Source organism: Lycium ferocissimum, chromosome 12, assembly GCF_029784015.1.
Source record: "Lycium ferocissimum isolate CSIRO_LF1 chromosome 12, AGI_CSIRO_Lferr_CH_V1, whole genome shotgun sequence".
Lineage (NCBI taxonomy): Eukaryota > Viridiplantae > Streptophyta > Magnoliopsida > Solanales > Solanaceae > Lycium > Lycium ferocissimum.
This window is the reverse complement of record NC_081353.1, coordinates 49063502-49135590: the sequence shown is the minus strand read 5'-3', so window position 1 is coordinate 49135590 and position 72089 is coordinate 49063502. Positions and strand designations below refer to the sequence as shown.

General features: G+C 34.4%; 2 protein-coding genes and 1 pseudogene across 2 annotated transcripts; all 3 read right to left on the bottom strand.

Moving 5' to 3' along the window:
* Window positions 1-23217: 23217 nt before the first annotated feature.
* On the bottom strand, window positions 23218-29957 carry LOC132040755 (ENHANCER OF AG-4 protein 2-like). The gene is made up of 9 exons (XM_059431430.1): window positions 29838-29957; window positions 29523-29641; window positions 29410-29431; window positions 25707-25763; window positions 25554-25635; window positions 24345-24440; window positions 24130-24254; window positions 24012-24030; window positions 23218-23775 (listed from the first exon to the last, which is right to left on the bottom strand). Exons 2-9 carry the CDS (start codon window positions 29620-29622, stop codon window positions 23476-23478), a joined length of 801 nt encoding a protein of 266 aa, XP_059287413.1. The 5' UTR covers window positions 29623-29641; window positions 29838-29957; the 3' UTR covers window positions 23218-23475.
* Window positions 29958-39439: 9482 nt separating this feature from the next.
* Window positions 39440-43024, bottom strand: LOC132041031 (probable aquaporin PIP-type pTOM75; annotated as a pseudogene).
* A 6063-nt stretch (window positions 43025-49087) lies between these two features.
* On the bottom strand, window positions 49088-51032 carry LOC132039412 (uncharacterized mitochondrial protein AtMg00810-like). The gene is made up of 3 exons (XM_059429897.1): window positions 50998-51032; window positions 50796-50896; window positions 49088-49401 (listed from the first exon to the last, which is right to left on the bottom strand). Exons 1-3 carry the CDS (start codon window positions 51030-51032, stop codon window positions 49088-49090), a joined length of 450 nt encoding a protein of 149 aa, XP_059285880.1.
* Window positions 51033-72089: the final 21057 nt, after the last annotated feature.

Here is a 72089-nt window from a genome sequence, read left to right as displayed (position 1 = left end):
ACGCTTACGTGTCAATTTTTTTAAAAAATAAAAATAAAAAACTGAATTTTCATTAAAAAAATGAGTTTTAAAACCCGTCTGTTTTTTTTTTAATTTGAAAATTTGATTTTTTTAAACCCATTTAAAAAAAAAAAAAAACTAAAAACATGGATTAAAAAAGCTGAATTTTCTTTTTAAAAAAGTTTTTTTTAAACCCGTTTTTGAAAAAAAAAAAAAGCTGAAAAATGATTTTTTTTTTTTTTAAATATGGAAAAATGGATTTGTTAAAAATATGGAAACTTGATTATTTTTTAAAATGTCTTAAAAAATCTTGATTTTTCATGATTTCATTTTCTTAGGACACTTTTATTTTTCAAATAAAATCCGGAAAAGTGCTTCTTGCCAAAATGTGAAAAAAACTGAATTTTTATAAAATTTTTGAAAAAATTAATTATTTTTCTTAACATGTGGAAAACCCTTTTTTTAAAACTAAATGTGGAAGACTAGATTTATTTTCAAATTTTAAGAAAATGCGGATTTTTAAGAAAAAAAAATTAAGTTTTCATTTTTTTTTTATGTTTTTTCACTCTCTCCAAGAGAGTGTAACACACTCTCTTGCCACATCAGCGTTTAGGGGGTAATTAGTCCGTTTTAAATAAGTTTAGGGGTAATAGGGCCCAGGGAAAGGTAAGGTGTGTCGTAGCAAATTCGGGTATAGTTCAGGGGGGTAATGGTGCCTTATCCCTATATTTAAATGTATATTAATGAAGTTTAAGTTTCTTTAGTTTTGTAGAAGTTTACTTTATTGACTTCTAACAAGAATTTTTGCCTTCTCCGACATACTTGTTCGGAACTTTGTTAAGAACTTTGCCTGTAATGGCATAATCTACTCTTTTGTAAATTGAACTTTTGCCTCCTCCGGCATAAGTACTTTTTGTTTTGCTTATGATAATGAACTTTGCCTCTAACGGCATACTTTACTCTTTAATAAATTGAAATTTTGCCTCGTCCGGCATACTTGTTCAAAAGTTGTTCAGAGTTTGACTTAATTCAAGATTAAATGGATGAGCATTGCCTGATTTAAATTGAATTTACTATAATTACAACTTTAAGTTAATGAGCATTGTCTACTAATTTAAGGAACATATAATCTAACTAAAATCAGAACAAAGCAATAAATCTGATTTATCATGCGCAATGTTCAATCTCAAATGTATATCAGCTGTTTCCTAATAATCAGGTCATAGAACGTGATTATTTTTCTTTCCAAATATTAACAAATCTAAACTCAATAAAATCGTTAAATTGAGTTGAATTACGATATATACCTTTACTGATGTTGTGACAGCAAAATCAATGGAGAAATCTGGCTTGAAACAACGATTTGAACAATTTAAAAAATTGGGAACGAAGGTTGGGTTAACGATATAAAAGAAGGATTTGAACAAAGGTAGGTTTCTCTTAGGCTTTTATATGTAACGGTTAGGGGTAGTAAAGTCTTTTTATTATGTTGCTTTTGCTCAGAAGGGCAATAGTTAAAGGATCACCATTTTGAGGTGCAAAATATAAAGACCAGCCCAAAAGAGGGACATTCACGCCAATTGCCCACTATATATCCAGAAATATTCTATTTACTTAATGAAAGTGTATATCATGAAGTTGTTAAATTCCAGATTTAACTATGTATCCGAGTTATATATTGTTTGATGGGTATGAGTCTCACTCAACAAATATCTTAGAGATCACTAAGCATAAGTTTCTTGCCTTTAATTTACAAATAGCTAGAATTGTGCGAATAAATAATTAAAATTAGGAAGGAAGGAAAGACAATTCTACCATATATTCCCGTTCGAAAGAGAAATTGATCTTGATAGAAATTATCATTTACAGGGTTTATTTTCGAAATTAACCCTAGTCTTATGTACAAATCTCAAGTCCCAATATATAAATTTATATTAGGCCACGCTGCACTTTTCAGTTTTCATCAACCATGCATCGCAATTCTATTTTATAAATTAAAGTTCCTTAAAAAGTGGTTGTAATAAGAATTCATATCTAATCATGTAAGCAAAAACGTAACAGTATAAAGTCATGTACTATCATTCCATATATTGGATACTCCATTTTCTTACTACTTGACCTAAGTTAACAAATGAACTTAAAATAAGTCCTTTTTTTTCTCTCTCCTTATTTTGGAGAGGGAGGATGAAATTTAATTTAAGAATCACATATTGACAGTAATTGTAAGTGACTTTTTTCTTATTAGACCATAGAGAGGTGAGTCATGGATCTCTAGTGACACAATCATCTGCTAAAGATGGGAGAATTAATATATAACGGCAATCATAAGTTCCAAAATCCATTGAAAATAAGTCCATTCATATGTGGGCCATTGTGTCTCGGCCTTGCGAGACATGGTTGGGGAAGAGGTTTCCTTGGCCTTTCCTTCTCTCTCTCTTTTTTTTTTTTTTTGGCAAGTTACACATTTGATAGTCGGAAAAAAATAATTATATATGCTAGCCAAATATATGAAAAACACATACACTTTTTATATTAAAAATGTATATATTTTGTATATTATACATTACTATATAAAAAATATATATTTGTTGGCAATTAGTTTGATGAGCGATTATTTATGTCAAATTCTCTTCTTTTTGGAGGGTTGGAGGATGTGGGGGGGGGGGGGGGGGGGGACAGAATTTGTACATAGCGTCATGGTCGCCAGAGCGGAGCTACATGTTATAAAGAGATTCAATTGAATCTTTTTAATCCGAAAATTATACTGTGAGAATAGAATAAAAACAAAAGGAATGCGTACTGCACGAACGCACACAAATGTATGGACTTGAATCTTCTTGATAAAAAGAAAACCTCTATTAAAGTGACAAACGTATTTCAAAATTTCCAAGTAGTGATGGTCTTGTATTTTGTTTTTTGTTAGAATTCATCAGAGTGATAGATGAAGAGACAAAAGATCATGACACAATTGTACCCTACCCACCGGATACCTTAGCTAAGACAGTGTCATGCCTCGCACTTAAATCCACCCATGCTCTTTGGCAGGTTGGCCCAGAATTCATCGGTCACATCTATTGCCAACACGTGCACTTTTCTTCAACCCCCAGGTAGAGCTAGAGCTTCGGTTATGAATTTGGCCGAATCAGTAATCTACACAAAAACGACATCTTTAGCGTAATCCCATAAACTGGGGATTGGGATGGGTAGAGTGTACGCGGACCTTACCCCTACCTCCAAGGTAGGGAGTTGTGTTTCCGATAGTCCCTCTGCTTGAGAAAAAACAGTTCAAAGCATTTCGAAAAAGAAAATAACGGGAATGAAGAAGCCATGGTAAAATATGATAGACAACGTGACAAAGCAATCTGAACAATAGCTAGCTAAAATAAAACAGTACGATAATCAAAGTGCAAGAAGTAGCACATAATAAGAGAAAAGGATGGAAATGGTCCCTTAATTATGAGAGTAGGTTCAAAATAGTCCCTTAACTATGGACTTAACGGTTTTGGTCCTTTAAATTTGCTACAAGTTAACAAAAATGGTCCCTTAATTATGAGGGTTAATTAAAAATAATCCCTTAAGTAGGCACTTAACAGTTTTGGTCCTTTAAGTTCGCCAAGAGTTAACACTTTTAGTCTCCGATAAAATATTCATCAAACTCTTTTTGTTAGATATGACGAGAACTGTGGAAAAAAAAAATTAGCGAGAACTCACATTGGAGGTACACATTATTAAAGAAACGACCAAATACCTCGGGACAAAACCGACGAACGTCAGTCGGTTATACGGAAAAATCGAGGAAAAACCTACAAACTTGATAATGTCAGAAAATAGTGTCTCGGAACATAAAGAACGCCGGACTCTGTCGATTAAAATCGAGGGAGGCTATCGGCTAATTAAAATACACTAGATTTGTTTTTACTGAAAACTCGGTATAAAAATAAATACTTCCGTTGTAGTGATTCTTTTTTTAAAAAAGAAAAATAGTTTCCGCGCATTTTTCCTTGAAAATAACCGACGAACGTCCGTTGATTTTCTTAAAAAATAATAAAAATTAAAAAAATTAAAAAATAGTGTCCCTCAATTTTATCCATCGGTTTCCGTCCATTATTTTTTTTGCTTTTATTTAGTAGTTACAACTTTTGTAGTTTCTGCTATTTCTAATTTATTTCTAAAGTCTAGTGTATATTACTTAGCCGATGGAGTTCCTTGATTTTAATCGATAGAGTCCGTCGGTCTTTGTGGTCCGAGACACTATTTTCTGACATTATCAAGTCTGTTAGTTTTTTCCTTGGTATTTCCCTATAACGGACTAACGTCCGTCGATTTTGTCTTGAGGTATTTGGTCTTTTTTTTTTTTAGTAATGTGTCCCTCTAAATGTGAGTTCTCGCTAATTTCTTTTCATAGTTCTCGTCAAGTCTAACAAATAGAACTCGATGAATATTTTGTCGCAGAACAAAAGTGTTAACTTTTAGCGAACTTAAAGGATCAAAACTGTTAAGTGCATACTTAAGGGACTATTTTTAACCAACCCTCATAGTTAAGTGCCATTTTTGTTAACTTTGTGGCAAACTTAAATTAAAGGACCAAAACTGTTAGTATGCATAGTTAAGGGACTATTTTGAACCTACTCTCATATTTAAGGGACCATTTATGTCCTTTTCTCCGCATAATAACATAAATCGAAAGACAAGAAATTAGGTAATGCCACGACTACTAGTATGGAAGGACAAACAAACCGATAATCTTGATGAACTAAAATTCCGAATCCATAAATTTCGAATCCATAAATTTTAAATTCTAACTAGCGTGGCCCCTTTGTTAGGGGTGTACATAGACCGGGTTGGTTCAGATTTTTAAACACCAAACTAAACCAATTGCATCGGGTTTTTAAATTTATACACCAAACCAAACTAATAAAATTTAGATTTTTCAACCTCGGATTTTTTCGGGTTTTTCTTTTCGGAATAGTCTTGATACAAAATATATAACTTTTACTTCAAATATTTCTTTAGTCCTAGTAAGATATAACTATATAATTAAGGTGTTTCTTAAGAAAATAACACAAAATGTGAGAAAAGTGATGACATTGTATTAAAATATTCAACAAAAGCTAATAAAATCGGTTAAAATAAATATTGCTAATTAACAAGCTATAAAGAAAATGACCATAATCTAAAAATACTAAGTCATGCTTAAATAAGTACGGCTAATAAGTATTAATTACACGACAAAGAAAAAAACTTAAGTTATTTATTTTCACTCTCTAAATCAATTATGTAAAACTAAACAATAGATATCCAACATTATTATCATTCCTAGTGGTATAAAATATTTTAAAAATTGAATACATATAATGACGGGTTGGCTTGACTTTTTTTTAGTTAAAACCAAACCAAACCAAATCAATTATGATCGAGTTTTTTTTTTAATACCAAACCAAATTAAACCAAATCACTATCAAATTTTTTTTTTATTTGACTCGATTTATTGATTTGATGTGGTTCGTCGGTTAACTTTGTACACCTCCTACTCTTCGCTTTACAAAGACTTCTTTCAAACTAAGGGATTTGTACTGATGTTTCCATTTTCTGTTTTGGTAGATCAATCAATCTTATTATCTCAGACACACGTGTAAAACTAAATTGGATCTTACTTAGAATTATTGCTGTAAGCGATCATGTTTCTTGATTCACCACCAGCATCAATCAATCACTATTTCTAATATGGCAGCCTTCTAATATTCATGCATCATATTAAAATCTGAAACATCATGGGCAACTATAACTTGTTACTATAAATGCTTGTAGGTAGCAGCATCTCGTGCACATATGGCCCTCTAAAATTTTAAAAATCTCGAGCGCAGTTATGAAAGGAGAACGTATATATGAATAAATTAACATGCATTAACGAGGAGTTTTAACAAAATGATCAGAATTTTGTTTTTCAATATGTTGTTACTCCTAGCTACAGTATTTGAGCAGGTTTTAAAATGGGGATCAAACTTATTACCTTACAGATAAAAAAAACTAATGAGAAGTGTAACAACGATTCGGGAAGATATTTTTCACTTGCCCAAGAACAACATCATTTAATGAGATGATTTATAGATACACAAATATTTATGATTTGTTTTAGATCACAAGTTTTAAAAGTCTTCTTTTTCTTTCTTAAATTTCATTTCCAATCAAACACTATCACATAAATTAGGGTGGAGGGAATACTACGGTTCTTGAAATTGAAGGATTTCTCTCCCTGAAAAGAAAACGCTCCTCAAAATAAGTACTTACCTTTGGCGCTTTTGGTTGGTTGGTGGATACAGATGTTAATTCCGGGATATCCTATGAGATTATTTTATCCTACGATTGGTTATAGATATTAATTAGTCCTGGAATTATTTTATTCCGTTGAATAAAATAATCTCATAGAATATCCTTATTTATCTCATCTTGTATACCAAATGACCGCTTATAGTTGCTCAGCCACTATCTCTATTCCAAGATGATTACACCTTTGCTATCGGTTAGCTTTGTTGTACGGAGAAATTGATTGTTGTTAGACCTACCAATATCACTCTTTTATTGTTACAACAACAGGGGTGGGAAGAACCTCAAAGATTCTGACATAACTAATGTTATTTTTATGATTCAATAAATTGCACTTATTAAATGTTGGGTTTAAATAATTCAGTAAAAATACACTAACGTACAGTATAAAGCATATTTACACAACTAAACATGTCTGATCTAATTGTTTACTCCAAAAGATAAGGAAGCCCCAGATTAAAATAACTTGTTTAGGCAGTTCATCAAAGTTCAACTATATTAGTAACGGTTGCACCATCTGGACTAGATATACGGTTAGATACCCAGAACATGATTTAACATTGAGAAATTGGTCAATTAAAATGGCAATAAATTAACACAACTAAAATTAAAGGGGCAGCTCTGTGCACAAAGCATTCCGCATTCACGATGGGTCCAAAAAAAGACTGTATTTCGAGGGATGTGATTTAGACCGTTTACCCTAATGCATTAATGTCTGCTTTCAAGGCTCAAACACGTAACTTGTAAATTATACGAAGACAACTTACCGTTGCTCCAAAACTCCCATTCGAATTTACTCAAGTAAAATAGAATCTAAAAATTTACTCTTAAGATAGAGTTTAAAATAGAAGACATGAAGGTGAGGTAGAGGAGAACGTGGTCTTCTGCCAGCCCAAATTGTACTACAAATACTCAAATGGGACACACGCACATATCAACAGCATCTGCAGACCCATTTCTGTCTTTTCACCTCTTCTTAACCAGTATAAACCCCCACTATATAATCCACCTTCCCCGTTCCCGTTTTCTCTCCTCCAACAACCAAAAAATATTAACTAAGAATACGTTTCTAGATTAAAAATTCATTTTTTTTTTCCACGTCCAAAATTCTAATTTTCTTTTTTCCCTGAATATTTATTTGTTTAAAACGAGTAAATAGTAATTTTCATAGTTCAAATTATCATCTTCCACCTCATTTTAGAATCATCTAATTCCGAGATATATAGCCTGAGATACTTCAATTTCTTGAAGCCTGCTCATCATATCACTTCAACATCCTGATTAGTTTTTTGCTAACTCGAAGAATCACATCAATTTATATCACTACTTCATTCAATTTCGTGTTCTTATTTCCCAAAAATTATGGGTTTCCCAGTATTTTGCACAAACTTAATTCTTCCCAAACTGCTAGTCCACATGCTTACAATTTTATTATACATTAGAAAATTCATTTGTACACTTTTCACCATTCTTGGTCTAGGACAATTTCTTGAACCCGAAATTCCATTTCCAACCCGACCCGAATCATGTTCGGAGCTCCATTCCATGTCAGCAGTACTAATACGTGAGCTCTTACCAGTTGTCAAGTTTTCCGACATTGTGGACCCACCGGACAGCTGTGCGGTTTGTTTGTACGAGTTTGATGGTGATGACGCCATCCGACGGCTCACAAATTGTCGTCATGTGTTTCATAGGAGTTGTTTGGACCGTTGGATGGATCATGGTCGGATGACGTGTCCGCTTTGTAGGATGATATTTGTAACGGAGGAAATTATAGCTGCTCCTTTGCGTTGTCATTTCCAAATTCCTACAGAGAGCACGCCTTAAATCTTAGGTGAATCCTTCTCAATGAGACGTGATGATTTTATATTAAGAGTCATGATACCGGTTAAAGCTATAAGCTCACAATGATACCTACTCAAATTAAGTCCTACTATTGTGCTACAAACTCCTAATTAAATTGAGTGTACTAAAGCACTTATTCTTTTGTGAAAAAAAAATACATATGTTAGTGTTCTTTTCTTTTGATTTTACTTAGATTCATTGTTTGGTATCGCGTTAGAATCAGATTAATTTGGATTTGTCTTATGTAAACGTGATTTAGGGGGAAAGCGCTTTCCCTACCAAAGATTTTTTATATCACGGTTGAAGGGCGGCTTTCGATTAAGGAGGAATAATATTCATTCATTCGCACTACATTGGTGTTGTTCTTCATCATTTGAGAATAGGAAATAACAAAAATGGGGAAAATGAAGTTAAACACTTGTATGCTTGTTCTATTTCTTTTTTTTTTATGATAAGGATATTTGAATTTGCAGATATATTTGATTATTAAAGTATTGACTTTAAATTCGAATATTAGATTTAAGATTGTTTGCTTTCTTAATTTTAATGCATCAAAGATGTTTTTATTTAACTAAATAAAATAGTAATTAAATGCCATATCAATAAAAATATTAAGAAAACATTAAGTTATATGTTGTTGCATAATATATGTCGAGGCTTGTTTCGAGTGTTCTATCGCTTGATCGAGTTTTTCATCTTTGATAGCTTTCAATTTATGTCGTGAAATCTTGAAGAAGTTTCATGGTGAATTTCTTATTTTTCTCATGACTAATTTTTAGTCAGAAAAAAGAGATCGATGGTGACATTGTCAGTGCCTGATAGTGTAGTGATGGAGACTAAATATAGTAGCTGATAGAGGTGACGGTGAGAGTAGTGATAAAGTCATTTTCAGATCAAATAATTAATTGTAAAATACAAGAAAACAACGAAAATCTAAAGAAGTAAAATTCAAATGTTCTAAATGAAAACGTAAAACAATTCCTTACTTTTACAAATCATTGACTTGTGGCTATATAGCAGAACACATTATTTGCACCGTTTGTCCTTTTTTGAGGTCACTCTTTAAAGATAAAACTTCTCAAATGACTACCTTATTATAGCTTCCTACCATTTGTAGCTATCCTTTTTAATATTATCATTCGTAGCTAAAAATCAGCTGATTTGTGTATGTTTTCGCATGTATTTGTTCGCAAATACATGAGCATCTGATAAAAAAAGGAAAATTTCTTTTAATTTAAAATAGAATAACGGTGGTGGTATTAAATGAGAAATTAAGATATTTTTTACCTTTTTTCCGCAAAATGTTTAATATTCTCTCTCCTTACACGTTTCTCTTCTTCTATACATTCTTCCACATTCAAACGTAAAAATTCAAATTTCAAATTAAATTTTCAACACCTCTGAAAATACATTGACAAAACAAACACGATCAATCATCGTTATTTTGTGCAAAAACACCGTTTTGATTTCACAAATTTAAATCTATTCAAGTTGTATTTATGTGATTTCAAAACAACACGATCAATCAACAAATGTATTTGAAGTTTTCAATATTGATTTCGTTTTTTATTTACCCATGTATTTGATAAAGATAACTAATGTATTTGACGTTTCCAATCAAACTCCATGTATTTTATATTAAATATCATGTATTTGTGTGAGTAACAATTTGCATCACCATGTATTTAGTGGTAATGTATTTGAAGTTTTTGATATTGATTTAGTTTTTTATTTACCCATGTATTTGATAGCATAACTAATGTATTTGAAGTTTCCAATCAAACCCCATGTATTTTACATTAAATCTCATATATTTGTGTGAGTAACAATTTGCATCACTCATATATTTGATGAGATTCATTTGAACAAAATACATAAATATATAGAAAACTTACCATGTATTTGCGTCACTCGTGTATTTGAAACTAGATGAACTGATGGAATTAATTTGAACAAAATACACAAATATATAGAAAAACTTACAAAAATACACCACCAACCACAACAATTGGTAGTTATATCATAGAACATACGCAAATACATATATTTTTCGTCCTCTCAAAACCCTAAAAAACTTTCTCTCTCCCCTTCTCTCGTGTGTGCCACCATAACCACCACCATGGCCTGAAGCAAAAACAATCACTTCCACCAAGTTGATTTTGTGGAAGAATAATAACACAAATAGCGAAAAATTCATGAAACAAAGGAGATGGGATAGAACGTGAATACTTTAAGGCTTCTTTTTCCTTTTTTTTGAAAAAAAAAAGAAGAAAGAATATGATGAATCTTCTTGATTGGTGAGAATGAAAGTGAAATTTTTGCAAAAAGGTGAAGAGAGGAAGAAGACGATCATAAAAGGTAAGAAGTTATGAAAAAGGAGAGAGAATGGTAATCTATATTAAGTGATTAATATTGTTACCATTAAAAGGGATATGGGATTGGGGTGCTAATTTTTAGGTGTATTTGTGAAATGGTAATTCAAAAATTCTGTGTAGCTATAATAGTTAAATTAGAAAAGTATTTAGTTATTATTAGTAATTAAAATAAAAGATAGTTATTACCACTAATTATGTCTTAGAAGTAACTATAACGCATAAAAATTCCCTCTTTAAATTGCGTCTTCGATAACTTAGCTGATTGATTTTGTTTTTAGAAGTAATAAAAAAAAATTCATTCCATAAACAAATTTAACCCATTTGACTAATGAAGACAGAATATAAATAGTGACCTCAAAAAAAGTAATTTGTGCAAATGCTACAAGAGCATTTTGTTATTTTGGAGGGAAGAATAAGTGGTTAGTATTTGCAGTTGCTGTACAAGTTTGGTGTTATAATTATTCCTCTATACGTGCTGCTATTTGGCTCACAACACTCCAAACTTTTCAATTTTCCCTTTTATGCGCAAACTTCTTGATACAATATATAGAAGCACAAAGGAAGTTCTTCATTTCACAGTCAATTAGAATCAAGTTAATTAACATTGTTACTTTTCTAAATTACAAAACTGCATAGATAAATTTTCACTAATTAAGTAGTTAATTATCTATTAATTAAAATAAGGAACCTTTGGTACGTAAATGAGCAGTTTGGAGGAGATGAGGGCAATTATTATGAGTTTACACCAGCTTCTTATTAGTGTCGTTTTGTTTTCAATCATGGATCTTTAATTTGATCTTTGGAATAGCCTCTTATATCTAAGTTCCCTAGGACCACTCAAATGACAAACCTATGTATCCCCAGTTTATATATGAGTTTGTACCAGCTACTTATATTGTCCTTTTCTTTTCAATCATGCAACTTTGGTCTATGCAGTTGGAGTCGCATAGGAGTAGAAGTCTTAGGTAGGGTATACAAAGCAAACCGAGAAATCGCACCAAATCGATAATCCAAATCAAAATGAGAAAAAAATTCGATTAATGGTTTGGTTTGACTTGGTTTGGTTTTAAAAAGAAAAACCTGAACACTATAGTTTGGTTTGATTTTAACTAAAAAAAGCCAACTGAATCAAACCAACCCGACATTACATTTATAAAATTTCAAACATATTTTATACATAAAAATATTTATTTATAATGTAATTTATAAATGTTTCTTTAACTTTTTCATAGTTTTTCGTCTTTTAACATATTATTTCAAGCATAGAATTAGAATTTTGAATGATCCAATAAGTTTTATAGCCCAATGATATTAGTAACTCAAATAAAACTCAACAAAAATCAAATCAATATTAATGCTAACAAAAGTAATTCATATTTAACACTGGAATGACAATTTATCTATTCTTTAGTTTTGTATTAGTTTAGAAAGTGAAAATACATTACTTAATTTTATTTTTTTCTTTAATATCTAGTCATGTAATTAATACTTATTAGCCGTACTTATTTTAGCATGACTTAGGATTTTTAGATTATGATCATTTTCTACATGCTTTATAAATTAGCCGTATTTATTGTAGCATGACTTAATACTTTTAGATTATGACCATTTTATTTTATGCAATTTCATTAACTTTTTTCGTTGACTATTTTAGCCAATGCCATCTCTCATCTCACATTTTGTGTTATTTTCTTAATAAATATCTTAATTAGATAGTCGTATCTTACTAGGACTAAAAAATATTTGAAGTACAAGTTATATGTTTTGTATGAAGACTTTACCGGAAAAAATCCGAAAAACCTGAGCAATCCGAAAAAATCGAGAAAACCCAAAGTTGAAAAACCCCGACTTTTGTTGGTTTGGTTTGATTTATAGATTTAAAAACCCGATAAAATTGGTTAGGTTTGGTCTTTAAAAAATCCAAACCAACCCGGTTCATGTACATCCCTAGTCTTAGGATAGCTCTTATATTAGGCTTCCTATGTTTCACAATGTAAACATTTTCTTATATATATTGACAATTCAAACATTTTCTTATATTAACTCGTGATAGCACATAAGTTGTATTTTACTAAATTATCAATTAATGGTTGTTAAGAAATTTATCAAAAGTTATCTAATAATAAGTAACTTGATTGCATAAATAATTTTAAATAATCATTGCATAAAACTTAAACTCGAGATGAAAAAACCAATGTATCCCTAGATTTAGATGGGGCCAAGGAGTTGACATGGGCGGATCTAGAGGCCTATATATGGGTTTACAGCATTCAATAGCGTTTTCCCAGATCAAGCATATAAAGAAATCTATCAAATATTTTTAAATATTTAAATGTAAACTCAATTATTATTCTAGAACACTTTAATAAAATTTTATAAAAAAACATAAACTTTAAATTTTAAATTTGCCTACGGAAGTTTAATTTGTTTAGTTTAACCAGGCTGAATGGAACGACGAAGCAATCAATACCATCATGTGATATTTCATCAGCAGCCGCACTAGGCAAATACCCCATGTGTCAAAGTGTGAAGCAGCAGTAACTACTGGGACCAGATTGTACTAACATTGATCTTTGTGTTGTTTGTCTCTTCAAATTCAATTAATGGACAACTCTCAAGGGGACCCTCTTACGATTTTATAGTACAAGCTCCTAATTATTGGGGTGGATATTAGCCATATTTGGTCTCAGTACTGAAAAATGATGTTCTCTCTTCTCCGGTTCTCTCTTCTCCGGTTTATGATACTTATTGTTTTTTATTAATCTGCTTTACAAAGTTCAAATTGAACTTTTAATTGTCCTAAAAATATTATGTCCTATTACACTATATTCTAAAGATACTTTTAGAGGTCCTTTGGTAGCTGGTTTGGAGGTGAATTATGCAGGTATTAGATCATCCATAAGTAATACCACAATTGGTAGCTAGTTAAAGGTAAGTTATTCAGGTATAAAAGTAATACTAAGTTTGGTTTGCAGTTTAGAAAGCCGCAAGTTATGAGGGAATCTATGTATTCTTTTATGCGGGATAGAAGGTGAAATAACTAATCCCTACACAAAATAATACATAGATTCCCTCCAACTAATTCATGTATTACTAATACATGCATAACTCTAACCACATGACAAACGACCCCTAATTGTATTTCAAAAGTAGTGTTTTCTTTCTTATACTCGTAAGTATCAATGAAATTTCATCATATAAAATGAAACGAAAATAACACTCATGGCAGTTTTCTAGAAGAAAAACGTTTTACATTAGTCACCATACATTTCTAGCTTGATTTCCTCCCTCCCTCCCTCCCTCCAACATATAAAAGCACATGAATTGTTTGTGTGATTATAAAGGAAATATTGGGTCTCTAAAGGGCTGTTGGCATTAAGTTCTTGATGGAAACTATACTAAGTATTAGGTTTATTGCACAAGGTGATTGAATGGTTTCTCTATAATAGCTAGCTCTTTTTACTCCCATATATGAATGAACTGAATTATCACTATGACCAAAATTATACCTGGACCCTTGTTCTTGTTGGATATTTTGCATATTTCATGTCGGATAATATATTTAAATTAGTTGACTCGTACATGCAATTAAGTAACAAGACAAATAACACAATAACATGTAATCAACTAATCAAGAGAAAATGAAATCTCTTGTCCTCTTACTTATATTTATATTTTAGATATATATATGGTCATGGTCCTAGCTTTCCTAGTAGCTGGATTATGTACGGAAATATCTATAACGTGCAAGGCAGATACTACGTGTTATAGTAAAAAAAAAAAAAAAAAAAAAAAAAAACGAAAAAGAAGAAGTTAAAGTGTATATATGATTCTTGTGATTCCTCACTAATAATATCTTTATCTGTTCCAATATGTGTTATTTTATTATTTTTGTTTAAGATTATCTGATTGATCTTTGAAATTAAATCACACACACAATGTAAATATACAACAAAAACTGCAACTTTTCTTCTTTTTTTCTGTCATTTTTCTTATTGCTTATTTGGTCCCAACTCATCTTACTCTTCTATGTTTTCCTTCTTTTTCCTTTCTTTTGTTTCTCTCTCTCTCTCTCTCTCTGTTTTTTTTTTTTTTTTTTTCAGGTTTTGTCAAAACATTGATCATGATAATTGAGATTCAAAGTTCCGTTATCTTTGACAGTCAAGAAAAAAAAAATACAAATCTGACGAATTAACAGATAAGCAGCTTCCCATAATTCATAATCATATTATAACATGCCTTTTGAAAATAATAAAAGGAGAAATCATTGCTAACAAAAATAATGAAATTTAATATGATGTTGCTACACTGTATCCAGATTCCAGAGGATAGGAGAAGCGTAACTTCTTTGCAGCTAATTAGCTGCACCTATTCCTGTCTTCTTCTTCCTTAATTTAACTTTAAATCCTTCTCTCTTTTTTTTTTTCTTTTTTCTTTTTTCTTTTCTTAAGGTGGTTTTTTTTCCTTCCTTATATTCAGCAAGCTGGATCAGTTCGATACAGGCAAAAACACTGTATTTATATTAAAAAATTCACTTATGTACAAATATTAAATACAGAATCCAATTACAGATCCTAATACCGCTATTCTAGAATTTAGAACCCATAAATTCAAATTTTATCTAAGCCTCTATGTCTTACCCCAAAATGAGATACCCCCTCCGTTTCAATTTATGTGAACCTTTTCGGAGTACGAGGGTTAAACTTTATAACTTTGATCTTAAATTTTGACATAGATTTTTCAAGTTTGTAAAAATAAAAATTTATGTATTTAAAAACTACATAAAAAGTACTATAAGTCATGATAATTTTTAATTCAAATTATTTAGAAAAAATGTAAGAAAAACGTGGTCAAAGAACCATCTCGAACACTCCCCAAATAGCAATAGGTTTACATAAATTGAAACAGAGAGAGTATCATACAGGAATCTGAATTAGTCAAGTTCCGACATCTTTTGGTTACTATTACAACACAAGAACAGAATGATAAATCTTGAAAAGCTCGAGTTCTTCATTGATGTCTTGTTGGCTCTCCAGAGACTAGCTCATCAATGCATTTTTTTTTTTTTTTTTTGTTTTATTATATTCATCGAGCTGAATGTTGCTCCCTTATCATATTTTCAATAGCATAACGTCAACAAAACCGTCTATAGTAATGCTCGAGGCTTTACGTTTTGTTCTTTTTTTCTATAGATTCGTAGATGAGAATATTAGTTCTGTATTAGAGACAAAAAGGGATTCACATGATACACAATAATTATTTAATTAAGACGATAAGTCTTTGTTTACTGTCCCTCTTTAAAAGAAAACAAGATTCACCGGGCTTCATGGTAACTAACGTCTGCCAGTATAATGATCGTTATCTATGAAAAGTTTTATTGAACAAAAAGAAACGACTCAACACAATGGATTTAATCTTCTTTAATTATCCTCTTAAGTACTGTTTATGTTTTATCAAGTCGTTTATTGTTTAGCTATTGATTACTATATATTCTCCCCTCCATCTATTACTTAACTAGTGAAATTGTGTGCGGTCATAATATACAATAATAAACTGAAAAAATGACCACTTTAAAACTTATGATCCTGCATGAGATAAAATACCTAATAGATACTATTACGGTATCAATCTCACTTAAAAAATCTATGCCTCATCACTTGTATTCGCCAGATAAAATCTAAGCTTTAGCGCCCCACCTTTCATAGGAAAATAAAATCATATGGCCTATACTAATATTGACAATTAGAATAAGAAATTTTCTCTAGATTTTCAAGCTTCAATACCATGACTATAAAATGGCACTATCATTATTTTATTATTAAAATTTGAAAGATCAAGTGATTCACCTATCAAAAAATTGTAATAAAACATGTCTTCTCTATCTAACGTAGCTAACAAATATACAAAAAAATATTGCAATGAATCCTAAAAATAAAATAAAATCTTATCTAAACTGGTGCAATTTAAAAATTGATACGGGAACATAACACACTAATGGTCATGCACCTTTAAACTCTGAAATTCTAATCGGTAATCAGCTCCTATATAACTTGATCACCAATTGACTTAGCTTCTAATAACAACATAATTTGGCATTAAAAAAATTGAGTACTTCTAACAAATACAAGTACAACCACAGAACAATTGATTTAATTAGATTGTGAAAGTCATTTCTAAAGCACTATCGCGAACAATACAATAATGTAATGTCCAAAATTACACACCATTTTTAGCTTGTTCTTGATACAAATCAATACCACTACTCTTTCGATTCTTCAAATGAGACTTGTCTGTATTTAAATTAGAGACAAAAATGATCTATAGTTTTTTCAAATTACAATCACCACGAGAACAATTAATATAGAATCGGCATCCATAAGCTCGATCAGCTCCCTTCAAGTTCTAAATTATTGCAGTTACAATCCAAGGAAAGTAACATTAAACTATATATAGGTAAAATTCTATCATATAAAATGAAAAGAGTAAGTAATTCATATAGTAATTATTTTAATTTTCTGTTACATCTTCATTAACTTCGTTTATCTTGTCACATGTTAAACTTTTTTAAATTAGATTCAGTTTAATAATCAATTCAAATAAGGGTGAAATGTAGTGTATCAAATCGTGTTAACACGATAGCTAAATTTAGTTATCTCAATCCAACAAATTTAGAAGTCGATGAAAATTTTCAAGTACGTGAGAAATAATACCAAATACCAATTACATCTTTTCCGAAAAAGAAAAGGTATGACCAGCAACTCGGTAAGCAGCAGAGCGTTCCATAAAGAAATAACTCTCACCATAAATCACTAGAGTAGGATAAAAAATTCAGTAGCAGTGCCAGTATGATGTCAAAGAAAATCACATGATCCGTTACCTATTATATGGAGCATAGAGAAAAAACGGGACACAATTGTGGTAGTACAAACATAGAAAACAATAAATAATTTAAATTTAACTCACGATGTCCCCTTTAGATTGGATGCCATAATATGAATCTCCTGTATTCATATAGCAATCTTGACGAACCAACAAAAAATGTAGTATAAAATATACAATGGAATGATATTTGTAAACTCTTGCAAGCAAATAGATAAATTTTACTGACATTCGAAGTTTACCTTGCAATGAGTAGTAATGGCCATGACTGCACTTGAACGTATTGGAAGCTCATTATATTCTAGTATTTGAATAAGAGAATCTGGTGAGTGATGGAGTTTATAGGGATTATTTTATATATCCTCCAATTAAATGGGATATGGAAGGTTGTGTCAATCCATTAATGTGTAATATGAAAAGGTTAGCCAAAAATTTGACAAACTCATTGTTGGGCTAAAACGGTCCAAAGATATTCTTAACATGATGTGATATTATCCGCTTTGGGCCACGCCCACACGGTTTTCCCCAAAAGGCCTCACATCATTAAGAGTATCCAACTCCTTATAAGTAGCTCATTTTTCTTTTCAACTAATCGCGATTGTCGCACACTCAACAATCTCCTCGAACTAAGTTCTACGTGGCTCATTATCATACCACGGTCGAGATTCAACATGTCTCGTGTGTCACCCACACTCGTCGTATTTACGCTCACCGGCCCAGCGTCGCGAACGCGTCTTCAAAGCCTGCGTAAAGTCGCAAACCCCACAGGACGGCAGCGCACTAAGTCGGCTCCACGCCACACTCCGCCATCTTCATACTTGTCCCGCCAAACCATCGGGTTCGATACCGCCTTGTTGGGCTTAAACGGTCCAAAGATACTCTTAACATGACGCGATATTGTCCGCGCTGCCCGCACTGCTTTTCCCCTAAAATATCGCCCTCACATCATTAAGAAAGATTCAACTCCTTATAAGCCCTTTTTTTTTTTTCTACCAATGTGGTACTTTGTTCGCACACCCAACACTCATAACCACATTTTAGCCCCACTTATATTAATTTTGAAGAAATGTCTAGAACATAAAGTTACGATGAGAATTAGATAGGAAAGATAAAAAGAAGACTGTGAGTTGTGAGTACTTGTTTAAAAACAAATGTGACTGTTTTCATTTTCCTTTACAACTTTTCGTTGCCTTCATAATTTTTCATTGCCTTTCTTTATTGCAATGAGTAGTAATGAACTAATGGTTGTCATTCATTTCTTAACATGAGTATTAATTAGGAAAGATAAAAAGGAGACTTCAATACTGTGAGTTGTGACTACTCTCGTTTACAAACAAATGAGACTGTTCATTTTCCTTTTCAACTTCATTGCCTTCATAATTTTTCATTGTCTTTCTTTATTATTACAATAATAGAATAAAGAATGAAAAATATGCCCAAAAAAAAGGAGAAAAAAGATAAATAGATTTTTAGGTAGCTAGAAAGGTGTCACATCACTATGTATATGCCTAGCTTTATATTATATATGGTATAGATTATCTGCCAAGTAAATACATCGTTACCCCTTAAACTTGGACCTTATTTTCAAATAGACACCTTAACTTTGCGGAGGTCCTGTTATTCTCTTGAATCAATTCGAAGTGGAATTAATACAACCTTCCTAGCTCAATACCAGTCTTAATGAAGAGTGTCTACATCACCCACCACTCTTATTCTGACACATCATTTTTCTATTTTTAACTATTTTTATATTTCTTCATTTTTCTTTTTCCTTTCTCTTTACTCTTTTCTCTCTCCTTTTCTTTTACTTTTCTCTTTGCTGCGTCTCCAGAAGTCCAGGACTTCTGTTCCCCACTTCCCCTTATCACTTCTCCCCACCATTCTCTCTTCTTCTTTTCTTCCTTTTTTTTTTTTGTTACTATAAACAAATTAATTGTTGAGTTTGATTAATGAAGGAGAAAAAAAGGTAATGAAATAAGTTAGGATTTATTTGCCGGATAATTTATTCGCCGGTGTCACCATTTTTTTCGATGAGGTGAATATGTTTTTATTTTAAAGCATTGATCTAAAATACTTTCTCAGATCTTCCCTTTGTAAACTCAAACCTAATATCTTAACAAAAGAGACTGAAAATATTCTATCTTTACCAAAGAGTTGACTTTCTACAACCTTTTTTTGCTGGATCTTTTTCCGTCGCCGGCGAAGAACAGCACAGAGAATGGCAGAAAATTTTCCGGCCAAAATGTCATTCTTGTAAAATAATAGATAAGAGAAGGACAAGATATAATATGTAAAAAAAAAAAAAAAAAAGTAAAACCTAAATGAAAAGAAAAAATAAGAAATGGATTGAGGTTCAATGAAGAAGAAGGGAAAAAACAAAAAAAATAAGAAGAGAAAACAGGAAAATGAAAAGAAAACATAAGAGAATATATTTAATAAAAGAAAATACTATAAAAATAATATTTTAACAACGCTCTATGCCACATAAGTGTAAAAAGGGTTGTTAATTCCATTTTGAATTGGTTCAATGGGTAATAGAACCCTCGTAAAGTTAAAGTGTCTTTTTGAAAATAAAGTCCAAGTTCAGGGGGGTAACGAGTTATTCTCTCATTATATGGCACTTAATAAAGTAATACATATAATTTGGTACAAACACAAAGCATGAATAAAGTATTTTTTGTTATATCAACTCATGCACAGTAACCAAAACATATGAACTACGAATTATCTCTTCCGTAGATGGAAATCAAAAGGATAGGGCCAAATCGTTTCATTGAGAAAAATATGGAGAGGCAACTATAACCATTCCATTGCATTTGTCATTTCCAACGAGGTGAATGTCTAAAACCTTCTTTAATTCTTCTCAGTCCCAATTAATTTTAGATTGAAGTCCTAAGGCTAGCGAAAATGATATAATGCATATGTCGTGCTGTTCTTTTAAGAATATATAGGAGTTAGGCCATAGCCTTTTGATTTAGAAAAGACCTTGCCGGTTAAATTGGGCTTCCACCCTGTTGTTCCTCTATATGTGCTACTCTATTTTATTTGAAAAATTTTCTTCTACTCACACAGCTTCAAAAAAATTTCCAAGTAAAATGCATATTCAAATACAACTTCAGGTTCTAAAAACTACTCTTCAGCACAAGTTCAAAAACTCTTTTTCTCAAGTTTCACAAAATTTATGACCAAACACTAGTGAAGAGTAATTTAGATACATGATTAAGAGAGAATGTATGCACTATAAGATGTCCATTTCATATATACTAAATTAGAGTGGAAAGAGTGACAAATATTTGCCTACTTTTTAAAGTACACTTAGGGGTGGTTTGGTAGCTGGTCAGAGTTATGCAGATATTAGTAATACATGGATTAGTTATGAGAGAATTTATGTATTATTTTATGCACGGATTAGTTATGCAGGGTTTAGTTATTTATGTATTAGCTATTCCACCTTTTGGCCTGCATAATACATAAAGTCGCTCGTAACTTATAGTACATGTATTAGTTATGCGGGTTTCTAAATTGTAAGCCAAACACCGTATTAATTTTATACATGAATAACTTACCTCTTAACCGGCTACCAAAGGTGATATTATTGATGCAGGATTTAATATCTGCATAACTCACCTCCAAACTAGCAGCCAAACGACCCCTTAGACTATAGTCAATTCAAATCGGTTCGTAGATATATTTGCACTAATTAAGTAGCTAGTTACAGTCCATTATATTCATGATGAGGAATCTTTCAGACTTTGATGAGCAATTTCGCACCCCCTTTTCGTGCATTTTTGTTCTCAATCATTGGACTTGGAGTTTGAGTTGTTACAGTCAGTATAGGTCTTAAGTCTTAAGGGATCAGTTTCGTAAACGGGATAAGGTGGGATACCCCGGAATTAAGTTTGAGATGAAATTAAATTTATACTGTATTTGGTTGATGGTATAAATTTATCATAATCCCAACCTAATCCTGGATCTCTCATCTTATCCCATCAAACTTGGGATGATCCCATTTCTAAGGTGAAATAAATTAGTCCAAAATTATAATTTCAAAACTATAATACCAGAATAATTTAGTATGCGAACCAAACGACCCCCTAAAAGTGATAAGCTTCCTAGGATAACTCAAATGAACAACGAAAAAAGGCAACATGAATCCGTTGGTTTAGGCCTTAGAGAGGAAGTTCGAGAACGATATATGTGAACGTTACTCTTTATCCTGCAAAGATCTCGTTTATTATTTTTAGATTTGTAAATGAGTGTCTTATAAAAAGAATATAAAATTTTAAAAAAAATTATAAACAGCTAAAAAAAATCAATTAATCCGCGGGCATGCTCTAAATTCAATCAAGCACTCAGTCGATCAGTATCATCATGTGATCTTCACTAGAGCAGCAATAGCAAAATATTTACCCACGTCTGGTGTTTACACCAAATCAACGCAATTTATCATGGTTAAGTGATTTAATGAAGTAAATATATACATTAATTAATCATGATTAAGTGATAGTTGTATATATTCAAACACATGTCATACATTTATTGATCTGGTATAAACATCCGGCATGGATAAATTTTTACCAACAAACACCCAGTGTCAAGTGTGAACAGTACTTGGCTATCATTTGACCTGCCCAAATTTAGCACCATATACGTTAATGCTAGGTTGTTCAAATTTCGCTAGCGACTACATAGTGGTGAATGGCGTTCTGCCTTTATTTGAAGAAACAGGTCATTTTGTTACATTGTTAAAAATAAACTAGTTGCATGCACGAAGCGTTCAAATGTATATTGCACTTTTTTTTTTTTTTCTTCTTTGAGAATAATAAGAAATTAAAGTGATGTCAAAACGCTTTATATTCACCAAATCAAAACACAATACAACTTAGACAAGGCGTTTCTATAATCTTACCTTGCACATCCTTACAGTGTGGTTGCAGAGAAAAGTTGCATCCACTGTATCAACAGAAATTAAAGAGGTAACAGACAACCTTACATTGAAATTCTAGAATTTGGCCTTTAGATTTTCGAAGGGAAGAGGCTATGAATAAGTGGTAGGTGTTAGGTGTTAGGATTTCACACTGGAAAAATTGGTACCTTGCCGGCTAAACCGGATATTGTCTTCCACGGCTTCTGATGCAAAATAGTTGATAGTTATCACTTGACTATAATGAAATGATTATGTACTTCAACTTGTTACTCGTATTAAAATTAAATTGCTTGATTTGACGTAAACACTGGATGCAAATATTTAGTTTCCTCTATTTGAACTACTTGATACACTTCCATATTTCCCCCATTTTTGCACACAAAATTAGGCTTGATTTAAATGAACGACTTAGCAACACAAGCATATAGCAAGATCTGTATGATCATTTCATACTCAGCTAGAACGCAATAAAAATTATGTAGTAAGAACAGTAAGGTGATCATTCATACTCAATTAGAAACAAATAGTTATAAGGTGATCATTCATACTCAATTAGAAACAAATAGTTAGAAGTAATGTTGTAAAAATTAGAAAGCATCCCCTTAAACATTGTACGAAGTTTGGACTCTAATATTTCACTTCATACCGTCCAAAGGTTTAAAAGGAAGTACACAGTACCACAGAAATTTAAGGAGCCTCAGCAACAAGCAGTCAACAAGCAAGTGCTCCTAACCAAAATATGCATTATGATTTCATGAATCAAGTTTTGCAAATAACAGCAACTCCAAATAAATCCGAATGAATTAGTGAGCTTGAAACCCATCACGACACAACTTCAAATTTAAAACCCAATTAAACACGGTGAGCTCGACACATATCACGACTCAAATTCAAACACCAATTAAAAGTGGCTGAAGGATGGAGAGCAATGTTATCTTCATCGTTTAAGAGGAAACATATTTTCCCTGAGACCAAAATCTACAGAATATCAGCACACAAGTTCAATTATAGTTACCATTTCACCAATGAATCTATACAAATACACACGCCGTTAATACTACCGGAGACAAACTCATGTTCAGCTCTCTTTTAATTTCGGAAAGACGCACCAAATCCTTTGAAAGATCACTTCTGATAGCCAGGAGGTGGATAACCAGAGGCAGGATAGGCAGGAGCTGGATAACCTTGTTGAGGTGGATACCCAGCGGGTGGATAACCTTGTTGGGGTGGATAACCTTGTTGAGGTGGATAGCCAGCGGGTGGATAACCTTGTTGAGGAGGTGGCTGACCATATGCTGGAGGAGGATATCCAACAGTTGACGGGTAAGGCTGATCTAGTCGTGACATTTGCTGCATAGGTGGCACTGCCATTGGTTGAGGACCAAACTTGCCATCTCTCTTGTCCATTTCAACCTTGTGTTGTGTCTGCAATGCTCATCAAACACAATAACCTCAGATGTAAATTATTAACTAGGAAACGGATGGCTACTTACTGTGGCAAGCTTACTAGCTCGTTTCTTATTGATGAGTAACCTCATCTTTTGATTTTAGTTTATCATGAATAATTTTTTTTCCATATCAATCATTGTACAAATATTGTTCTAATCTTATTTGAGAAGCATTCCATGTCTTGAGACGGTTAAATTAAGTTTCTTGCTTACCTGCATACAGGCACAAACCCTGCAATCAAGAAGATGCAGCATATTTAGGAAAGAACTTTGAGATATGTTGATACAAAAAGATAATGTCCAGGAATAGAGTGAATATAGAGAAGCTTACGTGCAGTAAACCATGTCAGCCAAACATGATAGCAACTGAGAAGCTTCCTGGATCTCCTGGCTTCCAACAATACAAGCAACAATTGAAAATATGCAAGCAAGTTGTTGGAGGCAGAACATGAAACCCTACAAAGCAGGAAGAAATGTGTGAGATGAATTGTCTTACAGATTTACATAAAATTAAGTGAAAAATGGGAACTCGGAGAGAGAGTTTACAATAATGCAGTTATCACATTGCGTTGTTTGTATGTTGAACTCATCTTGCAACAAGAAGCGGGTTGAAGCCACTGAATTTCCAAAGCAGAGAAAAACCTGGTAGTTTTAAAGATCAACAAGCCACCACTGCATGAGAATATTAAAGCACACAGGGCAATTATTATCTTAGATATACTTAAAGCTAGGGGACCTGGGAAATGCAACACAAGAACTGCAACCCAAAGGTAAACTTACTGATATCCTAAGGGAGGTTGATGCTCAAAATCCAGCTCACCAAAAATTATAGGTAGATACCACAGTTAAGATAGGATAAACGTTTGATGTCCTTAAACTTGTTGACAGCCATGAGAAAATGCTCTTATTCTCTAACTCAAGAACACAATATTAACCTATAACTGCATTAAACTTTTTTGAATTCTAGCACCTCCCTCAAACTCAAATGGAAAAAACCAACTTGAGCTTTGCTTTTTGAGACAGAATGTTGCTTCCCAAGTTTGGTCAGGGAACTACTAGAAAGTTGCATGCTGCAACTAGAATGATCGTCCAAAAAAGAGAAGATGTCGGTTGACTGAAGAAGAGAGGAGCAGCGCTACACCCGCAGAAGAAAGGAACGTTCCCAATCGCCAAGAAAAAAAGAGCATCAGTCGTCAAGAGATATGCTCGAGAAGAGAGGAACAACTCCAGACAACGAAGAAGAGGGGAGCAGTGCTTGGCACCCAAAGCAGAGCAGAGGGCGCGGTTCACTGGAAAGAGGAGAATGCTAGTCATCGGAAAGAGTGGCGCTGGTTGCCGGAAAGAGGAGGGGCACCGGTGGGCAGAGAAAGAGGAGCAGCACAAGCTGGAAAAGGGAAGTAGTACAGAGTACAGACCATCACAAGGGGAGCCAACGGGAGAGAGGAGAGCATCGGCAACTACAGCACAAAGCATTTAGCATATGACTGCCTGCTGGTATGTGGAAGTTATGTAAGTCTCTACCAAGATGTAGCAACTCTGATACCATGAGAAGAAATTAAAGAAAAAAGAAGAGACGCATGGCGCTCCTTATACAAAGTCTAATCTGGTAAAGTAAAGAAAATACAAATTCTCGTACTTAAGAATATTCTTCAATTCAAATACAAAGAATCTACGCAATTTTAAACTATCAATACATTAATTTTATTTATATTCTAACAGTAAACACAAAAGTAAAGTACCCAATTTTATGCTCACCTCAGTTGCTAAACAAAGCTCAGGACAACGACTTTCTCCACACCGACCACTGCAGGGCATATAACCCGCACAGCATGTATACCTGTGAAACAGAAAATATCATTATAACAAAGCTAGCACCATCAGAGATTAATGAAAGATACAATGTCTTACCTTGTCATATCACCATAAAGAGCTCGTTTTCGAAGCAAATATGACACACATGGTGCACTGCAAATTTGAAAAATTAGCAAGGCAAATATATAACTTACTAAAAAGGAGTTCTCTCTTAAAGTAACAAGAAGAAAACACTAGTTGCATAATACCAGAAAAGTATAGCAAGAATCCAATTGAAGAATGCTATTAATAAATATCTGGACATCTAAACACAATAACACATGTATTGCAGGATATCCGGTGAAATTGATCATGAACCTGATGAGATGATTTCTTGTAATAGAATCTCTAGAGTACGTGAATGCTAGCTTATCAGCTAAATAAGAGACACTAGAAAAAATTGGAAAGCACTGGCAACTGGCATTAGACCCAAATACCGTCCTAAAATCAGTGGAAAACATCCTTTGCTATCTCTTTCTCTCCAGTATATTTAAATATTAGAAGTGCTCTGAAGCAATCACTCGTATTCCCTTATAAACCAAGATATTTTCCAGTAAACAAGTCCCCTCTTTCGACTACAACAGCAACTCCTACCCCCTCTCCCATCCCAAAATCAAATTTTGACTTGTGGCTCCAAATTGCACCATGTTTTACAGCATCTCACTTTATCTTTCTGCTTGATTTAAGAGGACAAGCATGTGTGACTGACATGCAGCCAGGTTGTAAGCAGAGAGAGAATTCAGCTACCAGCAGGGGCGGATCTAGAAAGGAGGGTGGGGATGCCACGCCACCCGCACACCTCGAGCGAAACCTTGCATGTATATATGTAAGTATATATGGGAATGGTAGAAATACGTAAAATGGCACCCTGACTGACAAATAATTGTTTGAGGCCGCTGGTTAAGGCCTGAAAGTTTTGCCTACGGCGCCTGGGATCGAGCCCAACTTCTATTTATAATAACTCGTCAAGGACAATTATAAATGGATAATATATTTTTGTTGATATTAGTAATACTATTGAAGTTTTATGTTTTGTTTAAAATTGTCATAATTATTAAATTATTTCGTTTAATCAATGTCTATATAAATCAAAAAGATGAATAACACGAACTGCGGCGGTAGAAAAAATAAATCAAGTTGCAACCCAAAATAGTGTGACAATCGGTTTGTCTATATAAACGGTTAGAAGTTGTTTCGTTTCCCAACTCATTTAAGTCAACCGATGCCATGGGTCATTCCCTTGTTTACTAAGCTGGGCTATGGTACGCATCGAGAAAGACGACGCATCTGCCTTTCCACTTTCCACGAGTTGAAAAATGTAACGATAGCCAAGAGAACTAGAGAGCTAAAGCTAAATACTTGTAGCTAAGAGGAATAGCCGAACCGAAGCTCAAAGTAAATCAAGTCAAAGGCCAAAATAGTGTGATAATCGGTTTGTCTATATAAACTGGAAGGCTGAATAACCTAAATCGAAGCCCAAACAAGTCGAAGCTCAAAATAATGTGGCACCCGGAATCTCAAATTCCTACATCCGCCTCTGGCTACCAGCCAAGTCAAGAAAATAAACATCCTTCCATTTTTTCTCCTACTGCAATTGGTGTAAATACTTGAATCACTTGTTGCTTCACTTTGCTGATAAGGCAAAACTTGTTTCTTGGGCCTACTACATAAATGCACATAAGACAACATTCCAAAAATGGATAATCCAGATATAGGAAACCACATGCAGACAAACGTTATGCTCTTCCATATCTTCCGACATCCTAAGTTCATGATTTTGCATTCGCATCACACTGCACCAGCTCTTAATCAGACATCCAATCCAATAATCCAATTTAGCTTAAAATTAAACACACTGGGCACTGGAACATTTGGGGTGCCTATTTCCTCCCTCTTCACTTGGCTCCCATGCAATGGTGTTTGTTTGGGTTCTTTTAATCCCTTGTTTTGCTTATAAGTTATAAGTTTTCTTATTTTATAACAGTGGTGCCTGACCAGCTTACGTCCACGACTATTCCATCTATGTATAATTTGTACGGGAATCTATGTATTGTTTTATACCAAAAACAAGCAGGGTAACTATCCCTGTATTACCTACACTTGGATACAGACCAAAAACACCCTTGTTGTACTAGTTCTTCTCAAGCCCATCAAGAATGTAATGGGCATGATTGTAAACAAAATCTCATTCAATTCAAAAGCAACCACATGTTGTAGATTCTGTACCCTACATATCCAATTTTTCAAACAATGAACCAACATACAAAAATTAAAAAATTAAAAAAAAAAAAAAAAAAAATGCATATGCACTAACTAATCCAATTATTGTATTAGAATCTTAGTTAATATAATCCTCGCATAACTATACGAACCAAACCACCCCGTATGATATTTCTCTAACTCAAACTAACGGGATCTAACAAAACAGGCACCAGACTAAATCCAGCTTTTTTTAATTGATAACCATAGTGTAGCCAGCTTATGCGCACCTCGACTAATTCCACAGGATACCTACCACCTCCCACCAACAAGAAGTGCTAGGTAACTCTGTCAACCAAAGCTAGGATAAATGGGAAGAAATCACCTAGTGCTTTTGTCTCAGCTAGGATTTGAACTTGAGACCTCATGACTGTCAACCCACTTCATTGACCACTAGGCCACACCTTTCGGTGCAGACTAATCCAGCTTATAGCTAATGGACATAAACATCTAACCAGAAGACTTAGCTACAACTTTTTAAGCATTCAATCTAACTCAATTCTAAGGAGATCATATCAACCAAGTCAAACCACCCTAAATTCTCTCAGCAAAACACCTCATCCAAATAAACAATCATAGCATAAAGTTATCTTGCTTAATGATACACTACCAAAAAAAAATCAATTCCAAGAAGAAATCACACAAATTGCAGCAAATACAACAACACCAACAGCAACCGGTGTAATCCCACACATGGTATCTGGGGAGGGTATAAGATCTACGCAGCCTTACCCCTACCTTGTGAAGGTAGAGAGGTTGTTCCCGATAACCGAAAAGCATATCAAAACAGGTATGAAACATGAATACAACAACAACATACAAAGCGAAATCCCCACAAAGTGGGATCTGGGGAGGGTAGAGAGGCAGTTTCCGATAGACCCTCGGCATAAGGACAAGCAATTCAAAGCCGTATGAAACGGGAACACAGTAGAGAAAGACAGTAGCAACAACAAATAACACGATAACCGAAGCAAAGTAAACAACAGGTAATTATAAAATTGAAGCATAAGATAATAGGAGGGTAATAATAATGATAATAATACAGAGAAGGGAAACTAGACGGCTCTTGACTACCTCAATGTATGTGATACTTTTCGCTTTTCAAGAGTCAATTTGATTAAACTTTGGAGCTAAATTGAATTAGATTAACTCAATATTTTTAAAAATAGAAAAATAGTATAAGTTGCAACTTTTTCTCATATCAATTTGGCGAAAAAATATATCTTAAAATGTTGGTCAAAGTTCATTCAATTTGGGATCTCGGGAAGCAAAAAAGTACCACATAAATTGGGACAGAGAAGTAACAATTTTATATAATAAGCGTAGATCAATAAATCAAATCAAAAACAGTAAATTTCATACGAAGAAAAAAAAAAAAAAAAAAGAAGCACATACTTTACAACCACAATGCAAAGCAGCAAATATTTTCATAAAATAAGCATATATCACCAGATCAAATCAACAACATTAAATTTCTCAATAAAAACAAGCAAATACTTACCACCACAAAGCAAAGCAGCAATCTGCAAACAAAACAAAACACATATAAGGCAAAAACACGTAACTAATCATCAGAAAAATAACATGTATAGACAAAAAGTGTGAGATATTTACAAGGAGTATCAGCTTGAATTGTACGCATAAGATCAGTATGCCAAACGTTGCGATAATTCTGTCGAACTTGCATCTTATTCAAATACTCTTGTGACGCCATATCTGATGTTCTCTCTTTCCTTCAATTGAGAGCAAAATTAGTAAACCCTAAATAATAATCTCTACTCTTTTTTTTTTTTTTTAAGTCAATGAAATTGGAAATTGAAGTCAATCTGAGTCGATAAAAAAGAAACTGATAGGTGGTCCATAACTATATGACAAAGCAATAAAGAAAGAAAGAAAGAAAACGCTTGGGAAAGTTTTGTCTTTACTTACAGTTGGCGAAGAGTGCTCAAAGTGGTTTCGAAAATTGAGTACCGTGGAGACGACGTTGGGAAACCGAGTGGCTTAAAAGCAGGCGCGTCAAATATGGCCCAAGATAATGACCCGCCCAGCCATTTTAAAATTTTATGGGTTGCGCTTAAGATAATTTCATATTGAACTAATTTTAGCCCAATCTAATATAATTCATTTTAAATTGATTTTCAACTTTCCTCAATACTAACCTAATTTTAAGATTTACTTATATTTGAGTTTATTGCTTGAGATTTACTTTATTTTTCATGAAAAATATTTTTCTCGAAAACATTTTCCACCTCAAAAATATTTTTCACGAAATATCCGCGAAAATATTTTCACGAAAAATAGTTTTTGCAAAAAATGTATTTCTAGAAAATATTTTCCATAAAAAAATGTTTTTCTAGAGAGTAGACCCTTCAAAAAATGAGTCCGGAACCAAAATGGCCCAAAAAAAAACAGTTTCAACCAAAATACCCCAACAAAAAATAATGTTACGAAAATACCTTTAGCGCAGTAATTTACTGCGCTAAAGTAGTTAACGGAGACGGTTTAATTCTGCTATAACAAGATAAATTACTCGCTATCGTGTTGTTTTTTTTTTTTCCCGGCTCTTTTGGTTAACCCTTCTTTCGTTACATTTTTTAACGTACTTTGACCATAGATTAATCATGCTTCGGGACCCCGAAACTTCAATATTTTATATAGAACCCTACTTATTTTTATGCGATTAATTAGGTAGGATCAACACATCAAGGATACACAAAAGTTCGGATGACCGTTTTAGAGGTTGAAAAGTGCTCGAACGCCATTTTCGTTCAAGGCTCGGTGACATTAGCTTGAAGTTCTTTACGAATACTTAAACTTGTTCATTAATAATTAATCAAAAGTTAGTCAAAATGGCGAAATTCATACAAAAAAAAAAAACTTAATTAAATTGCATCATTCATAACTTTGAGTAGATGAAAATACTTAACATACTAATTCATTAATAAGAGCATAGTGATATATTAAACTTAAAACTAAAATCACAACATTCTTGAGTAGATGAAAATACTTAACATACTAATTAATGCCTAAGAGCATAATGATATAGTAAACTTAAAACTAAAATCACAACATTCTTAATCATCATTAGAGTACAAGTCCTCAATATCGTCCTCAGAAAAATATTGGCGGTTTCTTAAGACATCTTTTTTCGTTAGCGATAGTTCTCTACCGGTTGATGATGTTTGTTCTTCGGCCAACTTTAGCATGTAAAATCTACATCGTCTTGCCAGCATTCTGTTATTTTCTTTTCTAATCCTTTGCACGGCAAGCTCGCAATTTTTGGACCTACTTGAGGCATGGTTAAGGAGTACCTTGTTGGTATTGGAGCGTTGAGATTTTCCAAGTCACGAACAAGACGTTCTGTTCGGCAAGCCGATGTGACCATTCTCGGCGTAAACCGCAATAATATTCCCGCGGATCTGAATATTTCACATTGCAGAAATCATCATTTCGCTCTATAAGAAGGTGGGGATTTAGCTCATCTAATTTGAAATCACTGGTATCGCTCGAAAAACTGCTATGATTTGAACTCTCATCATCACTGCTATTTGGTTCTTTTGGAAGGAGTAAAGACCAAGCTGAGTTTCTATTACTCGACATTGAATATGGTGTAGTCTAATAACAAAGAAAGGGCTACTTATATAGTTGCAAACCCGCAAGTACCCTGGGGGGAGGGTCTTTATGACTCTACCTACTTACCTTATTGTAAGAAAAATATTAATCTTCATCGGACATTTCACAATCCGAATCCCACTTGGATCTAAATCTTGTGCTACCATATATACCACATTCTACCCTATGGTAACGTATTTGCATCCGATTGTTCTCTTCGTGAAAACGATTAAGAGCCAAATTAAACTCTTGTGGAGTTAGCGAGGCATTGACATAGCACGTTTTTTTGGGCGTTTAAGCCTACTGTCGCTAACTTGTGCTCCAGATCTGCAGCACTTCCTAACACGCCAATCCCACTCACTCTCGTCATTTTATTATTGTATTCTCGATTGAATCTATCGTTAGGGTTATTTGAGTAATGAAAATCATCATCATCTAGTTTCCAGGTCCTACCCATTGCTTCAAATATGTTTGCTGGAGTGAACAATATAACACGACTAATATCTCTAAATTGGTCAAAAAATGACATAGTAGCTCAATTTTGTGTGGTTGGTAACAACTATTCGTCAAATTACGTTATATAAAGTTTGCTTCGAATCATGACATTTTTTCTCGTTTTGAGCGATGAGGTGACAATGGTGCGAGTATACCGCAAGAAAATAATGCGTTATGACGTATTCATTTTAAGTCAACAATTTGACGGGCGTGGTAAATATTCATTTTTTACATTATTATTATTATTATTATTATTATTATTATTATTATTATTATTATTATTATTATTATTATTATTATTATTATTATTATTATTATTATGTGTAATGGCACTTGAATGCTACTAATGATGTTGATTATATTATTTAGGGGTTATACACATTTTTGATATGGATCATATCGGACGGTCTCCTCAATCGGGATGGATGAATCAGGTTGGAACATCCTCAGCCTATCCAACAACTCAAAGCGATGGTCCTTCCTCAAGTTTCGGTGTAGTTGATTACTATCGTTACGTCTACTTTTTTTAACATCAATAATGTTATTTGATGTGTAGTAATTAAAACACCCTAATTTCTTGTGTAGGGAGAATATGGTGGTTGCACCAAATTATAGACAAAGGCGTGCTATGGATGGTCCAGATTATCTGAATTATATAGTGACATCACTCAGCGATAGTGAGGAAATACCTAATGCGGAGCAAAGTGACGATGAGCAAAGTGACGATGAGATTGAGGTTGGAACTAATCCTCAACATCGATCAGAATCATGGCAAGACATAATGAACGATCCGACACGAGGAGGAACTGAATTCACAGAAACCATTTGAACAACAACAGTCGACTCCGGTTCAGCCGCAAAGCCAATTTCAACAGCAAGAGTCGACCCCAATTCAGTGGCATTCCGATGAGATCCCCTATCTTGATCATCTTCAAGATCACCCAAATGCCTTTGTCTTTACTAGGGATGATGATCATATTCGGCGAAGTTTGTGGAAAGAGCCGGTGGATCTGTAAAACAAAAGGCTCATATTGAAAAAAGGATGATTTTCGGCTCAAAAAAATCATTGCAAAAACATTGAAGATTTATTGCATCCAAGGGATGAGGGAGTTTAAAGTTGACGATTCCACACGACAACTTTGGCGATTGGTCTGCAAACGAAAGTATCAAGGCTGCGAATGGATGCTCAAGTGGTAAGAAGCTTGCTAAAAAAAGATGTGGACTATTTTAAAGTTCTACACAAAGCACACTTGTGATATGGGTGACCTCCCAGATGATCATTGCAATCTAGATACTAATTTGATTGCGTGTATTAGTTGGCGACATTAGAGAAAACCCAAGGTATCCCCTTCGCTTAAGTTTATTTTATTTTTTGTGTTAATATAATGTTCCTCGTTGTTATATGCTGATATTTCAAATTTTTTAGGTACCCTATTAAAGATCGTATTAGGCGAGTCACCCGAAAGTATATAACAAAAATTACTAGGAGAAAGGCGTATCTTGGGCGTAGGCGTGCACATGAAATAGTCTTCGGCAATTGAAAGAAACTCTTTCGGACGTTGCCGAGATACATGGCGGCTCTCTCAACACTTCAATCATGGTACCGTTGTTGAATGGAAGCTCAAATCGAAGCTGGTGTGCCGGTAATATTTTTGATTTTGTATTTTGGGCCTTCAAACCATGCATTGATGGGTTTGCTCATTGTCGGCCTGTAATATCAATAGATGGAACACATGTGTGTGAAGTATGACATAAAGTCGCTAATAGCAGTTGGAATGGATGCAAATGGAGCTATATTCCCTCTAGCTTTTGCAATTGCAGCTAATGAGAGCATTAGTACGTGGGGTATGTTTTTGGACTACTTAAGGCAACACGTTATTAAGGATCGCATGGGAATATGTGTGATATCGACGTAAATCTTGGCATATTGCACAATATGTTCAATTTGCGGGGTGGCACCACCCTTGCCGACCATCGCTATTGTTTAAGGCATTTGAAGGCAAACTTCCAAAAGGCATATCGAATCCCGAAAGACTTTGCAATTGGATGTGGGCGGTCGCAACAGATGCATCGAGAAGAAGTTTAACATGCGAGATGGACATTATTAGGCGGCCGAATGAGGAAGCCTTCCACCGGTTAAATGCAATTGATAAAGACAAATGGACATTACACCGGATGAAGGTAGGCGATGGGTATGCCGACAACAAACAAATTTCTACGGAGTCATTCGATGGCTTGTTAAAATGCGCACGGGGACTACCCGTCACCGCAATGGGGGTGAGAATGACATTTAAGCAGTTGTGGAGCGGTTCGTCGATCAAAAGAGGCCAAAGCACATACGTGCGGTCTAAGATGGATGCCAAAACCGTTAAAACTGTTCGAGTACCACAAATATAAGGCTCAGAAACATGACCGGATGGAGTACAACCCTGCAGAGCGCATATTTGAACTCACAACAAGTGTGCACCAAGGTAAAGGAGGTAACGTTCACACAATTTGTGAGATTCCAAGAACATGCACATGCGGCAAGTGGCAATCATATCACATGCCTTCAAGAGTTTTATCACAATGGGAAAAAATGCCTCCTCGTACATGGCTGAGGAATATACGGTTGAAAATTATGCAAAAACGTATGCTGGAAGGTTCTACCCACTTGGTAATGAGAGTTATTGGCCACCGGATCCATTTTCAATGGTTGCAAATAAAGCATTTATCCGTAAATTCAGAAAGAATGCATACTCGCGTATTCATAATGAAATGGATGTTCCACCGGGGAGATACACTCGAAAATGCTCATTTTGCAATTATGTTGGTCATGATAAGCACAAGTGTCCCTTACGGCATGGTGGTCAAACTACATCTCGCGGTGAAAGTACCTCTCATGGTGGAGGAAACTTTAGTGGTGGAAGTATCTCTAGTGGTGGTGGCACATCTCGCGGTGGTGGCGGAAGATTAAATCAAGGGCATTAATTAGTATGTTAAGTATTTTCATCTACTCAAGAATGTTGTGATTTTAGTTTTAAGTTTAACATATCATTATGCTCTTATTAATGAATTAGTATGTTAAGTATTTTCATCTACTTAAGGTTATGAATGATGCAATTTAATTAAGTTTTTTTTTTGTATGAACGCTGCCATTTTGATTAACTTTTGATTAATTATTAATGAACAAGTTTAAGTATTCGTAAAGAACTTCAAGCTAATGTCACCGAGCCTTGAACGAAAATGGCGTTCGAGCACTTTTCAACCTCTAAAATGGTCATCCGAACTTTTGTGCATCCTTGATGTGTTGATCCTACCTAATTAATCGCACAAAAATAAGTAGGGTTCTATATAACATATTAAAGTTTCGGGGTCCCGAAGCATGATTAATCTATGGTCAAAGTACGTTAAAAAGTGTAACGAAAGAAGGGTTAGCCAAAAGAGCCGGAAAAAAAAAAAAAAAAAAAAAAAAAACAACAACAACAACACTATAGCGCAAGAATTTATCATGCTATAGCAGAAGTAACTAACCATCTCCGTTAACTACATTTACTGCGCTAAAGGTATTTTCGTAACATTTTTTTTTGTTGGGGTATTTTGGTTGAAACTGTTTTTTTTTTGGGGCATTTTGGTTCCGGACCCTCAAAAAATTTGGGTTAAGTTGGGCGGGTCATAACCCAGTCCATTTTTAGCCCATTTCAGCCCAAATAACTTTTGAGTCAATGTTAGCCCAACTCATTTATTACCTCAACCCATTTTGATTAGGTCAATTTCAGCCCAACCCGCCCATTTATCACCCCTAGCTAAAAGTAATGTATAAAGTGAATAAAGAAAAAGGGAAAAAGGATACAAATGACAATCTGGGGGAAACTATTGACACTAATGGCCCAAGAATTTTAAAAGTCATTTTTAACCTTTTTAAAATAATTTCATTTTCTAGTTAATTCCAAAGATATGTATATAAATTGTATCAGTGTTATATATGTATAAAAAAATATATTATACATATAGAAATTCTATCATTATCACAACAAAAATTCAGTTTTTTTTTTTTTTTGTTTTTGTTTTGGTGAGTGGGCTGTTGAGCGCTTGGCAATACTTTGGGCTGAATGGCCAACTCGGGATATTAAGCCTAAATGTGGGCTAAATAAATTTCTGACAGCCACTGTGTGTCCTTTTCCCAAAGAAAATTAGGTTGTAACTCATCAACCTAAAGATATTTTTAACATAAAACGTAGTGTGTTATTTCTGCTTTGGGTCAAGCCCACTTGATTTTTCATAATCTACTGGCAATTTTTGAGATTAATATGTGTCACCTATATCATTTGAGTATTTATGGTAATTGAAGTCCGCTTCCTTTTGTATGTATTCACCTCTAAGCTCGTAAGGGGAAGTAAACTCAGCTCCTCGTCATCATCTGCCTTCGTCTCCACGTTCTCGTAAGGGTAAGTAAATTCATCATCTAATAACAATTATTTGCTAAATCAACTAAAATTACTTTTAAAATGGTGTGATATTAAAAGAAATTACACGAATTGCCCTTCAAATGGGCTGGTCTTTAATTTTTGTCCTTTAAATAGGTTGGTCTTTAATTTTTATCTTTCAAAATCGAACTTATGCTTAGCATGGCATAAGTTCTTTAAGGCGTAGAGCATAATTTGTGGAATGTTGTAATGTGAAATATTTATTTATGTTTCGCGAAAAAGTTGTTTGTCTTGAGAGACAAATATTAAAGACCAGCATAAAATTGGCAGAAAAGTAAATGACCCGTGATATTATCCGCTTCGGGTTAAATCCGCAAGATTTTCCTTAAAAGGTCTCACACAATTAAAATATCCTACACCTTATAAGTAGCTTCCCAACCTTTTCAGCTTCTAATGTTGGACTTTGTTGCACACAATAATAGCTTAAGCCCTTTTATATTTTTTCCCAAAAAGTTGGCACAGTATCAATATTAAAATATTAAAACAAATTAATAATTTTTAAACTTGTAATCTTAAATATGTCACCATATTTTTGTGACAGTAAATCATAATTTTGAAGATTCTATTAAAATAATTTATTTTCAAATATTAAAGAAAATATTTTAAACAAATTAAAGAGAAGTAATATCACCTAAATGAAATAGAGGGGACATAACATTTCAGAACTTTCTTTTGTTTTGATGTATCTAGACTCTCGTTACATTACACATGCCCTACAAAGAAGGTAAAGAAAGTGTTTGGACCAAAACAGAAGTTTGGTCTCACCTATATTTCTGGTTAGTGAATTATTCTTTCATTTGATCTTCGATTAAAATGGGTCATAATGGCAAGATCTGTAAATTAATATGTATATGAATTCAAAATATGGGTAATTTGGTGAATTGAAAATTTTAAAATAATATGTATACTTTTTTTTTGTTTATTGGAAACTGAAATTCAGTAGCTGGAATTCATATTAACAATGAGTTCTACTTTTGTTGTTAGATTAGGTATATTTTAATTAAAAATTTAATTCGGATACTATTCAGTAATAAATCGCTTGTTCAGGAACCACTCATGAAATTTATTACTATCAACTTATGTTTTTATCAATTAATGATTTTCGCTTTCTTAATCTGTTTTGCATGAACGGTGAATGATGTTTGAATAACGTTGATTGTGTAATTGGTGGTTGACTTGGTGCCTGGTGGTGAGTGATGAAAGGTGAACTACCCCTCTGCAATGAGGGCACTACATCGACACCTTAAATTTCTCAATAAATTTTATTTAGACATTTGCATTTCAATTTGTTTTAATTGAGCACTTGAGCACATAATAAAATGTTAGATACTTTCTGTTCAAATTGATACTTTCGGTTCAAAATTTTGAAATATTTTTGCGCATGTTCTTAAACGTCTATTAGGTAATTAATTTAACCACATAAAATATGTCATCTCGTTTAATTATACACATTAGCCTCAAATAAAAATGTCTAGAGTTTTACGGTTTATTGAGGCAAATGCGTATAATTACAGGAGATGACATATTTTAAGTGGTTAATGTATCTATGTAATAAGCATCTGAAAATATGCTCCCCAAAAAAAAAAAAAAATCGAACTTTGAACTGAAAGCATCTAATAGAAATACATTATCATGTGTTTAAGTGCTCAATTAAGAAGAATGATTTAACAGAGATTGTTACACTCCATATTGAAAGGGTTCTTTAATTTTGTACATAAATTGGTGATCTCTAACTTTTGCCCTAAGGCTCCCAAATTTCTATATACAAGGCGGGGAAATTCCGCTTGCGATTTTTTTTTTAATGAGATGGGATTTAAACCTATAATTTTGAGGTATTAGGCAAAGGGCAAAACTTAAAAGACCATCAATTTGAATGGAAAAAATTAAAGACTACCCCAAATGAAAAGCAATCCACGCAAAAAATAGATTGGAACGTCTCTGAATTCCAATGTCTAGAGGAAATTTGCTAACTTTAAGGTGCTGTAAATATATCAAGCCTAGCTATCCGTCATTTAACTCAGTTTTTTATCCGCGTGAGATATCAGCGAGTTGGATATTTTATTTATTTTTAACCCCTCCCCCCACGCCTACGCCAACCCCCGATCCCGTTCGATCCGATCCGTCCATTTGCTGGAACCATGTTTGCTGGCAAAAACAGAATTGCGTACTCTTGGGAACTGAGAATCAAGATTTCAGTTTTAACAGAAATAATAATACACCAACCAACATAAGATTACTAAAAATTCACATAATATTTGAACAAGTTGATATTTTTACTTATAGGCATATCAATGATGAGCACTTGAGGATCAAGGTACTACTTGAATAAGCGTTGTGTTGAATCGTTCGATTTGCACTTATTTTAAGCTTGGGAAAGGTCCTGTAGAGGTTAGTGAAGTATGGTAAAAGGTGGGAGAATTTTAGAAAGAAAAATTTTAGGAAAATACTATTTGTGTATGAAATACTCTCACATCTAGTACAAGGGTGTGTACAATTTCGTAAGGGCTCGTTTGGTTAGAAAACAAGTTATCCCGAAATTAGTAATTTCGGGATTAGTTATTCCGAAATTATTATTCCACCCTCTATGTGGAATAAAAAACACTATAATCCCGAAATTAATTATCCCGAATTTTTATTTCAACCAAACGTGAAAAAAGACTGCACTAAATTTTTATCCCATCACTATTTTTGCTTATCCATCATACCAAACGAACCCTAAAGGTGTAAAACTAGCTATTACACGTCTACACACCCAATAAAATTTTTAAGACAGATACTCAAAAAAAATTGTATTGGGGTACTAGTAATTCTCACAATTTAGATTATACGAAAAGGTGTTCAAATGACTGAAGTCGTCTACATATTAGGGTATACCTGTTGTTTAATAATTTCAACCGAAAAAAAAAAATTGATCGAAACAAAACCCTTGAGAAAGGATTGGGAAAAATACTCTCAAAAGCATAAAATGATAATTTATAAGAATCTTTCACTTGATATGGAGCGAGGAAGCATTACATACAACTTACAAGCATTAACCTGATAATTTACGCGCATAGTTGACAACTGAAGAGGGCGAAAATCACAATAGACCACGGTTCCAAACGACGAAAAAAAGAAAAGAAAAAAGGTACAGAGAATGTTGCATGACATAACGCGATAACTCTTCAATAAACTTAAGAACTTCTCTTGAATGGAATAGCTCTGATGATTATCTGGTGGTAAACTGCAGCGAGGGCCGCTCCAATGAATGGTCCAACCCAGAAGATCCACTGAAAACATCCGGAAAAAACCGACAACAATGTTTAGTGCAAAATTAGAAAGAAATGTTCTGAAAAATTGTCATCTCGACATGTTTCTAAGTTAAAGACTTACATGGTCATCCCATGCCTGGTCTTGGTTGAAGATGATAGCAGCTCCAAGACTCCTGGCGGGGTTGATACCAGTTCCGGTGATTGGGATGGTGGCCAAATGAACCAAGAACACCAAGGAATCCAATAGGAAGAGGTGCCAAAATCTGTTGTGACAAAATTGTGATTATATTTCAAAGATTTAACATGAACGATGACACCGCATAACTTAAAACTATACTTGTAATTTTATATTACACACAACATTCAATCAAGGCCATGGACCAGTAGCTTATCACAGATGCACAAAGTGGTAATCTTGAATCCAGTACACAAAGGGCAGTGTCAATGGGCCATGGCTGGCCAATTACTTCGATAAAAACATAGTTGTATATATACATTTTGTTACAACAACAGTAATTGAACTGTAACATGTATCAAGCCCAAAATTTTACTATCATTATTCAGCACCTAAGGTGAACTTTGTTAGATTAATAACGTTAAGAATCATTCATTGAGAAGAACTCAGATATGTACAGAGATCTTGATATTTCAAATAGGACAGAGCAAATTTTGAACCATTCTAAATAATATGACTAAAGGCCCACATATTGAAAGCAACAGGACTTAGGAGCACTAACAACTTAACGCTAGTGGTACAAATCACTACCCAAGTCTACACCAAATTAAAGCACTTGTTGACAAACTAAGCAAACACCACATCTAGCATGATAAACTTTATTTTTGCAAGACACTAAAAACTAAATCAAGAAAAGATTCTATCACATTTTACATCCAAATTCTCCATCTCCTACTAAAGCCAACCTTGCTTCTGTTTAAATATGTAGTAGTAATTCTTTATATCCTACATCCTACAAGATTTATGAGTAATTCTTTATTTTTTTATACTCCAGACCCAATCAAACTAAGACAAACAAATTGAAACAAAGGAAGCACAAACAGTGTGACAAAGAACATGTGATCTTGCAGATTCCAACACCAGGGATATATAACAAAGCTATAGGGCCACAATAATCTGAAACACACAGAACATGTGACTTAAATTCCCAAATAAGAAACTTATCATCCCTATAAAACAAAACTTTAAGCTAAAACAGTAAAATATTAAGCTAGGCACTTACAGGAACATGTGAATCTCTAGCATTTCTCTTGGCATCAGTGGCAGAGAAAACAGTGTAGACAAGGACAAAAGTGCCAATAATCTCAGCACCAAGTCCATCACCTTTAGTGTAGCCAGGTTGTACCACATTGGCACCACCACCAAGTCTCTGATAAGGTCCCACCATGAAACCCTTAACAACACCAGCACCACAGATAGCACCAAGACACTGCATCACTATGTAGAATAGTGCCCTTGTTAAGGACAACTTCCTTGCCAAGAACAAACCAAATGTCACAGCGGGGTTAATGTGTCCTCCTGTTTATAACAGTACAAAATAGTGGCTCAGTTTTTAGGAAAAAATAACCATAAGTTGCACATACCAAATTTCAAGAACCAGGGTACATGTTTAAAAAAATTCATACTTCGTATGGGTATTCTAGTTGATCCATAAAAATAGTTGCCAAAGTAAGGGATAACAATGAAAATCAGGGACAAAATTATGGGAGAAACCCTATGAACAAACTTAAAGATTGCAACTTTTTTTAGTATTACTGGTAAAGACGAACAGGATTTAGAATTAAATTAACAGGAGTGGGAATTTTTTTAATACAAAACAAAGGTTGTACATACCAAATTTCAAGAACAAGGGTACATGTTAAAAAATCATACTCCATGTGTCCCAATTTATGTGGTACCTTTTGAATTTCGAGAGTCAAAACAAGTTTTTCTTTGATCACGATCTTTTCATATGCATTTTAGATATTTCAAATGACTTATAAGTAGTATTTATAGTAAGGTTCAAAAAGCTTAAAGATTTCATATTGTAATTCATAGTCAAAATTTAATAGTTTTAACACTCGAAATCCAAACACCACATGAATTGGGACACATGGAGTACTTCTCTGTGGGTGTTGTAGTACATCCATAAAGGAGTAGTTGCCAAATAAGGGATAACAATGAAAACCAGTCACAAAATTAAGGGAGAAAAAACCCCATGAACAAACTTAAAGATTACAACTTTTTAATACAAGATTTAAGAAAGAATTAAGTAGTAACAACAAGAGTGGGTTATTTTTTGTTCAACTAACCTGAGATACCAGCAGTGTAAAGATCTAATTTAGAAAAATACAAAACAAAGAAAAAATTGCACAAACCAAATTTCAAGAACTAGAGTACATCTTTAAAAATCATAATTTTTTTTTGTGGGTATTTTAGAAGATCCATAAGAATAGTTGTCAAACAAGGGATAACAACGAAAACCAGTCACAAAATTAACGGAGAAAAAACCCAACAGACAAAAATATTTACAACTTTTTAGTACTAGTAGCAAAACAACAAGAGTGAGGATTCTTTTCTTTTCTTTTTCTGAACTAACCTGAGATACCAGCAGTACAGTAAACCAAGTGGTTAAAAAAGCACTTATAAGCCAAAAGCCAGTCAGAAATTCTAAGTTATAGCTTTTGGCTTATTTTTGTCATTGTGGCTTAAAAATAAGTGTATAAAAGTATTTTTTTATTTTAACTGAACACTATAAAATTATTTAAAAGCTATTTTGGCTTAAAAACACCTCAAATAAACCAATCCAAACAGGCTGTAAGTAACAACAAGAGTGGGGATTATTTTTGTTAACTAACCTGAGATACCAGCAGTACAGTAAACCAAAGCAAATATCATACCACCAAAAGCCCAAGCAACTCCTTGAATACCAACAGAGGCACACAAACTATCAGACCTTTTAAGTCCCATAACGGTCAAGATTGTAATATACAAGAACATGAAAGTAGCCATAAATTCTGCTATTCCAGCTCTGTAAAATGACCATGATGATAATTCTCCAGGCTCAAACAATGGAGCTGGTGGTGGTTCTTTGTAATCTTTATCTGTTTGTGCAGCTGTGCCTAAAGGTTGAGTTTCTCTATACTTGTTTGCCCCAAGGTTAACATCTTCTTCCTTGCTTTCTGCCATTTTTTTTTTTAGCTTGCTAACTATTCTTTTTCCTCTCTGTGTGTTGAGTGATTAGTGGAGCACAAAAAAGGAAGTTAGGTACTGAGATAAGATAGAGTTTGTCTTGTTTTATAGTGGAGAAGTCATCATTTACTTGATAAAATAAGTGGGCAAAATTCTTTTTTATATTTTTTCCTTTCACTTAGGGGTCGTTTGGTTGCGGGCAATTTGCCCCTTATTCGGGGTAATATTTAATTTTTGTCCCTCAAAATATTGATCTTTAATTTTTGTCATTCGCCTAAATTATCTTGAAGTTTTGTGTTTGAATTTCGGTTTAGTAGAAAGAAGAAAATTCACAAGTCAAAATTTCATAGCAAAATTAGGCCTATTAGGGCAAATGCTTAACTTTTATAGAATTTCATAAGAGTAAAAAAAAAAAAAAAAACTATCTGGCAAACTTTTTCCCCTACCGCAAGGGGGAATTTTCGAGAAGCCTTGCTTTGGTAATTTTTTTTTTTGTACTGAACGGAAGTTCGAACTCAAAATCTGGGGATATTTTCGTTCACTTTTTTTAAGCTAAGGGCAAAAATTAAAGACCAGCAATTTGAGGGACAAAAATTAAAGACCAACGCCTTTAAAGGGCAATCCGTGCAAAAAAATATTTGGTTGCGGGTTAAAGTTAAGCACTCGTTAGTAATGTAAAGATTAGTTATAAGAGAACTGACATATTATAATATAGAGATTAGTTATTCAGGGTTTTAGTTATTTATGTATTAGTTATTTCCTCTTTTGTCCTGCATAAAATAATATATAGATTTTTTCATAATTTATACATGTATTATTTATGCGGGTTTCTATATTACAAATGAAACACCGTATTAGGTGTGTTAAATTTTATACATAATAAAAGAATATTACTAAATAGGGTATTACTTATGCAGGATTTAATATTCATTTGATAGCTGGGTAAAGTTATCAAGGTATTAGTAACAATGGATAATTATTGCATGATTTGATTATTTATGTATTAATTTACGTATTAATTATACTATCTTCTGTCCTATCTTCTATCCTGCAAAAATAATATATAGATAGACTCATAACTGATTTAATTATGCGAGATTGTAAATTTACAATCAAACATCATATTTGGTTTACTGAATTTTATACATAGCAACTAAAATATAACCAAATATAACAATTATATTGATTTTAATACATGAATAAAACAACCAAACCACCCCTAAGGGTCATTTGGTACGCAGACTAAATTATCCCGAGATGAATAATTCAATCGAACAACCAAACCACTCCTAAGGGGTCGTTTGGTACGCGGACTACATTATCCCGATATTATAATTCCGAGACTAATTTATCCCATTTGGGAGATGGGATAAAATAATTCCAAAGTTAGTGGGATAAGGTGGATATCTCATCCTTAGGATTGTGCTTCATTTTATACGCTGTTTGATAGAAGGTATAAATTTATCTCAAAATAAATTTATATTTTTACATCAAGTATGATAAAAAATTAATGTTGAGATATCTCAATTTATACCATGCACCAAATGGCCCCTGAGTGTGCAAAGTTCTTTTTTCTTTCGCTAGCTGTATAAATTATTGGGTGGGTCTAATCCCTTTTTAAGCTAATTATTTTTTTAATGGCATATTGTGGACATTACAGAATGAGAGAATTGTCTTTGGTAAAGAAAGAAAGAAAGGAAGGCTCTGGATTATGTCGATAGATTTTTCTATGGTTTTATTAGTTGTCCTTATCTTCTACAGAGTGTCACATTATTTATTTCTTGAAACCACAAACTCCTCCATTTGATTTGCTGGTGGGGGCCAACTTATTCACCTTATCTTCAAATAGTTGCAACAAGGCAGCTCAGCAAAAGTTTTGAAATTGTATTGCCATCAGAAAATAATTTCTTTTTATTTTTATAATTTTAAAAAGTATCCTATTTTATAAGCGGGTGTATGAAGGCAATTTTGCCTTGAAAGTTTATTCTAACACTTCTTTAGTTTTTTTTACCGGGTTCGTTTGATTTGTAAATAAGTTACACTGAAATTAAAATTATAATGCATGAATATCAATAAGGAGATTAAATAATGTAATTATTTTGTGATGTCCCTGACAAAGGGTGGGCTGATGAGGGCGGGTCAAACAGGATTGACAGGCTTCTAGATTGACAAGATTTTTAAGATAAGATAACATCCTAAGCGAATCCCACATCGGAATGAGAGAGGAAAGTGAAGAATTTTATAAGACATAGCTCAAGTTTACATAATACACGTCACTTTTGAGTTCGATGTGGCATAGCCCAAGGATAAATTTGTGTAGGCATAGGCTGAAAGCGGACAATACGTGCCATGAACTTAAATCGTAACAAATATGTATTCAGAGCTTGTACTCCCTTAGTGCAATGGTGGGGCAAACCTTAGCGAGGTCGTTGAGTTCACAGAGAGGTGGTATGCGACGGCCCTGACAGAGGATGGTTTGATGAGGGCGGGTCAAGCAGGACTCATAGACATCTAGGCTAGCAAACTTCGGAAGAGGAGGTGCACATGACATCTTAGGCGAATCCCACATCGAAATATGAGAGGAAAGTGAAGAGTTTTATAAGGCATAACTCAACTTCACAGGGTGCACACACATTTGGAGATTGATGTGGAGACAAATCCATACCAGCCTAGGCCTAAAGCAGACAATACGTGTCATGGACTTACGTTGTGACATATTTATTGTATATATTTGCCGGCAAATATTTGTTATATTGGGAAGCCTAATCGCTAGTAATCGGCGGTCAGTCATAGGGTGGTGAATTCCTCCCAGGGCCTTGTACGCACCACCCCTCTCCTTTTCTTGGTGCCCAGATTGAATTCCTCTGGGACTAAAAAGCGATGTATAAGGTATAATATAAAGTACGTGCTTGGTGTAAACTATTTAAACTTGAATAAATTTTTATTTTTAATTTTCACATTGATTTTTCTTAATAGACTTCAAGCTTTGAAAATAACAAATATATCATTTTATTATCTTATCTCGAATTGGTATCCACTATAGAGGTTGGTTAAAAAAAAAAAATACAATAGTTATATTTAAAAAAATTTAGAAATTGCTAATTTTTTTAATTAAAAATAATTCTATTAAACATGAAATAATTTATTTAGCTACAAAATTTTATTTTAAATAATCTATTGTGGCTAAAAGAGTATTATTGCTACGATAACTTTTAGCACGTGGCAACAACTTATTAATTAGTTATGAAGTTCTATCGTAACAATAGATTTGTAACTATTTAAGTAGTTATTATCAAGATTATTAGCAATTATAGCAAAATGAGAAATTAGCTTTGCCAATCTAATTTTTATAACTAAGAAATTTTACGAAATTATAAATAGCCATGAAATTCTAAATTTTGTGGTCGTAGTTAGGTACTAGCCACGATTTTAAAATTTGTAGCTAAAATTTCATAGCTATACATGTACATAGCATTGTAGTAACATTTTACCTCGGGTTTATAATCATTTGTTAATACCCTTGACAACATGAAAAAGCATAAACCTTTTTATTTTGATTATTGATAAAACTGAAGGTTAAATTTAGCCTTAATAAGTTCTTTATGCGCAAGCATAGATATAGATAACATAGGAAAAGATATTAAGAAATTTGGAGCACAATTATCACATAATACAATAATGTAATTTATTCCTTTTTGTTAATTTCTTTTTGTTGGGTGTTATCCTAATTGATTCACCATCTTGAGTTGAAATTTCTATCATTTATCAAGGTAACATTCTACTCGTATTTTGAGCCAATTTTATTTATAGCAGTGATGGACTGGACTATATTGGTTTGAGCATAACTTCACTATTTTATGGAATACTAATTATTAGTAACATCTTATCAAGACGAGAAAAAAAACATTTCTACCCAATAAAATTTAGACAAATCACTACAACAGAAAAACAACAAAAAGAGTCTTATTATGGTGGAGTTTAATGATTATGATTATGTGCGGTGGGCTTATCTAAGCAAAAGCTAAATAATATTAAGCTCCTATCCCTGTTTTCTTTTACTTATATATAGTTTTGGGTCATTTGAACTTCTGTCCCTAATTGTGTTGGTCTTTAATTTTTATCCCTTAAAGGCAAACAGTTTTTTTATGAGGACATAAATTTATATTTTCGCATATAATATTTTATAAGTTATGCTTTACACTTTTAAAAAATTTATAAGTCGCTATGCATAACTTTGATTGTGAAGGGCAAAATTTAAGGACCAACTCATTTGAAGGGCCTATCGTGCAATTTATTGTACTAATTTTTCTCTTAGTGGAGGCAAATCACAGCCCACAATCAACTAAAAGAAAGGAAAAAAAAAAAAAAGAAGAAGAAGAAGAAAGATATGGAGCTCATCGAGTGGCGGAGAAAAAAGTAGCCGTTTCTCTATGTGACCGTTCAGAAAAAGTTGACAGCTTTTTCAATAACGTTAAATGACCAACACCCTATTGCTAGGATGAAGCATAGCAAGTATCATCTGGCAGTATGATTCAAAAATTTGGGGTCCATTTTTTGGGAGCAGATTGGCATTGTAACTGTAGTTAAGAAGGAATAACGGATCCGAGAATAACATTTTATTTTATGAAAGAAGTCCTTTATCAAACGGACATGATTTACCCAAAACTAAGAGAAATTTACTTCTAATTACAAGGATTAGTTGAAAAAAGAACAATTTTGGCATAATTTTTTTTATTTGATTAAGCTTTTGAAATACCACGTAAATTATATTATCTTTAAAGTTTTCCAACTCAAAATTTCAAAAGCTCAATTGAACAAACACTCCCTCCGGTCCAAAATAAGCGTTCGCGTGTAGCCTTTTCGTTTAACGTTCTTTCATAAAATTTTCAGTTTAGTCAAAATAGATCTTTAAACCATGATCTAAAAGGTTCATAAAATGTAAGAAAATTTAAACAAGAATCATTTATTAACACTGTTTCCTTGGTGTGAATTACTGGTAATGTGTGTTTTATTGATCTTGCACAAATGGTTATACTACGTACTAATCCCTACCATTCCCGCAAAAACATATTGCTTTAGTATTATCATAATTTCAAGAAAATCCATAAAGAAAAAAAATCATGCTCCACTACCCTACGATGTGTCTTTGGTTGCTAGCTTCATTTAGAATTTAGAATTTCCAGCAAAGAGGTTGATCTTTATATGTATACTTAAACGAAAAATAGGGATATTTAATCATGGTCTATACAACTCATACTAGTGACATGATTAATTGGCTTTTAGACCTACTCACATGCTATATTTTACACCTCCAAGCCCCACTCCATCAAATTCAAATGTTTTGATTTTCTTTACTTTTCTTTACTTTGTTGTTTTATTGTAATTCTTTCAGCCTCTGGAATATCAAACAAAAAGACAAAAAGAAAACTGAACGAAGAGAAGGAAAAGGAACAAGTTAAAAAATGATATCCTTTATGTAAATATGTAGTCTCTGTAAAGTTAATGTTCCATTGAAATGTATCCGAATCAATTAGTTAACCAGCTGCCATAGCAGCTGATCACAAGAACTAAACGAGAAAGATTATGGAGATCAGAAGAGAAGTAAATGAGAGAAGTGTGTGACAGGAGAAAGGGAAGATGATATTATTGAAGTGAAGTATAGAGATGGAAGAATGAATTGAATGTTTACAATATGCACACACTGCTTATATAATGCAGTTGGCATCTAACAAACTAACTTCATACTAATGCAGTACAATCACTAACTAACTTGTAGTACAATCTAGTGAATGTAGTACAATGTAAAATCTATACACTAATAACTAACTCATATAACTAACTCCTGACAACCTTTACGACAGTTGTACACAGCTCATTCATCCGGGACTATGCTCAACATACTTCCTCAATCTAGGAGGTAAAAAGATGTCTTTGAGTCCTAGCTTGGATGCCAATTAAGAATGCGGCTAGTAATCCTTCAAGAAATGTCAGCTGGTTGCTTAGCAGAAGCTAAGTAGATTGTGTGTATCAGTCCAAGTTGAATTTTCTCTCTAATGAAATGACAGTCAATGTCTATGTGCTAAGTTCTCTCATAAAAAACAGGATTTTCTGCTATTTGGATAGCTGACTTGCTATCACATGACACACTGACTGGTAATTGAATGACCATTAAACAATCTCAACAACCATAGATGCAAGACTCCTGTATTCTGCTTCAGCTAAACTTCTAGAAATTGTAGCATATTTTTTAGATTTCCATGAAATAAGTGAATCTCCCAACTTCATCAAATATCCACTAACTGATCTTCTAGTTGTAGGACATGAGGCCCAATCAGCATCACAGTATGCATGCAATTGATTAGAAGCATTAGATGACATAAGAACTCCTTTTTCTGGTGACTGTTTGATGTACCTTACCACTCTTATAGCAACTTCCATGTGAGACAGCTTAGGAGAGTGCATGAATTGACTAAGACTTTGAACTGCAAATGACACACCAGGTTTGGTCTCTGTTAAATACAATAATCTGCCTACTAATCTTTGATAAGCACCTGGATCATCCAGCAGTGGGTCTTCCTCGATATTCTTCAAATCAGCTTTTTTTCATGTCCTTCAATGCTGTTTCATATCCTTCAAATGCTGATAAAAAACTGCAGAAGTAAGTTTTGATTAGCCTCAACTGGTGTACCAATAGGCTTGGTTTCTGCCAGTCCCATTTCTGAAATAAGCTCAAGAGCATACTTTCATTGGCGCATCAAAATCACCTTTTCAATTCTGGAAAATTCTATTCTCAAGAAGAATCTAAGATCACCCAAATCCTTGATGTTGAAGTTAGTCTGCTAAGTGGACTTTGTCTCTTAAATAAGATTAAGATCATTTCCTGTGATCAGCAGATTATCCACATAGATCAACACAAACACCTTCTTGCCTTCACTGTGCTTAGTAAATAAAGAATAATCCAAGTGACTTTGGGTGAAGCCAGAGTTCACCAAGGCTAAAGTCAACTTAATATTCCACTGTCTAGATGCTTGCTTGAGCCCATATGAGGACTCAAGCAACTTGCAACTGATCATCTGTTCTTGAATTGGTATTGAAACCCTGCGGCAATTGCATAGACACCTCTTCATTCAAGTCTCTTTGAAGAAATGTATTGTTGTTGAAATGTTAGCATCCACCAGACACAATATGAAGGGACTTGGTTGAGTACCAGTTCCCTTATGCAATGCAATAAGTGAAGGGCACATGACGTTACCGTGAAAACCCCTTGTTCAAGAGATTAAAATCACGACCTACCCCAGTAGGATTTCAACTCCACTACACGAGCAACTTCAGGTTACAACTCTATCGTAAGCTAGGAACTAACTCCCATAATCCCTTATCCTTACAATAATACTTTTGTAACCTAGGAACTAATCCTCATAGTCCCTCTACACTTACAATACTCCGATTGCAAGCACCTCTACTTGACTAACTCTAGCTAAGGACCACTAATACACCTAGACTAACTCTAGCCTAGTGTACCACTCAAAGGCTTGCGGAAACACACTTCCAGCAAGCTGACTTTGAGACTTTTGATCTACCTACAAATAGCTTCCTTTAAAGAGAAGAGTAGTTTTACAATTTAAGCACAAACGAACAAAGACTCACAACAGTATAAAGAACTTAAACTAAAACTTGTGTCTGGATCGGGTTCTTCAACTTTCATGTGACTTTGTTCTTGAGAGATCTTGAGAACTTGTGTCGGTAGCTTTGCACAATTTAGATTAGGTTTTCAAGTCTACTCAATATGTTTCCATCATGTTGTATCTATAGTGGGAGCATGTAGGGTGAAAAGAGACCACTCTTCAATTTTGACCTAAAGCATGGGCCAACTCACTGCTGTACTTGTATGCAGCAAGTGGCTCGACTTTACAGTTGTCTTTACCGACAGTGCAAGGTGCACAAAGAGCAGATTTCAGACCAGGTCTCTCATCAGTTCTGAAACAGTTTGACAATCATCAAAACACGAATGCACTTGGAACTATCAATTTTCCCCTTTTTGATGATGACAAACTCAAAGAATATGTTCCCCCTGAGACCCAGCTTCCCACTTGTTCCCCTTGCAAAGCAGCATGTTTATCCTCTTAATTCAACATTGCCTTCCTCTTTTTGGCATTATTAAAAAGATTTCAGTGCCGCTTTCTCATAGAAGAAGCCCAGGCACATCAATACATAACGAGCAAGAGATAAAGCAAGTAGAGGATTAGCTATTGCCTTTAAATAGAGAAAACGTCAGAGTGAGCCATTATTAATGACAACTTAAGGCAACATATATAGCAATTTTCCAGGTACAACATATGATAATTAAAACACTAAAGAGAGCCAGATTAGAAAAGGAATCTTTAAAGATATTGAGACAGCGGGAGGAGGATGTGAGTATGGAGATGTGAAGATCATGGAATTAATAGGGCTAAAGGGCAGAGGCAAAGGCCTTGATAAGATTGTCTAATCGTAAGCTGGCTGCCCGCTGATAGCTGACTAGCTGATCTTTGATCTCACCAATCTGCTATTTCGACCATTCATTTTCAGTATTCAGCCTTGTATTTGCCGCTTCTTGTTTAGCGCATGGATCAAGTTCCTCAAGCAACTGAGTCTTCAAGAGAACATTTTCAGTTCGTAGCCTATCAATTTCAGCAATTGCTTTTTCTTGAGCATCAATTAGACTTGAAATAGTTGAAGTAGGTCCAACCCCACCCCTCTTGGGTATACACTCACACTCCTGCAATGTGGTTATTGTTACCATCTGCTTCTGGGTTCCCTTTGTGACCTTGCCAGTTGTCCCTCTAAAGTGTTTAAAGATCTTTGTTAAGAAGAAACCACAAGTAAGACCATGTCTACCCTTGTTTGTATGTACGACCTTAATTATGTGCTCGATCATTAGAGACGGAAAGCTAACGGATTGATAATTTGCTAGAGCTTCAAGGAGATACAGATAGGTGATAATAGCTTTGCTTCTCCCCTCAGTTCTTGGCAGCAACACTTTGTTAACTAGCTCGAACAGAAGCTGATATTCAGGCTTGAGTTGTTTTTTGATGAGCCATTCTCCAGTAGCTGTGCCTTAGAGCTTAACAATAAAGTCCTTGAAGGCTTGAGTGGCTTTTCCCCCCTACAGACTTTGTTTCATCAGTAGGTACATCGAGGATTTACTCAGCCTTACTTCATCCAATTCCATCTCAGATCCATTCTCATTAGATATCAAGGTAGTGTAGTCATCAGAATAACATAGGTTTGCATAAAATTCCTTTACTCCTTTGCTAAACACTTTTAGTCTAGGAGCAACAAAAAGATGACTCCACTGTTGGAACTCAACGATCACTACTAATTCATTCATTCCATTGTACTCAGTGATCTTTTCATCAAATACTCTCCCAAGTAGCACTTTTTGATTTCTCAGATTCTCTTGCCTCTGCAGTTCTAATTCTCTGAGCCTTCATCTTTTTGCAGAGTAATCAGGTAATCCTTTTGAACTGAATTTTCTTTCTCTAGAAAATGAGGATCTCCCCTTTTATTGGAATGTGCATCCTTCTCCTCAGATGCTTTCTCTTTTTCATTTCTTCTTTCCTTGGAATTTCTTTTCTCTTGAGTAGGATTTTTTTTTTCTCTCTCTCGACTTCGGAAACCACGATATTCTCCAGTAGATCAATTTTCTCATCGATAAGCCTTTTTCTCAAAAACATTGTTCTTTTCTTCCCTCCAGTATCCTTTGACTTCTCTTGAGTAGAGGGACCAGATTTCTCTGTAAACTTTCCTCTTGACAATTTTTCTTTCTGACTTCCACCGTTGCCTTTTTCCACTAGTTGAACAACATCATCACCACACATCCCACTCTCTACTCCCTTCTCCGCCATTCCACATGTCTTTAAGTTTTCCTCAGAGATTTTATTTCCGTTGGTAGAGATATGTTCCTTTGCACTGACTTGATCCTCCGTGTCCTCAACTTTTTCTTCTTTTTCTTCGAAGTCCTCAATGTATTGAAGAGCTTCCACGACAGTCTCAATAGGTTTGTAACGAGAATTTTTAGAAGAGGATATAAATTTTTTGCGAATCTGACTCTTGCCAGTCCTGGAGGAGTTCAGACTTTTGGGTTTCGAGGGAGTGGTAGAAGGATCTTGATTTGACGAAATATGAATTTTTGGGGGAGAGGATTGAGGTTCTGGGTCTGATGAGATTTATCCTTTAGAGCGTGAGAGAGCAATCTTTGTTTCAGGCATGGTCAAAAATTCATTTTGAGACATGATCAAACCGAGAGAGAAGAAGGTAGAAGCCTAGAGTTCTTCACTGAGAGTTCTAGAGAGAGAGAATAGTCGGAGAGAGAGAGAGTGGGGAAAGGAGTCTTTTAGTTAAGGGAAGTCAGCGACGAACCAATTTTAATTGGTTGGGAGAACTTTTCTTTATCAACTGGGTTGGTTCAGATAGATGAGGTGTTTTGGATCAGCAGGGTTGATATAAGGAAAAAGTTTAATGACATGGCACCCTTTAGCAATTTAAAGACATATCAGTACTGAAGAACTACTAACCTGAGTCTAGGGAACCAGGTTTTTTGACAAAATAGGATCGCCATAAATTTTGGGAAAAGCAAACTCTTCAATACTTCGATCATCCTAATATTTCCCCTATATACCTTTACTCTTGTCATTGCCAATCATGTAGAGGAACCTTTGGGGGGAGCACAACAAGTTTCTCATATGTGGGAGAGTGTAGAGCCAGTTTTGCCACAATCCAAAAGATACACTCTCATTTTGGTAGGTCTTGAGTGAGAACAAGGGCTTGATTTATTTTTGTTCGGCGCAGACTAATATTTAAGCCACACTAAGTATCCCTTTTTACTGCCTCCTCTCACTCAAGCCTTTCGACAGAGTTATTTATCAGACTTAGGCACCCAAATTAATTTGTGTCCCTTATCATGATCAAACGGATGAATCAGATCCTTCTTTGTCCATGCAGGCAACACCTTCTTCTTTACCTAGAGACCAACGCCCTTTATTTTGAGTTTCCATTTGATGGATTTCTTTATTTCCTGAAGATAGTGATGTCTAATTCTGAAGGCATCCTTGCGGCAATTTCTCTAAGCATTGTGTGTATTCAAACGATTTCCACTCTTAACATCAATTTTTTTAAGAGGGTTGTTAGGAGTTTTGTTGTCCTGAACGTTAATTTTCTTCTTGCCTTCACACTCAATCATGACTGTAGGAGCAGTCTCATTCATTGACTAGGACCAATTAAGAGATTTGTCTAAAGAAATACGAATCCCTTTTAGATCCTCATGTAGTTGTCTGTTCTTTTCTAGCTTAGAGGCGAATTTCACTTTGAATTTCTGAAGCTCATTTTCCAATTCAATTTGAGCCTCACAGGCTTCTTCCTTTTCTTTTGGAGTATTCATCCATTGATTCTTTAACAGAGAGTTTTCTCTTGTTACTTTAGCAATTTGATTTTCAAGATCTGCAATGGATGCTCCCATATCGTCTCTTTCAAGTTCCAACTCGTTGATTTCCTCATAGAGAAAACTCTTTTCTTTAACAAGACTATGAAAGGCATCGATTAGAGCATTTGCCAAGGACATCAACTTTATTTGAGAGTAATTTTTTAAGTTCTTTTGAACTTCAAAGAAGTTTACCTCAACATCTTCATCTTCACCGTCCGAGTCAGAACTGCCCATGAGTGCACACGTTGATTCATTTTTTGAAGCCTCATTGTCGTCTATTATGAACATTTTGCTTTGGACGTTCCCATCTTTAGATCCGTCAAAAATATCCTTCCTAGCACTCTGCTTGTGAGAAGGACAAGTTCTAATAATGTGGCCAGGTTCCCCACACTTGAAACAACAACGTTGTTCTCTTGATTTTTCTGAGTTTTCTTTTCAAGACTGACTATTTATTCGAGCTTTCTTTTTGTGTCCTTAATTTAAACAGTTCGAGTCAGACTCCTCCTCACTTGAGTTTCTTTCAGCAGCTGCCTTGTGGTTCCGACTGTCTTCTTCTTTCAACTTTCTCCTTTCTAGATCTTGCACGGTTTCGTTATTTTTTATCTTGAGAAGTTCAAACTTTGTGAACTTGTCAAAACTATTTTGTGTACTTTTGAGAGCCACCCAGATATCCTTTGTTGTCTTATAAAAGACAACTAAGTTGTATTGACCTGATCCAAAGCTTCGAAGAAGAATCCTTTTAGCCTTTTTATCCTTTTGCAGGGTATATCTATCTTGTGCATGAGTAGAAAGGCCATCAGAGATAATGTCCCATAGCTCTGGGTCCTCAGCAGTGATGAATTTTTCCATTTTAGCCTTCTACCAGTTATAGTGTTCTGCACTGAATCTTGGTGGTTTTGAGATACACTTACCCTTCGTTTGGTTTGATGAGCTAGCCACGAAAAGGATCCTTTCAATGAGTTAACCTTTTAGAAAGAGCCTGCTCTGATACCAATTATTGAAATGCTAGCATCCACCAGACACAATGTGAAGGGACTTAGTTGAGTACCAGTTCCCTTATGCAATGCAGTGAGTGAAGGACACAGGACATTACCGTGAAAAACTCCTTGCTCAAGGGATTAAAAACCACGACCCTGCACCAGTAGGATTTTAACTCCACTACACGAGCAACTTCAGGTTGCAACTCTATCGTAAGCTAGGAACTAACTCCCATAATCTCTTATCCTTATAATAACGCTTTTGCAACCTAGAAACTAACCTTCATAGTCCCTCTGCACTTGCAATACTTCGATTGCAAGCACCTCCACTTGACCAAGTCTAGCCAAGGACCACTAATACACCTAGACTAACTCTAGGCTATTGTACCACTTAAAGGCTTGCAGAAACACACTTCCAGCAAGCTGACTTCGAGACTTTTGATCTACCTACAAACAACTTCCTTTAAAGAGGAGAGAAGGTTTACAATTTAAGCACAAACGAACAAATATTCACAAGAGTATAAAGAACTTAGACTAAAACTTGTGTCTGGATCAGGTTCTTCAACTTGCAGGTGACTTTGTTCTTGAAAGATCTTGAGAACTTGTGTCGGTAGCTTTGCACGATTTAGATTAGGTTTTGAAGTCTACTCAATATATTGCCATCATATTGTATATATATTGAGAGCATGTGGGGTGAAAAGAGACTACTCTTCAATTTTGACCTAAAGTATGGGCCAACTCACTGCTGTACTTGTGTGCAGCAAGTAGCTCGACTTTACAGCTTTCTATGCTAATAGTGCATGGTGCACAGAGAGCAGATTTCAGACCAGGTCTCTCATCAGTTCTGAAACAGTTTGACAATCATCAAAACACGAATGCACTTGAAACTATCAATTGTATACATCCATCTGGTGGATATGCCAGTTTTGTGCAGCAGCCATTGCAATCACTGATCTGACTGTCACCATTTTTACTATTGGTGAAAATGTCTCTTGATTGTCTAGGCCCTCTCTTTGGAAATAACCCTTTGCCACAAGCCTTGCCTTATATCTCTCTATAGTGCCATCTGCTTTATACTTGATCTTATAAACCCATCTGCAACCAATACCTTTCTTTCATTTAGGCAGTGGAACAACCTCCCATGTCTTATTTCCCCCCAGTGCTTTGGTCTCTGTCTGCATTGCATTTGTCCATTTTGAATCATGAGCTGCTTCTGCATAAGACTTAGGTTCGATGCTGAGAAATTGGATATAAAACACTGATAGTGTTTGGACAAGCCATCATAAAAACAGCCTGTGCTACAGGATATTAACATCCACTTTGTGTTCCTTTCTTTGTTGTAGGAATCACAAGGTCTTTATGCCAGATGAGAGGCCTTGTGCATCTCTGTGATCTTCTAGAATCAGCATTATCAGGAACTATAGATTGATGTTGCTCCTTGGGATGATTGTGTTGTGGCACTGCTTCAACAGGATCATCAGGAATAATATCAGCATCAGGAACAATAGTTGTAGGATTGGTATCAGGAATATTAGCAGCATCAGGTGATGCTATGACCTAAGCACCAGATATACTGAGAGAATCAACATCTTCCAACCATGCATTTGAATCACCTATATACTGATCTGAGCCCGACACTTGTTGCTAAAAAGGAAACATAAGCTCACTAAAAGATACATCTCTACTAATGAAAAAATTATTGTTCTCCATGTCTAAGAGTGTATAGCCCTTCTGATGGACACCATATCCCATCATAACTGCCTTGATTGCCCTTGGTCTAAACTTATCTTGTTTGGTTAAGTTTGTGGCATAGCACAAATATCCAACTATTATCATATGTTGTAAGTTTGGCACATTCCCATATACTGGTTCATAAGGTGACTTCTTGTCTAACACTGTTGAAGGAATCCTATTAATCAACAGTTTCAACACATATACCCAGAATCTTGTTGGTAAACAACCTTGAAACTTAATGGCTCTAGCAGTTTCTAGTATATGCCTATCCCTCCTCTCAACCACTCCATTTTGTTGTGGAGTATATGGACAAGAACTTTGATGCGCAACACCATTAGATTGGAAAAGATCAACACAAGATTGATTAAAAAATTCTAAGTCATTATCTGACCTAAAAACTTGTACTCTTTGATTGAATTGAGTTTGAACCATAGCAATAAAGTTTCTGAGCAAAAAAACAACATCATACTTAACTTTCATGACAAAAATCCATGTCCATCTAGAGAAATCATCTACTATGGTTAGAAAGTACTGCATACACTGATACAGAAGACACTCCTTGAACTACCATGGCTATCTCTTTATGTAAGTGATAGGCTCTTGAAGTGTTTACCTTGTCAAACCTCTCCTTTAAGTCATCAGATCTGAACAATATTCCACTTAATAGACCTGCCTAAACATTCTTCATGAGCCATGAGACAACAATAGCATTGCACCTTTGCCCACATTTTCTGCAATTCATCTTGATAGTTGTCCTTCATTATAGATCCATTAATGAAACCTAACATATTCCTTCCTAGAAGTGCAAGTTTCATTGCTCGACTCCATAACATGTAATTCTCCATTCCAGTTAATTGAATGTCTATCAAAAGTGAACCAGGTGCATTTGAAGGATGCAAATACAATGGGTGATTATAATAGATTGTTGTGTTATCTGTACTTTCTTATAGTACTCACCATATATATTTTCAGTTACTGAGGTGTTCACTATAGTTCTAATGAAAAATCACAGAGATTCAACAAAATTCTCCAAAGGACAACTAAAGAAAATACAGAATACAATTCAAAAAACAATTAAGAGTTTGACAAATACTTGATGAATCTCTCAATCCTTTCCTTGCTCATAAACTGAAAGGAATCCCTTGATTCATTCAATCGAAGCTCTGATACCATGTAAAGTTACTGTTCCATTGAAATGTATTCAAATTAATCAGTTAACCAGCTGCCATAGCAGCTGATCACAAGAACTAAACGAGAAAGATTATGGAGATCAAAAGAGAAGTAAATGAGAGCAGAGTGTGAGAGGAGAAAGGGAAGATGATATTATTGAAGTGAAGTGTGGAGATGGAAAATTGAATTGAATGTTTACAATATGCACACACTGCTTATATAATGCAGTTGGCATCTAATAAACTAACTTCATACTAATGCAATACAATCACTAACTTGTAGTACAATCTATTGAGTGTAGTACAATGTACAATCTATACACTATAACTAACTCATATAACTAACTCCTAACAACCTTCATGACAGCGGTACACAGCTAATTCATCCGGGACTATGCTCAACAGTCTCAACACATAGGTAACTAAGAATCTTCAATCATTACTATTAATTTGTCAATTTTTATTTTATTGCAATTAGTAAATCCAGTGTAATTATTGAAGATTGTGATGTACTGTATATTTATCGATCTGTTTGAAGAGATTAGGATGTGAAAAGAGAATTGAGTAGTAATTCACTGCCTCCATATAAAACAAAGCAGAAGAATTAAGAGAAGAAAAAAGACACTAAGATGTTGTGATAATAATACTTAGCCGTCCAAGCTTTATTTATTATCCAGCTTCTCATAGTTTAAGATTATTTCTGATTGGCTGAGCAGTCTAACCAAAATGAACCAATAATTTGTGGAGTAATCAATGTGATAATGTATCCACATTATAATGTCAATACTAGAGAAGTGGCCTCTTAGCCACTATTGCATTTTTTTTCTTGAGTGATGGAGGGAGAATACCACAACATACAAAATAATTTTCAAAAAGTTATTAAAAGAAGGATGCAAAAACACACCAATCTAGATTTAATTTAGACGATGCTAGTATTGATTATGTTGAAGATAAAAGATTAGGAGCATCTCTTATATATACGCATATTATTTAACGGGCCAACATTAGTGTATGAGACTAAAAATGATATTGCACGTCTCAATCACTAAATAAAAAACAGTATATATGTGACTTCAAGTTTTGTCAAAATTGATCGGAATATGTGCTAATAATTGTGTTACATTCTCATCATGATTCATGACAGGTACTTATCCTCTTATTATTACTTGAATATATCTGGCTCCATTTGATTGCTTAAACTAAACAAATGATATATCCACCAACTAGGCAAAAAGGAAAAGTAACTCATTATACCATTCCTCTATCCGCAACACTATATATTTTTGAATTCTAGTATTTAGAAATGAATTTGCTTTTTAGCAGAGCGATACAACCCTTTTAATTTGTGAGTCTATTCAGCATGAAGCCAAATAAGGGCAAGTAGCTATGTTTTATATATTTTCCTAATACACCAGATGGCTTAAGGATAAAATACGAAGAAAAGACAAAAAACTCATTACAACATTTCTGGATAGTCTGAGTTTCGATAAATAATAGAAAACGCAATAGATTTACAAGAAGCACCACCACTCACCCACAATTACTTTGCATTATGAGTGTGATACTTATACAGGACAATAGTTTTTGATTGGCTAGGAAAAGAAAAAGGGGGAAAAAATGTAACTGAAAACTGCTTATCACTCAGCTTTGCATTAATTAATTCTGGCATATATTCTTTGTGTGCAACTTTTGAAAATTTTGGAAAGGATATACAGCTGGGTGATACCAGAATAATATTGATGATTTATCACTATTAGCAAGGTTAGTACAATTTTATATATATACATATATATATGCTTATCACTCAGCTTTGCATTAATTAATTCTGGCATATATTCTTTGAATGCAACATTTGAAAATTTTGGAAAGGATATACAGCTGGGTGATACCAGAATAATACTGATGATTTATCACTATTAGCAAGGTTAGTACAATTTTATATATATATATATATATATATATATATATATATATAGTCAAACCTCGCTATAATCGCTGCGTTTGTTCGAAAATTTCATGGCTGCTATAGTGAGGTGCTGTTACATACATATACTGACATTTGATTTTAGATCTCATTTAGCTGTTATAAACATAAGTACGCAAACAATTATTTTTCTGTACTTTTTATGTTATAAACGAAAACAATATACTTGTTAATTTTAAAATTTCAATTGATTTTCATATCTCATTAATTAAAAATTGAAAAGACTAATAAATTACTAATAAATCCATAACTAGTTGTACTATTACCGATAAATAATTAAAATCTAAGGAACATATGTATTTAAAATGATTGAGAACTTAAATATTTCAAGTTTGACGTAAGAATTCTTCAATTGTAGGTTGTTTCGCAAATTCCAGTCTCTTAGTGATAATATAACGCTTGAATTGATGAAGAATTTTGTCCACACTTTTAGCAAAAGCGAATTCAATAGTTTTCCCCTTGAAGGCTATCTAAGGGCTTAACAATTGACTTTTCTACTATGTGCATAGCATAAATGATGATTGCCATAAATATTTTAATTTTTTTATACATAATATATTTCTTACAAAATATAATTACACAATATTTGAGTATGACCGTTATAGAGAGGTAATTTTACAAAGAGTGTACCGCTATAATGAATGCCACTGCTGTTATAGGTAGAATATTGTTATAGAGAAGTAAAATACAGTCAAACCCCTCTATAATGGCAGCGTTTGTCCGAAATTTTCATGGCTACTATAGTGAGGTGATGTTATGCATGTATACTGGCATTTGATGTTTGTATCTCATTTAGCTGTTATAAATAAAAATACGCATAATATTTTTCTATACCTTTTATGTTATAAAAAAAAAAAAAAAAACGCTAGTTAATTTTTGTTGGGTTTGAGTGATAGGTTGAATGGGAAAAAGAGTTGAAAAGAAATGGAGGGAACGAGAGCTGTTCCCTCTTGCTTTATGAAATAAGCATTTGTCCCTCATTAATAGTGGAAAGAAAAGTTCTCCAACTTAAAAGTAGAAGCACTCCTTCTTGTCACTAAAGGGTTAAGAAGAGGGTCTCCCCTCGCGCTGTCGTCGTCGCTCAGCTTCGGCCTCGGCTCAGATGATTTGATTGATTGATTGATAATCTTTTTAGACCAAATTTTCTTTAATTTATTAAAATATCCAGATCTTGAGCCGGATCAGCGTGTCGGACCCGCGACCCATTTCTTTCCCGGATTATTTTAAAATTTCCGTCAGTTTTTTTTTTAAACTGTGACTTTTCTGAAAGGTTGCAAGCCTTTTCCCAATCAGTGCTTCGAGTGGTTCATCGTCATCAGAATTTGCTATACCACTATTTTGGTGAGTAAATCGTTCTATCCTGGGAGGAAAGATTCCAACACCTCGGGTACATTGAGGGGAATAATTTCCTTAAGGACACATTGTGAATTCAGTGGGCTCAGTTTGATTTTGCATATATTTTCAAACACTGTTCATATTATTTACATTTGTTATCTTGAAATCTTGTTATATCAAATGACAATTATAGAGAGATTTATTTGTATAAACAACGGGGATTAAACTAGGACATCTTTAGTCACCAAAGAGTCCTCTCTCTCTCTCTCTCTCTCTCTCTCTCTCTCTCTCTCTCTCTATATATATATATATATATATATATATATATATATATATATATATATATATATATATAATACAACGGGGATTAAATTAGGACATCTTTAATCACCAAAGAGTCCTTAATTTGGTAATTAATATATATATATATATATATATATATATATATATATATATATATATATATATATATATATATATATATATATATATAAACAACGAAATTAAATTAGGACATCTTTAATCACCAAAGAGTCCTTAATTTGGTAATTAGAGTGCTTCTCCCTTTAATGGTTATGCAGAAGAAAATAAAATCCTTAAGGTTTCGCCTAATGATGAAATTTTACACTAGGGGTGTGTTTGGTAAGGAGGAAAATGTTTTCCTAGAAAGTGTGTTATTGGAAAATAAGTGAATTTCTACTTATTTTCTCATGTTCGGTTGGGTAGTGGAAAATAAGTGAATTTTTAACTTATTTTCTCATGTTCGATTGGTTGGTAGAAAACATCATTCGGAAAATACCCACCCAATCCCCACCAATCCCACCCCAAACCCACCACCTTATCCCACACCAACCCCCACACCCACCATCCACCACCGAACTACCATCCTAGAACGCACTTCATTTTCACCCACCCCTACCCCAAACCACCACCCACCCCATCCTAAATTTTCTATTTCATATATTTTATGTTACTTTTTTTAAAACAAAATTATAAAAAATGAGAACTATTTTTGGTAGAAAAAAAAACTTTTCAAAACATTTATTTTTTAAAAAAATTAATCTTTTTGGAGGGGTGTTGGGGCGGGGGGAGAGGGGGAGGGAGGGGTGTCGGGGGGGGGGGTGTATGGTGTAAAAGACAAAAAAATTGAAAATTTTTAATTTTTTTTAAAGAAAATAATAATATTTTTTGGAGGGGTGGCCCCACGAGGGAGGGGTGGTGTAGAAAACCCAAAAAAAAAAAAAAAAAAACTTTTTTTTAAGAAAAAAAATTGGAAGGGGGTGGGGATGGGGGTGGTGCGTGGGGTTGTGGAAGTGGTTGGGGGGTGGGTTGGGTAGTGGTAGGTTGGTTGGTGAAATGCCACTTGTGGACTTGTTTTCCCTACTTTGATTAGGGAAGTCATTTTTCTCATTTTTAAGGAACTTGTTTTCCTAAAGAAAATATTTTTCAAATTTTTTGACCAAACTAACACGAGAGAATTGGAAAATATTTTTCTCCATACCAAACACACCCTAGATAGCAACCCACAAAGTCCACAATGAAGGACAATTCTAATTTTTATTATTTTACAAAATTTTGTCTGTACAATCAAGGTATAATCTTCGTATATAGGTTACACACTAATTATACAAATAGTATACATTGACGACAACTATAAACTGTTATGATTAAGCGAGTTTTTTTATTCTGCATGCAGGTTAGCTAAAAATATTAAGATCCCAAAATAATTCAATATTGAGATTCACCCATGTTAGATGGGACAATACAAAGAAGTGCAGGTTGCCAAAGGTTGTAACACCCTAAATTTATTATTGGCATTTAAATAATCTTACTCTTGCAGTAAATACTTTTTATTATTTTTCTTGAGTTTAAATTTTTTGTTTTGGTTTGAAAAAAAAAATTGAGACTCGTCATATTTATTGAATGAAGCCCATTTTGTTAGACCCATTTGATTAAAAGGGGTGTTAGCTTCCTTTATCAAAGGGTAAAGACTATTTCATTACCTTTAAAAAAAAAAAAAAAAAAAAAAAAAAATCTCTACTTGTTCTTCTTCTTCTCGTAAACCCTCCATTAGAAATCCCAATCCACCTAAACTACTCTCCAAATATCATCAAGATCCTCCTAGTTTTCATGCTTTGTATATATTTTGGAAGGTTGCCACCAAGAATCAAATAGGTTAAGCCTTATTTTGATAATGCTAGGTTTTGGGTTTGTGAAGAAGCTCAATCAATCTTGTGGTAAGATTGTTATTCCATATTTTATTGGGTGAAATATTCAAGTTTTTGTTAGAGATTTTGAAACCTTGAAGTAAGACAATTTAATCCCCTTTTTGGAGCTGGCACCAGTTAGTACTTTGACGATAACTTTTTATCTATAAGGTGGAATTAGGTGATTCGAAATGCTGTGAAAAGATAAGAAAATTACCCACAACTTTCGTGTTTTGCGAAAATTCTAATTCCTCTGTTTACTATGTCAAAAATGGGCTGCAAGGCAGCACACAGCTGCTGTCCAGAATTTTTTCTACTTAAAAATTTGCAATAGCCCCGTTTTTGTTCGTCATGATTTAGCTTCTATATCGTTAAACTCTAGACCTTAAGTGAGTATTCCATTGTGTATTTAAGGTACAAGGGGCTCTTGAAAAAGCTAAGGAGTTTGATATAATTGCTTGAACGTTGCTTTGGGGATTGTAACTTCGTGGTGCTTTTCTTTGAGCTTTAGAGGCACTAAAGCTCCAAGGTTTGCACATATTCTTGAATTTCACATTTTTTTTAGTTGGAGTATTTTGAATATCTTAAGCTTGGGTAAAACTTGTCTTTACTTTAATTTACTATCCTATTCGGTTGTTGCTAGTTAAATTCTTATTTCGCTATGTTTGATTGAGTATGAATACCTTGAGTCACTCGGCAACTTTAAATATCATTTGGTATCATGTGGAATTATTTTGTAATAAAAACTAACTCGCCCACATATACAGATTGTTTGAGCATTATTGCATTCTCGTTGGGACTTTGTCCTTCTTGTGATAGTGACTTTGTCACTTATATTGGCATGCCTCTTGAGATTATTCGGATCTTGTCCATCTTGACTTCAGATTCACATTTCATCTTAATTATGAATCTTGGTCTATCTTAAATATGAATGGGGAAGCCACTTTCAATATGGTTCTTGATTCTCTTGATTATTGGGTGACGACCCTACTTGATTTGGGACTCCGGTCCTTCTTGTTATTCGATTATGCTTTGGTGTGATTGCATGATGTATGTGTTGCACGAAATTAACCAAATGGTGAACTTTCTTGGATTTGCTTTCAAAAGCTTCTTGATATTTGAGATTTTGAATATTGATAGCTTGAACTGTTTTCATACATTATATTTTATTTTCTTGATGGTGATTTTGACAAGCTTATTCCTAGAATTTATTCTTGTACTCCTTACATTATATTTTTATTTTAAGTGTTAGTTAAGTTTATGTGCCACTAAGCTTTATGCTTAGCTATAGTTTGTTACTATCGTAGGTGATGATGTCCCGAAAGAGACTTGAGGATGGCCATTTGAAGTAGACTCTTTGGATGCTTAGATGGAGATCACATTTGCATGAGCATGTTCATTTTGTATACTTTTGGGGACTTATACGTGATCCATGTAATACACTTAGATATGCACTTTTGAATGAAATTTGGGTCATGATGCTAACATTTTGTAACTTGGTATTGATGAATGACTTGACTATTTTGGGAGTGTCCATGCCCAAGTCTTGTAATATTTTAAATTCAGTACTTGTGTTGAACTTGGGAACTTAACTAGTTTGTATTTTGAGATTTGGAGTTGAATTTCATGCTTGGTATGAGCCTCAGATGTGGTAGCATGAAAAATAATTCTCTACTCCGTGTTTGATGAATTCTAAAGTGTTGATTTAACTCAAAATGAGTGTTGTCCATTTTTATGATTGGATATTTCTGAATTTCATGCTTGGTATGAGCCTCAGATGTGGTAGCATGAAAAATAATTCTCTACTCCGTGTTTGATGAATTCTAAAGTGTTGATTTAACTCAAAATGAGTGTTGTCCATTTTTATGATTGGATATTTCTATTTTTTTTTTGAGATTTCTTTTAGATCCTACTATGTGATACGTCGTATTTGGAAACTTATTCATATGGGCCTATTTCCGCTACCACATGATAAAATCATTTGTTTCTTCTACATTTTGTGGTACGCATGAATACATATGTATTTATTATTTTGTTCTACTCGTGAACATGTTGTCAAATAAATTTTATCATTAAATTTAGTTATTAGTCTATTTTGCAAAAATACTTTCGGGACGAATATTTAATTCGGTTAGTAGGGATAAATTTCGATTAGTAGCATCCTTCCTAGGGGGTTGCTACAAAGGTTGTCCATTAAGTTCGGAAAAATTAGGTAGGATGGTCAGTTTTGAGATCGCTTATGAATATTTATCACTATTTGAAATGTAATTGAGAAATGATGATTTTTTAGGCAGAGATAAAATTTGGATAAAGATACCCCCAGCTGAAATATGAAAATAGTCTAACATACAATGCCGAAGTTCTGATTTTTGGTAAGTGAAACTCCAACACAGTATATTGAAAATCGAACTCAAGGACCTAATCGCTGAGTTCTCAACTGTAAAACTATGAATTCAAGGAGTCTTTCCTTGGGCTCAAAATCAAGGATAGAATCCGTGAGTTCTTAGCTATAGAACCATGATCTATGAAACTCTTTCCTTGAGTTCTCACTTTGATAAGTATTATGCCAAAGTTCAAACTCATGGACAAATTTTTTAAATTCTCAGCTATAAAATCATGAGCTCAAAATTTCTTTCCTAGAGTTCATGTTACACCCCGTATCATAGAACTAAGGTTAGACTCGTATCGTTAGAGTTTTAGTGGAAAATCCGAAGGTTTGAACGTTTTGCGAAAATGGTTGACAGACCTACTTCGGGCAACCATAACCCCTTGATTAGTTGGGAATTTGGAAAAGGTCTCTCAATGAAAGTTGTAGTACGTAGAAATACCTTTCCAGGCATATAAGGATCAGGCCAATTGGAGATTGGAGCAAGGAGATATGATTGTTGCAAAATGCCTAATAGTAAGGTGCCCAAGATTCTATAGAATCGGCTAAGTTTACGGCAGTTCTGCCTTCCAGCCTAATTTCGTGAAAATCTGTTGAGAACTTGAGAAAACTTAAAACATGAAAGTTGTATCCCTTTTGAAATACCTTTCCAACTGTATATTGTGGAGCCCAAATGGAGCTCTGTACAAGAAGTTATACCTATTTTACCGAACACTGCGCAGAACTAACACGAGCCACGCGTGAGGGCTCGTGCAACGAGTTCGCTTTGCTGGACAATCAGCCAAAAACACCCTCTCTGACAAGGGACCTGCAGGGGGTCCTACGATGGCCATGAATCGCTGGCCCATCGCGGAAAAAATGTCGGGTTTCGGGTCAAAAGTCGGATTTTTGCGTTTTCTCTTATATTTAAGCTTGGGGTTTAGTTCCCTAACACCCCTAATCATGAAAAATCATCCTAAGGAAAGAGAGAACAAGTCCCAAGCCTCAAGAATCCTCTAAGGTGAGCCCTCTAATGATTCTAGGTTGATTTCAATTCTCTAATCCTTTTCTAACTTGAATAAGCCCTTCTAATCCATAGACTTGTGATTGGAACGTTATTGTTGGACGTGGAAACCCTAACATCCGAATTCAAGGTGATAGAACTTCAAAAAGGAAATACTTCTACTCTCTAATTACTTATAGTTGTGAATTGATGAGTTCTTGGGAGAATAGTAAATGGGTTTGATAAAGAGCATCTTATGAACTATGCTAGGGTTTTGAATTGTTGACTTGAGATTGTCGTAATCATATGAGTGATGAAGAATGATGTTAGTTACACCTAAATGAGATTGTGGAATCAACTAGAAGTAATAGAATGAGAATTAGCTGAAGAAAACATCATTAATGAAGATGGTAGAGCTTTTTGCCTACCAAGTATTTGATAAAATGCTTAGATGACCAAAACATGGATATTATTGCTAATATGGAATCCCTTTGACTTGTATTGCTATATATTAAAGTTGAAAGGGGTAACAAACGTTGTATGACACTCAAAAGGCTGGAATTAAGGTATGTGAGGCTAACTCTCTATGTTTGGGAATGTTGATGATTCTCACAACGCCACATTTTATTACGATTTGCCTCTGAATTACAGTTATACCTTAGTTCCATGAATAGTTGTAGAACCTCTATTCTCTAGTTTCGTAATTCGTTCATGACTTTTATTCTGAATATTGTGAACTCAGAACATAATCTAATAGACTCTATGATTTATACCCAAGAGTCTCAGTCTAGAATCTCAGCATGCTTAGAAAACAGCCAAGGCTTCAGGTCCCATAATCAGTTTATGGATACATGTCTCAGCCTAGTTCTATTCAGTATAATTTAGTATTTCAGTATCATGTATTACAATATGACTTTCAAATCCTTTATATTCCAGGAGTCGCAACCATGAAAACTCAGTATGTTTACACTCCATAATTAGTTCAGTTTTGACCAGTTTTCCAGTGTTATGCATTACAATATGATTTTCAGTTCCTATATATATTATGGAATGTTGAACTGTTATACCTCGCATTTCGTGCGTATTCGGAAAAATTGGAAATAATTCGGAATGCTAAGAAATAAGGTTCCAGTTGGATTCTACTTAATGTGCATGTGATGTTGAAGGAAATATTGTCGCGGAAATATTAAGGAAGCTTAAGGCCAAAAATTGGAACCTTGAAAATTAGACCCGTAAATTTCCAAAACGATCCCTCACCAATTGGGCTTAAAAGAAATGATGAAAATTTGGCCCAAAAAGAATAGGGTGGCCGGCCATGGCTTGTCTTGGCCCAACCCATCTAGGTGTGGTCATGTGACAAGCCATGTGACCACCTAGACAATTATAAAAGAGGCCAAGGTTCAAGAAAATTCAAGAAAACAAGAGAAAACAAGAGCAAAAAAAAAAAAAAAAAAGAAGAGGGAGACTATTCGGCTGGCCATAGAAGAAATTCACCCCCAAAAATCTTGCTCCAAAAATTTATATCTTGTGATTTTCCTACTAAATTAAGCCTCCTTTGCAACTTGGTGTGATTGGTTCGGAAGATTAAGCCTTGGTTTTGTTGCTTGGACAACTTAAGGAAGTGAAGAAGTTGGAAGTGTAAGGTAAGAATTCATCCTTTCTAATTGTGTTTTGAAGGTTTGTTTGTGTTGTAGTATGTGCAAATGAGTTGAGAGCATAGAAACATGGAGGTTTGCATGGTGGAAGTGGATGCATGTTGGTGGCCGTGTGTATGTTTAACATGTAGCATGATTATGTTAAGTTTTATGTTGTACTATACTTGTAGACATTGTAGAATTTGCATTGGAAAGGAAAGATGGATAAAAACTTGTTGGAATGCGAATTTATCCTATGGCCGTGTGATATGTGGAAGGAGAAATTATGTTGAATTTATTTTGTTTAATATGTTAGTTGCGTCGTCGCGATCGTTATAAGGTAAATGGAAGTTTAACGGGTTAAGTTTGGCATTAGAATTGCATATATGTGTTGTAGGAAAGTATATGAGTTTTTACATAGTTGATATGGAAATATGGAAATGCGGTGTTTAAGTGCTAGTTATGATGGTTGTTAATGAATTCGAGAAATGATAATGTGCTATGAACATGTTGATTGAAGAATGGAAGTTTTGGACGAGTTATGGCTTCGGTGGAAAATTTATATATTTTGCGAATGATATGTAAAATCATATGAAATGCTTCTAAATGATGTTGGGATGATGTTGGTGGGTAAATGAGTATGAAAATATGGATATTGAATTATAAACGCAAAGTTAGTTTGGAAGTTGTCGATTTATGTTGAAAGAAGACTATTCGTGTTGGTTTGCGATTCTTGTTGTGAATTAATGTTATTGGTGTGGTTGTTGGGTTGTTGTTAATTGTTTTGAGCCGAGTCAAATCTCGGGGGTGTCGTATTTATAGGGGAAGTCTTTGCCGAAATTTCGGTAGCCAAATAGAAACCAAAGATTGAAATGTCAACTTGCATGAATAGTAACGGTAAAGATGACCATTTGCATTTTTGACGAAACGGGATCGGAGTTTCGACGAGCTTAACAAGCGCGAAAGGTATGTAAAGCTCTGCTTCCTTTCTCTTGGCATGTCCTAGGTATACTAGGCTTGAATTCGGGCCTCGGGGACAACTCCACTCTTCGGAATCCACGTTCGAAATTGTCCCATTTTCTTTCAGTAGAAATGAATTAGTTAAGTTGTAAGTAGTTAGGGAAATGTCTAAACACCTAGAACTTGTGCAAGTAAAATCCGATTACCCTAAAAACCTTCATAAGCGATTCCATAAAGCCTATTATACATAATTTGTGTCCACCCCCTCGGTTGACCCGAGGTGGGCCCACTATTTCCGACTCTACCCTTTTGTGACTATGACTTGTTTTCGAGCGGTTTTAAAGGAAATGTTTTAACTACTTCTTTGTCTATTTTTAGAAAATTGTTTCGAATATTCCGTTAAGTCTTATGAATTGTTTTGGACCTTGAAACGATCTCAGGAAGAGTTATGCCTCTGTAACTCGTTATGACATCCGGAACTCACTTGCTATGTCTCCGTCCGATTTCATCGATTTGACTTGTTATTCGATATGCCTCATTGAGTCTCTGGAAACATATATGTTATTTTTATTGCATTTGGTTTCTCACTACTCCATTCGTGGATGCCTCAATGTTTCCCACACTGAGCCCGGGCCAGGATATGTTCTCAAGCGTAATTCTCTGCATTGTTCGCCATGCTCCGGTGTGAGGGGGCAGGTATATACGTGCATGGGTTACGGTGTATGATGTGCCATGTACGCTTATGTTGATTATGTTCTGATATGGCCATTTGTTATGTTATGATCTGTTATGCTTGTGGCGCCAGCGTCGGGGGCGTCCACACTCTGACCGCCGAGTCCCTAACAGGGCCGGCTCTGGCACATGTTTTCTGCATACATCATTTATGATTTCTGATATGTATTTTGATTATTTACGCATCTCGTTCGTTCTCCGTACATTCTGTTCTGATTTTCAATTTTGTTGTTACAGTCTCTGCTTTACATATTCAGTACATTTTCCGTACTGACCCCCTTTCTTCGGGGGCTGTGTTTCATGCCCACAGGTACAGACACGCGCTTTGCAGATCCGCCCGCTTAGGTCATCTATCAGCTACTACAGCGCTCCTTTGTTCGGAGCTTACATTTTGGTACAGCCTTTTTCTGATATGTATGTACATTCGGATTTCAGGGGTACGACGGGGCCCTGTCCCGTCATATGTTTATGTTTTCAGTCTGTAGAGGTCTGTAGACATGTGTAGTGGGTTCTGTATATGTTTTGTAAGTTTGTGTACGTTGGGGATTGTATGTATGTTTCGTGATGGCCTGATCGGCCTTCGTGCGTCATACTCCCTTTTGTGCGTCATCTGATAATATCTTTAATTATTATATATGTTTATTTTGCTATTACGCTGATGTGGGGTAAGGGTACGTATGAGTGTCCAACTCGGGCACGAGTCGCGGCCTACGGGGCTGGGTCGTGACATGAACACCTGTGTCTTTGCCCAAGGGCACAGTCTTATGCATACGTATACGTGGCCAAGGCCACCGACTGACACACTTACTTGGCCAAGGCCATAGTTTTGTGCATTTATATTGGGCCAAGGCCCCAGAGTGTTAGCACCGACTTGGCCAAGACCTTAGTTTTGTGCATCCATATTGGGCCAAGGCCCCGGATTATTAAATTCGTAAAACAAGTGATTCATATTCAGAGCAGGGAGTACCTTTTTACTTTACATCTGCTGTTCAGTTCAATTATCAGTTATCAGTTTCAGTTTTAGTACATTATCTGTTTATTGATTTGGGTTGCCCTTTCCCCGAGCACCCCATTTATAGTTCTTTCTTTTTGTTGTATTAATATGAATTTTTCTTTTCTTTTTTTTTTTTAATTTTGCAAGACCAATACTTGTGTTGTAGAATATTTTTAAACTAATCTCATTGGATTTAGTAAGACAAATTGATTTTAAGTCATTAATGCTTGAATTTCTTCTAATGTTCGCCACTTAGCCTCAGGCACCAATTTTTGCAGCGAAACAAATGCAAGAGAAGACTTCAGATTTATTAGACTGATCTTGTACAGCATGTTCACTTCCGTGCTCGTCTTTTTGACTGCCAAGATTCCACTTTAAACATTCCCAGGTATACAGATGATCCCTTTATCCGGCTCTTGGAGCAAAAGTTTCGCATACATCTTGGTTTCGCGTAGCACGGCGCTTCAATTCTTTGTGCTTGAAAACTTTATGGACAAGCAGCAACAGAAAAAAGTCTGTTGCGACTCCACTAACCATGTAAATTAAGATTCCTCTTTGATTTTCCCCTTGAAGCATTAATTGCAGGTGGAGGTGAAAAGGATCTGATTGTTCCGT

Bases quoted from the DNA above. Each gene is read 5' to 3' on its own strand.
- LOC132040755 (XM_059431430.1), bottom strand. From the start codon at position 29,622: ATGGCGTCACAAGAGTATTTGAATAAGATGCAAGTTCGACAGAATTAT. The intron at 29,432-29,522 runs GTAAATATCTCA...TTTTGTTTGCAG, and splicing joins AATTCAAGCTGATACTCCTT to ATTGCTGCTTTGCTTTGTGG. The intron at 24,441-25,553 runs GTGAGCATAAAA...TAAAACTACCAG, and splicing joins AGCTTTGTTTAGCAACTGAG to GTTTTTCTCTGCTTTGGAAA.
- LOC132039412 (XM_059429897.1), bottom strand. From the start codon at position 51,032: ATGCTGCTTTGCAAGGGGAACAAGTGGGAAGCTGG. The intron at 50,897-50,997 runs GTCTCAGGGGGA...AAACTGTTTCAG, and splicing joins GGGAACAAGTGGGAAGCTGG to AACTGATGAGAGACCTGGTC. The intron at 49,402-50,795 runs GTGAGTTGGCCC...TGTCATTTGCAG, and splicing joins TGCTGCATACAAGTACAGCA to TTCAAAGTCTTAGTCAATTC.